This window comes from Canis lupus, chromosome 35 (assembly GCF_048164855.1).
Source record: "Canis lupus baileyi chromosome 35, mCanLup2.hap1, whole genome shotgun sequence".
In the NCBI taxonomy this organism is placed as follows: Eukaryota; Metazoa; Chordata; class Mammalia; order Carnivora; family Canidae; genus Canis; species Canis lupus.
The window spans coordinates 14,082,408-14,154,496 of NC_132872.1; the positions used below are offsets into that span (position 1 = coordinate 14,082,408).

Here is a 72,089-nt window from a genome sequence, read left to right on the forward strand (position 1 = left end):
TCCCCTTCCACTTCCCCTTGTTTGTTTCCCAGAGTTAGGAGTCTCTCATGTTCCATCTCCCTCTCTGATATTTCCCACGCATTTTCTCTCCCTTCCCCTTTATTCTCTTTCACTATTTTTTATATTCCCCCAAATGAATGAGACCGTATAATGTTTGTCTTTCTCCGATTGACTCACTTCACTCAGCATAATACCCGCCTTCCTTTTCAGGTCACTTTCATTCTTCTCTTCCTCATTTTTAAGTATTGTTCAGGAGTTTATGTAGGGAGGTTCCGTATTTATTGGTAATAAACTCTCAGTTTGTGTTTGTCTAGAGGAAAGGTCTTTAGTTTCTCATTTGTAAAGTATGTTTTTCTGAGTAATTGAATCTAAACAGTTATTTTGCTTCAGCAGTTCGAAGATATTCTATTTATTTTGGCCTTCATCATTGTTGTTAGGAATTCTGTCAGTACAGGTGTTATTCCCTGGTAAGTATACAGTAATCTGTCTTTTCTTCTTGATTGCCTTTAAGATCATTTCTTTGTCATCAGCGTTTTGTAGTTTCACTATTGTACATTTAAATATAAATTTCTTTTTATTACCTTGGTTTAGGATTGGCTGTGCATCCCAAATTTGAAGATTCTGGATTTCCATTAATTCAATATTGGAAAATTCTTAGTTATTATCTCTTTTGACACTAAGTTTCATTATTTGACTCTGTTCTCTTCTTCTGGAAATCTAATGAAATTTTCTTGATCTTCCATGACACAACATTTTTCATATTTTCTATATCTTTGTCTCTCTGTGGCGTATTTTCTGCAATTTTTTCCAGATTTCTCCAAGAGACTACAAAATTTTTCTTACTTGTTTCTAATCTATAGTTTGGTCTGTTCTTGGCATTTTTAACTTTTAACAACATTAAATTTGATTCTGCAGGTTCTATTCAGTTCTTTTAAATCTCTTTTTCTGTATGAATATAATTTTGTATTTTTATAAACATGTTAAAAATAATCATTCTATAAATATATATTCTATGAATCTATTTGAATGTTATAATACTTGCCTTGATATTCTTTTTGTTTTTGTAATTTTGGATTGTGTACTCATATATCACTAATCTATATCTGCGGTATCATGTGGAGTCTGAAATCTTGGGGAAAGAGTTTCTTTCAAAGAGGATTTTCTGTTCTTGGGAATGCTACTGAGATGGGGAAAGTGTATTTTAATTTCTGGGGTTAGAGTTTCTTAGATAACACAAGTAATATAAATCAACCCCCAAACCCATATGAGGGTAGTGTGGTAACACATTCATGGTGGAAACCTTTCCGTTGTTCTTATAAAAATAAGAGATAAGTGTATGAAAAGTAATGTACTCTTCTTTATTGTTAGATAATAACTTATTTAAACTTTATCCTGACTTTATTTTGGGGAAGGGAATCTCAGTTTCTACTTTCTGTTCTGCCTGGGTCCAATGTTCTTCTGTTCCCTAAATTGCTCTTAAAACCCTAGTGTCTATATTTCTACTACACTCTTTATAGTTTTTGGGTTAAATCAGTCTTTCCAGTACATGTTTGCTGCTTTCACTTTTGATTCCATAAGTTCTCTCTAATTACTCATGAGCCCAATTAAGCATTAACAATTTATCCACCCTTAAGCCCTAATTTTTGGTGTTTTGAATGGTAGGGTTTTTTTAGAGTACATAATTAACAATATTTCCAGAAATAGAAGTCCTAAACAGAACTAAAATCAGATTTTACATTAAATCTATTTTTTCAGCAATCAGTTGTTATGATGATATGTAAAAGTATAAAACACACTGACAATGATAAGTATATAGTCAGATTCAGACTACTCTAATGCTAATGCTGGTGTATAACTCATGTAATTCTATTGTAAAGATGAACAGATGAAAACATTAAAAATAAGTTTAGCTATGATATGATAATGGATACACAATATAAAAAGATGTAAATTGTGATGTCAAGAACATAAAATGAGAAGCAGTAAAGGGATAAAGTTTTATGTAAGTTAAGTTGCCACCAACTTAAAATAGACTGCTATAACTACAAGATATTTTGTATAAACCTCATGATAACCACCAAGGAAAAACCTCTAGCAGATTCACAAAACATGAAAAGAAAGTAACCAAAGCATATAAAGATAGAAAGTCATCAACTCACAAAACAATACTGCAAGAGACACAGAAAAGTACAAAGAATTTTAAAAAGAGGTAGAAAACAAAAGTACAGTACTCAATCCTGAGTTTTCAATACTTACTTTAAATGTAAATCGATTAAATTCTCCAATCTAAAAGCAGAGTAGCTGAATGGATTAAAACTGAGATTTGACTTTATGCTGCCTCTGAGACTCCCTTCAGCTTTCATGACACACAAAGGCTGAATGCGATGAATTGGAGGAAGATAATTCCACACAAATGGAAACCAGAGAAAAGTAGGGATAATTATGCTTGTATCAAACAAAATAGATTTTAAATCTATTAAACCCCATTAAGACCCTTTTTTTAAAAAAAGATTTTATTTATTTATTCATGAGACACACACACACAGAGAGAGAGAGAGAGAGAAAGAGAGAGAGAAGCAGGTTCTATGCAGGGAACCTGACGCGGGACTCCATCCTGGGTCTCCAGGATCACCTGAGCTGAAGGTGGCACTAAACCGCTGAGCCACCCAGGCTGCCCCTGTTAAGACCCTTAATAAGAGACAAAGAAGGTCCTTATATTATGATAAAGGGACTAGTTCTTCCAGAGGATATGGCAATTGTTTTTTTCTTTTTTAAAGGATCGCATGTATTTATTTGAGAGAGAGCACAAAAGAGAGAAAGCATAACAGAGAGAGCTCATACAAGATAGAGTGTGCAGGGGAGGGGCAAAGGAAGAGGGAGAAGCAGACTACTGCTAAGCAGGGAGCCAGTCATGGGGCTTGATCCCATGACCCTGAGATCATGACCTGAGCTGAGGGTAGATGCTTAAATGACTGAGCCACCCAGGGACCCCAAAGATATGCAATTGTAATTATGTTTTCAATATCAGAAAACCTTAATAAATGTATTAAGCCAATACCAACAGATCTGATATAGAGCAGTATAATCAATATAAGGACTTCAATATCTCACTTAGAAAATTAAAAGGGAGCATTGAACCTGAACTATATGGTAGACTAAATGGACCTTATAGACATATACAGAACATTTCATCCAGTAGAAGTAGAATACATATTCTTTCTGAGTGTAAACAGAGCATTGTCCAGGATGGATCACAAAGTCAAGGCAAAACCAAGTCTTATCAAATTTTAAAAGTTTGATTATAACAAATATTTTTTCCAAACACTGGTATGAAACTAGAAATTGATAACAAGAGGAAAATTGGAAAAATCACAAATACTCCAGAACCACTAATGGTTAAAAGAAGAAATAAAAAAAATATCTTGAAGTAAGTTAGAAAGGAAATACAATATACCAAAATTCATAAGGTGCAGCAAAATAAGTTCTAAGAGAGAAGAAAACAATCAACAACCAACATATTCACTGGTGAAAACCTATAAGCTTCCCCCCTAAGATCAGGAATAAGATAAGAATTCCAGCTTTTGCTGGAATTCTATCATACCAGAAGTTCTAGCCAGAGCAATTACACAAGGAAAAGAAATGAAGGCTATCCAATTTGCAGAGGAAGACCTTGAACTATCTGTTCATGTATGACATGATTTTACATATAGAAAATACTAAGCATACGAACCCCACAACCCCAATACAATTAGGGCTAATAAACAAACTCAGCAAAGTTCCAGGATACAAAATTAAAGTCAACAGGCAGCAATGTGTTGTATTCCTATACATTAGCAAAGAATAACCTGAAGAGGAAATTAAGAAAACTTCAATTTACACTAGCATTAAACAAAATAAGATACTGAATAGTAAATTTAAACAAGGAGTTGCAGGACTAATACACTAAAAACTGTAAAACATGACTAAAAGAAAATTAAAAAATTATAAATAAATGGAAAGATGTCCTATGTTCATGAATTAGAGACAATATTGATAAAGCAGCAACACTCCTCAAAAAGATCTATATATTCAATGCAATTACTATCAAAATCAGAAATGGATTTTTTGGCAGAAGTGGAAAATCATCTAATTCATATGGAATTTCAAGAGACCTCAAACAATATTGAAATATAGGTTTGGAGAACTGACATTCCCTAATTTAAAACTTCTACAAAACTGTAATAATTGAAACAGTTTGGTACTGACCAAAGCATAGACACGCAGACCAATGGAAAAGAATTTAGAGTCCACAAATAAAACGATACTTTTATGACTCATTATTTTTCAGCAAAAGGGCCAAGACCATTCAGTTGGGGTATGAAAAATCTCTCCAACAAGTGAACAAACTAGATTATCACTTACAAAAGAATGAGGTGGATCTTTATTTGACACCATATTAGAAAACTAACCTCAAGTAGGTCAAAGTCCAAATATGATTGCTAAAATGGTCAAACTTGGAAAAGACAAAGGTCTTCACTACTTTTAAATTTGGTAATCATTTTTAGGTATAGCATCAAGAGCACAAACTTCCAAAGAAAACATAGAGACATTAGAGTTCATCAATATTAACAACTTTTGTGTACAAAGTTTTGTGCATCAGAGTACACTATCAATAGTGAAAAACAGCCCATAGAATGTGAAAAAATTATTGCAAATGATCCATCTGATAAGATTCGAGTATCCAGAATATTTTTTAAAAAATTTCACTACTCAAAATCAAACAACCAAATTATAAAATGGATGGATGACTTGAATAGGCATTTTCACAAGTAAGATCAACACATAGCCAATAAACACATGATAGATGGTCAATATTATTAGTTATTAGGAAATTGCAATTTGAAACTATAATAAAATACCACTCTACACCACTAGGATAGCTAATAATAATGAAAATAACACGTGTAGGCTCTCATGTATTGCTAGTAGAAAGGTACAATTGTGTAGCCATGATGAGCAACAATTTGGGGACTGCAAAATAGGTTAAACATGGAATTACACAGTGTTCAGCAGTTCCACTTACAGCTACATAGCCAAGAGAATTGAAAACAGGTGTTCAAACAAAAACTTGTACCTAATGTTCATAGCAGCACTACTCACAATAGCCAAAGTAGGAACCAACCCAATGTTCATCATTTATTGGATGTACACACAAAGTGGTATATCTATACAATGAAATGTTATTGAGCCATTAAAAGAAAAGAAGTACTGATGCATGACACAACATGGATAGACCTTTAAAACACTATGGGAACATGAATGAAGCCAGATACAAAATGCTGCATATTAGGTTTTTATTTACCTGAAATACCCAGAATAACAAACCCTAGACAGGAAGCAGATTAGTGATTGCCAGTGGGTGTGGTGTGAGTACCTATGACGACAGAGTTTCTTCTTTGGATGATAAAAATCCTCTGGAACTTGGTAGTGGTGATGGTTTCTTTACATTGTGAATGTACTAAATGCTTCACTTTAAAATGGATAAAATAGTGAAAGTTAAATTATACATATTTGCCACAACAAAAAAGTGCACTTTAGTTACTTGTAACACCTGTGGGGAAATTCTTTAGGTAATCCTGCAAATGAGAGAATGACATCTTTTTTTAAACAAATTCACTTTTAAATTAAATTTTTTATTTTGAGATGAGTGCAGATTCACAAGTAGTTGATAAGAAACAATCTACAGATCTTATGTGCCTTTAATCAGTTTTATCCATTGGTAACATTTTGCAAAACATTAGTAAAATAACAACTAGGATATCGACATTGATCCAGATACAAAATAGCTCTCATGTCATCTTCAAATAGAAACAGTTTTCTTTTCTTCTTTCTCATCTGTGTTCCCTATATTTAGTTTTCTTACCTTATTGCGCTGGCGAGAACTTTCAACACTGTTGAATAAGAGTTGTGAGAGTAGGTATCCTTGCCTCACTTACTCTTTTAGGGGGAAAACATTCAGTCTTCCACAATTATTTATAATGTGAGCTGTAGGTTTTTATAGATGCTCTTTATCAAAATGGGGAAGTTTCTTTTATTGCTTTCTTTTGAGGTTTTTTTTTCACACTTTGTGTTATGCCAATAGGTATATTGAAGTCCTATCCCCAATGTAACTGTATTAGGAAGCAAGGCTTTCAGTGAGGTCATAAGAATGGGGCCCTAATGTAAGTGTTATTCTTTACTTTAAAAAAAAGATTTTATTTATTTATTTGAGAGAGACCATGAGTAGAGGGAAGGGAGAGACAGAGAGAGGGATTAGCAGACTCTCTGTGGGGAGCCTAATGCAGAGCTTGATTCCAGGACCCTGGGATCATGACCTAAACTTTTTTTTTTTTTTTTTTTTAAATATTTTTTTTTCAATTTTTATTTATTTATGATAGTCACAGAGAGAGAGAGAGAGAGGCAGAGACACAGGCCGAGGGAGAAGCAGGCTCCATGCACCGGGAGCCCGATGTGGGATTCGATCCCGAGTCTCCAGGATCGCGCCCTGGGCCAAAGGCAGGCGCCAAACCGCTGCGCCACCCAGGGATCCCAATTAAGGCAGATGCTTAACTACTTAAGCCACTCAGGTGCCCCTGTAACAGTTATTCTTAAAGGAAAAAGAAAGGACATAAGAGGTATCTCTCACTCAAGCACATACACAGAAGAAAGCCATCTGAAAACATGACAAGAAGGAAGATTTCTGTCAGCCAGGAAGAGAAGCCTCATCAGAACCCTGCTGGTACTTCGATCCTGGCCATCTATCCTCCAGAGCTCTGAGATAATAAATTCCTCTGATGTCACTAAGGTTATGATATTTTGCCTAGTAGCCCTATTGGACTAAAACAATTGGTTGTTGAATATTGTCAAGTGCTTTTCTGTGATTGATAAATGCATTTTAGTTGCCTGTACCATGGAAGAGAGAGAGAAAAAAACAACTTTAAGGAAACTTAAAGAGAACAGAATTCTCCTTTTTCCTCCCTCTTCTCATTCTCCTTCTCCTCCTTCTTTTTCTTCTTCTTCTACATTGCTTTTTTTTTGCTATGTTGCTACCAAAGTCATGCACCAACTCATTTAAGTTCTACTGCAAACCTTGAGAAAAGAATTCCGGGAGAATTCAAAATTTACGTATATTTTGATGGCTGTATTATAAACTGCATTTCTACCACTTAGAATTGTATGTTGAAGAATTTTTCAGAGTAATTTTTTGGCAATACTCACTAGTTATGAGAAAGAATTAAGTATATTTTTCCTTTAAGAAATAACTTTATCAGAAAACTTCAGAGCATAATAATGACTGTAAAAATAAATAATGCTCTAGAATGATAGAGAATGATGATGTCCAATATGTTAGTTGGCAGCCACAAGGGCTTTTGACCACTTGAATTGTGGCTGATCTCAGTTGAGATATAGGATGTGGCAAATTGTCTTGGGAGATGTTGAGAATATGAATAATTGGCTCTCTGTAATGGTAGGAATGAAAAAAGGCAGTATTAGTTTGGAAATGTATTAGTTTTCTAGGACTGTTGTAACAAAGTACCACAAACTAAGAGGTTGAAAAAACAGAAAATACTATGTCACAGTTCTAAAGGCTAGAAGTCCAAGATCATGGTGTCAGCAAGGTTGGTTCTTTCTGAGAGGTATTTGATACAATTTTTAAATGCTTTTTTTATTTGGTTTTGAGGCCTATGTTAGAGACCAGTCAGTTCCTCTTCTTGAACACTTGATTAAGTCCACGTCTCAACCACTTCTTTATTAGGGCTCCCGTTCTGGGACACCATGCACATGCCCTGATTGCCCCAGGACGACTGACAATTGATCCAACACCAGGCAACTAAGGACAGCCCTTATGCCCTAATCCCATGAAATTATTCAAATTAGCCAATGCATGGGAACCCAGGAAATCTAGTGAACTCTGCTCTATCTGCCAGATATAAACTTTTCCCCACAGTTCTCACTGTTACCCTGAGCCCAGTTTATCCCCTGTGCAGCCCTGTATGGCAGCCTTCTTTCATTTGGAATTTTCACACAGAGTCTGCCTTTTATCTATTCTGAATGTCTTTTGTTGTGTCCTGCCATCAAAAAAAAAAAAAATCTTTCAATCTTATAAAACATTTGGCATTGTGAGCAAGAAAGCATGGTCATGACTGCTTACTCTTGCATAGCTTCTTAGGGTTCTGCTTTTGGCTTCCTAGTTTATTCCAGATGACAGGAGAGGAGCTTGGGAATGAGCTATTGCCTGTTGGTAAGCATGAGCTTTAACCTTGCAGCTTGTTGCTGCATCTGCTAGTGGTTTCCATGTTTCTCCTTGCCCACATTTTCTTGGAGTTGAAAGGCTAAGAAAGAACAAACAACAGTCCTAAATGGTTAAACTCCACTGACTAGATACTAGCCCAAGTGGGAGTCACCTAGGAGAAATGGGAGCAATAGGCCATGTGAACCACACTTTCCAGGGTCCAGCCTTATGTTTTCAGTCTTCTGTAGACTACATATTGGTGTCCCTCTCATCCAAATTTATATATTGAAACTTATTTTTTCCTAAAGATGGCTTTTGGAGGTGTTGCCTTTGGGAACTGATTTGGTCATAAGGACAGAGCCATCATGAATGGGATGAATGCCCTTAGATAAGAAACCCCTAGGGAGCTAGCTCATCCCTTTGCCATGTGAGGACACAATGCAAAAATCAGCCTATGAACTAGAAAGTGGGTCCTCAGCAGGTACCAAATCTGCTAGTGCTTTGTTTTTGAACTTCTCAGCCTCCAGAACTATGAGAAATAAATTTCTGTTGTTTATAAGTCACTCAGTCTGTAGAGTTTGGTGATAGTAGCCTGAATAGTCTAAAATAGTAGATATAAACATTGTAACACAGCAAGTATTGAATCAAAATTAAATTTCAACAGATGAATGGATAAAGAATATTTGGTATATATATATATGTATATATATATACAATGGAATATTACTCAGCCATCAAAAAGAATGAAATCTTGCCATTTCATTGCAAATAATGATGTGGATGGAACTAGAGGATATTATGCTAAGCAAAATAAATCAGTTGGAGAAAGACAAATATCATATTATCTCACTCATATGTAGAATTTAAGAGACAAAACACACACACACACACAAAAGAGACAAAACACATAAGCATAGGGAAAGGAAGGAAAAATAAGACAAAAACAGAAAGGGAGACTTAACTATGGGAAACAAACTGAGGGTTGCTCAAGGGGAGGTGGATGGCAATTGGGGTAACTGACGAGTTAAGAAGGACACTTGATGTAATGAACACTAGGTGTTATATGCAACTGAAAATCACTAAATTCTACCTCCGAAATTAAGAATACATTATATGTTAGTTAAATTGAATTTTAATAAGAAAATGAAGATAAATTTAAAATATTAATATTGAATTAATAAATAATTAAATAAAATAGTTATATTAGAAATTAAATTTGATGAAATGAGACCCAGTGACCTTCACTTAGAATAGCTACTATGGCTCAATGTAAGTTAAAACAGGTCCCTGCATGATTGAAACACTCCATAAGACCTAATTAACAAATAGGTGATTATTCCCTCTTCTCCATTGAACAGATCAATTTTGTCTGTTCTTAAACCTGGAAAGACTGAATTGTGCTTCATGATAGATTATTGCCATCTTAATGCCATTATTGCATCCATTAAAGCCCACATGCCAATATCCAACATTATTAAGATTAGTAACATCATCTAATGTGTTTCATTCAATGCTAACTTCAACAGCCTCTCAATTTACCTTCTACTCCAAAGGGACACAATATACCTTTACTAGACTACCCATGGAGTACCTCAGTGGCTCTACCATCATACACAGGTTTTGCAAGCAGGAGTCTTAAGTGCATCCACCTTTCCCCATGAACACAAATAGGGTATTATATTAATAACATTCTTATCCAAGGAATTGTGTTTAACATAAATATTAAGAATATACAAATCTAACATCTTTAAATCCCTTTGGGATTTAGAGGCAACATATTCCACATTTACTAATTTTATTTAATCTCTCTGACACTGCTACCTACAAATGAACTCATGTTAAATGACAAGCAACCTCAACAAAAAGCTCTACAATCTATCCACTTAAAATCAATAGGATGTCCCACTCATGCTAACAGAGACTCATTCACTATATAGGCTTTAGCAACATCCTCTCATACCTCCTGGGATCTCTGGGCTATCTATAATGGCCAGAAATAGCCCATGAGTTTCTGATACAAAACCCTACCCTTCACTGTTTGCTAAATCCATAATCTTAGTATACTCTTTGTTCTCTGCTTAAAATGTACATCCCTACACGTGTCTAAGGGAAATCCTGGTAGAGGATACTACCATCTGTGCCATTCTAAAAATTAATGGATACTGTTACTCTCTGCAGGAGACAACTGCCTTACATAGGTCCACACCCAGCCCCCTGAGAAGAGGACCTCCTAATCCCTGAGCTTCAGTTTGTCACCACAACCTCCCACCGTGCATCTCTGACAATGATCACCACAACTTGCTCTTCCCCTTAGTTACAAATATTGTTAATCATTACATATTCCTTAATGAATATAGTTCATATCAATGTAACTGCTGGACTTGCCTTCTTGAACCAAGGAACACACCGAGATATTATTGTCATAAAAAATACAACTCATACTTGTAACATACTTTACAACTCAACCAGGGTATTGTTAGAGATCCTGAAAATTCCAGATACATGATCTAGGCTAATGCCATATAATGGCGAACTTGGCTATGTACTGACCTACAAGGACTCTACTTCTTTTCCTCTCATAATAAAATGATTTTTATGCTGTTTAGGGTGACGTATGTATTCGAATACCCCAAATGATGAAGCTCAAAGTTGATGTGAAGATCAGGGGGTCAATTTTAATATAGTTTTTAGCTATTACAAAATACTGACTTGACCCATATGTGAGGTCCTGACTAGAGGATGGTCAGTTTCTTTTCTTGAGACCTGATTATTTCCACATCCTACCTACTTTCCTTAGTTATTACAAAATACTGACTTGACCCATATGTGAGGTCCTGACTAGAGAATGGTTAGTTTCTTTTCTTGAGACCTGATTATTTTCACATCCCACCTACTTTTCTTATCTGGGCTTTCACACTCTTGGCCCCTGGGCCAAGTATTAGACAACAAAGAATAAACCCATAAATAATTATGCATGGGATTCTAGGAAATTATTCAAATTAGCCTGTCTGGGAGCCCTTCAAACCTAACTTCACCCGACTTGCCATACACACACTATATTCTATAGTTCCAGGTTGATGTTACCCTGTCCATTAGGACAAGACCTGTGTGATCCTATATGGGAGCCTCCTTTTATGGCACTATAAGTAACAAAGTTCTGCTTCTCATTTATTCAAATGTCTTGTGTTGTGTCCCACCATCAAAAGAAATTGAAATCCCCTAGATCATGAAGGAAGCATCTATTCCATGCTTCTCTTCTACCTTCTGGTGGTTTGCTGGAAATCTTTGGAGTTCACTGGGTTGCAGAGGGTCTGCCTTGATTTCTGCCTTCATTTTATATGGCATTCTCCCAGTGTGTGTATCTGTTTATGGTTTTCCTCTTTTTACAATGATACTAGCCATTGGACTGGATCCACCCTACCCCAGTGTGGCTGCATCGGAACTAATCCCATCTGCAATGACCCTGTTCCCAATAAGGTCACATTCTGAGGTAATGACGTTTACAATGTCAACATATGAATTTTGAGAGGACACAACTCAAATCATAATAGGAAGTATTTCTCAAAGCCACACATTATAGCTATCATGTGATCCATTGATTTTATTCCTTGGTATATATGTAAAAGAATAAATGCATAAATAGACCAAAAGATAAGTACAAAACAAAAATGATCATAGAAGATTTATTTGTGTTAACCTGAACTGAAAATCCATGTACACAGCAAAATGGTGAATAAATTATGGCATAGTCAGATTAGAAAACCACTATACCATGTTACAAAAACCAACTATGTGAACAATTTTATTTATATGGTGTTCAAAAATTGGCAAAGTGGTGATAGATATCAGAGTAGTGTTTCTGGAGAAGGGCTATTGACAAAGAAAATGAAGGAAACTTCTTGAATAGTAGAAATGGTCTACCTTCACTTTGGAGGAGATTATCTGAGTTCATACCTACATAAAAATTCATCAAGTTGTACACTAAAGATTTGTGTGTCTTACCATATGTAATTTATGTTTTCCAAAATGGTTTCTAAATAAATTGTTGTGTCATTTATTTTGTCGCTTCAGTCATGTGGGAGACCCAATGAATTGTAAGTATTGGCTTTTTTGCTTTATTACCCAAGAAAACCCAGTAACATTTCCTGTTCATGGCTAGTCAGTGGCTAACCACTTGAAATGCATACTCCGGGGAGGACTTCAACTTTGAGCGTACTGATCTCCATCAATATCATGGTATCTGGTAAGTCTGATGCAATGATATTTTTAGCAAAAAGTAAAGCTATATTTCAATAGTGACAAGGATACTCTTGAGTGACTCACAAAATGTTTTATAACTTGTTCTAGTAGCAGTGATACATTTGTATATTATCCAGCAAACCTTCACATTTACCTTATGTCAATGGCGGACTGACTACTCTGGCTGAATCCAGCGTGATGCTGGATCCATTCGGAGTGAAACTGAACTTGTGTGACTAGACAAAATGCAGTGTTTCCTCCAGTTTTTTGGTTTGTATATTTTTGTCTCCTTGAATTCTTATTTTTTGGACCTTATATTTATTGACATGTAGTTATTTTTTTCCTCTTTCGATATTTTTTAATATTTCTAGCACACAGGCTAAGAAGGAAACCATAAATTTCTATTTGGGATTTTAAATTTTTTAAATGGAGACAAAAAATGAATGGGTAAACTTTGTTTCAGAAAATGAGGATCAGAGAACTTAAGGATATATAAACAAAAAATAATTTCTCGAAGTCAATGATTTCATACTCACACCAGAATATTCTATATAAAGGGAATCTTATCCCAAAGCATGAACAGATGTAGAAATGAAGGCAGTGACTAAAATTAGAGCTGTCTCAGGACACCTGGGTGGCTCAGTGATTGAGCATCTCCCTTTGGCACAGAACATGATCCTGGAGTTTCAGGATCAAGTCCTACATCGGGCTCCCTGCAGGGAGGCTGCTTCTCCATCTGCCTGTGTCTCTGCCTCTCTCTGTGTCTCTCATGAGTAAATGAATAAAAATCTTTAAAAAATAAAAATAAAATTAAAGCAGCCTCAGGCAGGTGAAAACAAACTTGAATCCATTCTGTGTTTTCTTGTAATCATCCCAAAGAAGTTCCAAAACATTCTGAAAAACACTGGCTTCCACATTACCATAATATGTCTAGTTAAGGGAGAAGAGAACCAGTTCTTAGGAGAAAGAAAGATGGAATCTAGAGTGAGGAAAAAGTGAAAGAAATTGAGAGGGAGGGAAGAACATTTGGGAAGAACTCAAAAGACAGTGAGTAGCAGATTTCTAAGTCTTTTCAAAACCTGATAGCTCATTCTTTTTAGCTCTGAATAATATTCCATTGTCTAGATATACCTTGATTTAGGCAGTCTTTCACCTACTAAAGGGCATCTTGGTTGCCTCCAAGTGTTGGGAATTAAGAATAAAGTTGTTACAAACAGCTGAGTGCAGGTTTTGTGTTTTAAGACATAAGTTTTTAATCCGACTGGATAAGAAACAAGGAGTGCTATTGATGGATCATATTGTAAGAGCATTTTAATACCTTAAGAAATTGCCAACCTGTCCTCCAAATTTGCTATAGGATTTTACATTTCCACTGGCAATCTCTGAGTTCATTTTGCTTCACATTCTTGCCAACATTTGGTGTTATTATGGATCGCTAATAGATTTTGGCCATTCCTTGTATTATTGCTGCCACTCATTTCAAATGTATATAAATATAGTCTATCCAATTAAACATATATAAATATTTTTCTATATTGTCTATATTTTATATTTATGTTAAGTAATACATAAAACATATAAGTATATATCTAAAGAATACATGTTTTATTATTTTGAACAAACTGTTGTCAGATCAATTAAGAATAAGAAAAATAAAGGCTTTTATTTTTCCTTCACTTATTCATTCTTCAATACTTTCTTCCATTATGTAGATCTGAGTTCTTCCTTACATTATTTCCTTCTTCCTGAAGAACTCTTGACATTCCTTGCAAGGCAGGTCCACTGGAACCAACTGACCACAATTTTTGCTTGTTTGAGAAAGTCTTTTTTTTCTCCTTCACTTTTGAAGGGTAATTTTGTAGGACACAGAATTCTAGGTTGATGGGTTTGTTTCTCTTAACATTTAAAACATTTTACTCATTCTCTTTTTCTTGCCTGACTTCCTAAGAGAAGTTGGATATAATTCTCACCTTTGTTCCTCTATAATTTGTTTCTCTGGATTTTTTCAGAATTTTTCCTTTATCTTAGATTTTCTATTGCTTGAATATAATATGCCAGGCCTTGTTTTTTGTTTTGTTTTGGTTTATGTTTTTGGGTTTTTGTTGTTGTCATTTGGCATTTTGCCTGCTTGTATTCTATAAGCTTCCTAGAACTTTGATTTGATATCTGTTAGTAACTTGGAGAAATTCTCAATGCTTCAGGTATTTATTCTGTTCCTTTCTCTTTCTTCTCCTTCTGATTTTTCCATTACATGTATTTTACATGTTTTCATAGTTGTCCTATAGTCTTTGGATATCTGTTTTTTTTTTATTTTAAAGTGCTTGTTCTCTTTGCTTTTGAGTTTTGGAGGTTTCTATTGATATATTCTTTAGCTTAGGGATTCTTTCCTTAGCCATATCTCATCTATTAATAGCTTCATCAAAGACATTCCTCATTTCTGTTACAGTGTTTTTTATTTAATTTTATCAACTTTGCCTCATGTATTTTGAAGTTCTTATTAGGTATATGGACATATCTTGTTTTATTGTGTTTCACTTTATTACACTTTGCAGATATTGTGGTTTTTACAAATTGAAGGTTTGTGGCAACCTTCTATGGAGTAAGACCATCAGCACCATTTTTCCAATAGCATTTGCACACTTTATCTCTCTGTGTCTCATTTTTGGTAATTCTTGCAAATTTGAAACTTTTATTACTTTATATTTGTTGTGGTGATCTGTGGTCAGTGATCTTTGATGTGACTGTTGTAATTGTTTTGTGGTGTCACTAACTATGCCCATCGAAGATGGTGAACTCAAGTGACATGTATGTGTATGTGTTCTAGCTCTAGCACCTACTGGCTGTTCTTCCATGTCTCTCTCCCTGTCCTCAGGCCTCTTTCTTTCCTGAGACACAACAATATTGAAATTAGGCCAATTAGTAACTTTACGATGACCTCTAAAGGTTCATGTGAAGGGAGAAATACACATTTCTCACTTTAAATTAGAAGTGAGAAAGGATTAAGCTTACTAAGGAAGGCATGCTGAAAGCTGAGACAGATCAACAGCTAGTCCTCTTATGCCAAGCAGTAGCCAAGTTGTGAATGTGAAGGAAAAAGTCTAGAAGGAAAATAAAAGTGCTACTCTAATGAACACACTAATGATAAGAAAGTGAAACAGCCTTATTGCTAATATGACAAAAGTTTGAGTTATCTGGTTAGAATCTCAAACCAGCCACAACATTCCCTTAAACCAATGCCTAATCCAGAGCAAGGCCCTACTTTCTTCAAAATCTGTGGAGGAAAAGAGAGATGAAGAAACTGCAGAAGAAAAGTTGGAAGCTAGAAGAGGTTGATTCATGAAATTTAAGGAGAGAAGCCATATCCGAAACAGAAAAGTGCCAGGTGAAGCAGCAAGTGCTGATACAGAAGCTGTAGCAAGTTATCCAGAAATCCTAGCTCATTCATGATGGTGGCTAAAATAAACAATGATTTTTAATGGAGATGAAACCACCTTACATTGGAAGAAGATGTCATAAGGACTTTATGAAATTCTATTGCCTTTCTCCTGTCATATATATTTCTGTTATTCTCTATCATTTTTTAAGTTAGTAAGTAAGGAATCAATAAGCAAACTAAATTCTTTTGTGTGCTTCTAATCTGCACAGGTTTTTGTTTGGAGGTGGGTGGGGAGAGCATATATTTCTTCCTTTTTAAAATTCTGCTTTTATTTCTGTAGACATTCTCCACAGATTTTTATTTTATACCCTACATTCAATAACTCCAAACTCTGAAGTTCTGAATCTTATTCTTCTCTTGAGGAATAAGGGAGGGAAACCAATAAAAAGTGCATCATGTCATTTTGTGGTTGCATTTTCCCCCTGTGTTTTGTAATTTTGGAATATAAACTCATAATTATGTGGCTTTGAGTCTGAGAACTAACTGGTTTGAGCATAGAAACTTGGGGAAGGACCATCCTCTTCCATTATGGCAACTAACCAGAGTCTTTGCTCACTACTATGGACTGAATGCATCCTCAAAAATTCATATATTAAAATAATCTCCAAAGTGATGGTATTTGGAGATAGATGTAGAGGCTTTGGGAGGGAATTTTATCATTAGGGTGGAGATCTTGGGTTAGTACCCTTATAAGAAGAGACACAAGAGAGTTTGCTTTTTCTCTTTCTCTCTCCCTTTGGCCCTCCCTGCCAGAATACAGCAAGAAGGCAGCTGTCTAGAAGGCAGGAAGTGGGCTTTCACCGGACACCATATCTGCTTGTGCTTTGGTCTTAGACTTCCCAGACTGTACAACTGTGAGAAAAAAGATTGTTATCTAATCCACTGTATGGTATTTTTGTTGCAGCAGGCAAAGCTGACTAAGACACTCCCGTACACTTGATTTAGATAAGACAAACTATACCCTCTCTGACTGCCCTTTTATATCACCCCTAAGAACACTAAGGTTTATTTAGTTTTTGCTACAAATCCTTCAGGTCAGAGTCTCTTGACTGCCATTCTGTCCTTGCTAGTGTTTATGATTATCTACTTTGCCTGAGACTATTAAGTGCTGACACTTTGTGTTGGTACTGCAGAATCATATCATCCTCCCTGAAGCCAGCACCACCACACCACAGATGATGGGCACCTTCATAGATAGTGTGCATGGATAACAGAAGTCACTTTATTCTGCTGAACTGGGAGATGGCACACAACCCTGAACACTTCAGGGCACTTTCCTAGTATAAAAAATGGCAGATTTCAGAATTCTGTCTGGTTTTGTGGGTTTGAGAGAAACCCACAAAATGAGACAGAGAGAAGGCACACAATCCTAAGACTTCTGCCTCAAGAAGGAGCCAGGGAAATGGAGAAGGAATACATCTTTAGGAAACGTCTGAGAGACCTCCCAGAATCTCTAGCTGGGCTGACAGGTGAAGATCTTTTTCTGAAGAAGCCCGTCACTAAAGACTGGAGGAAGTGACAGCTTCCATAAATATGAAGACACTAACCATGGAAAGCTTCTAAAAAATCTAAAAATATGACACCACCAAAGAAACAAAATAAAGTTCCAGTGACTGATCCAAAAGAAATGGAGATCTGCATTCTGGAGAAAGAAATAAAAATAGTCTATGTAAGGAAGCTCAATGAATACAAGAGAACACAGACAATTGGACAAATCTGGAAAACAATACATGAACAAAAGGAAGTTTCAAGAAAGAGACAGAAATCATGAGAATCAAGCTCAAATCCTGAAGCTGAATAATGCAATGACTCCACTGAAAAATGCAATAGGAAGCTTTAGTGGCAGATTCATCAAGCAGAAGAAAGAATTATTAAACACAAAGGTATAATTTGAAATCATCCAGCCAGAGATATAAAGCAAACATACAAAAAGAATGAAAGCGATTAATGAAAGTCTATGGGTCTTATGAAACACCAACAAACAAAATAGTATCAGCATCATGGGAGTCCCAGATGGACAAAAGAGAAAGGAGCAGAAACCACATGTAATGTAATAATGAGAGACAACTTCCTAAAACTTTGGGGCAGTGGGTGAGGAATGAATGTCGAAATCCATGAAGCCCAAATAACCTGACTGACCATAAAGAAATATTCCCTGGCACATCTTGATAATCAAATGGAAAAGAGAGACTTTTGAAAGTAGCAGGGGAAAGGTGATTGGCCACATATAAAGGAACTCCATAAAACTAGCAGATTTCTCAGCAGAGACCTTGCTGACCAGGGGAGTGAGATGATATATTCAAAGTGTTGAAAATAAAAGCCTGCCATGGAGGAAATCTTTCCTTAGCAACCCAGAAATAAAACTGATCAAGACTTACCTAGAAAAAACAAAGCAGATGGCCTTTGTCAGTACTAGATGTGCTTGCAATTAATTCTAAAGGGTGCTCTTCAAATTTGATGACAGAATGGTAATCAAAGACATGAAGACATATGAAAAATAAAACATACTGGTAAAGGCAAATATAAAAGTAAATATATACAAGGTACAAGGTAAAACATCTTTCTGTAAAAACAGAAAGATGCTACTTAACTCTAAGAGTCCTGTGTTTGTGGTGTGTAAATCACTTTTGACTCTAGCACAAATGCTAAAAAGAAAAGTATGAGAAATAATTACAACTATGATAATTTTAGTGAATAAACAAATTAAAAATATGTGAATTGTGACTCAATAAAAGAAAAGGCGGAGAGAAATAAAAGCAGTGAGTGCTGTATGCAATGAAGTTAAGTTGTAATCAGCTTAAACCAACTATAAGGTGTTTCATATAAGTCTTGTGGTAACCACAAAGTAAAAGAAAATATCTGGTAGACACACTAATGATATAGTAAAAGGAATCAAAGCATACTACTACAAAAAAATCATCAAATCACAAAGGAACAATAGGCAGAGAGGTAGAAAGGAACAAAGGAACTTCAAAACAGTTAGAAAACAATGAACAAAATGAAAATAGCAGTACATCCCTCTCAGTCATCGTAATATAAATGGACTAAATTCTACATTAGATGGTAATGGGTAAGGCACCAAGATTGAACAATATGCTACATATTGGAGATTGACTATACCTTTACGGATACAACTAGGCTGAAAATGAAGGGATAGAAAGTGCCCCCCCCCCCATTGAGGAAGGTAATTTATGTTACTGAAATTATATTCATTTAAATGTTAGTCTTGCCTTAACAAATACCTTCACAAAAACATCTAGAATACTATTTAGCGGAATACCTAGGAACCATGTCCAAGCCAAGTTGACACATAAAATCAGCCATTACAGTACAAAATGGGGGAAAGAGAGGGATGAATTATCTCAGTCTGGTTCCAAATTTTCCTGAAGGTAATCTCATTTGTGCCGCTGAGTGAGGCCCACCACTGGATTTAACACTTTTAATCCTGTGGGTGATATCTGGAGAAAGCCCTGGACTCAGCCCAGATCAAGGGAGGTACCCATGAGGGGTCAGTCCACTGTGGCTTCAAAGGAGGTAGAAGCAGGGTTGCCTTTGACAGAATTGTTGTCATCGTAGAGTAAGGTGTCTCACAAATGAGAAATCATTGATTAATAGCTTATAGTGTAATTTTCAAATGTTAACATGGTTTTCCACTTGATGGAATAACTTCTAATTTCTGTTTTTCAAAGCAAAGCATTTTGTGGACTTTAGTTACAGTTAGAAGATTTTCTATAATTATGTCTGTAAGAGATGTGCATACATGGAGGCTTGTACTCCATTTAGGCACCTAAAACTGATATACTTTCCTCTGAATATTTTCTAGCTTCAACAAATACGTTACCTGTGGAAAGAAAGCAGAAAAGCATCACACCTCCTGTGGAAGGTAATATGCTTTTTAATTTTTTTCTAGAGGCTAGTACTAAAGGGAGGAAGTGTTCAACATCCTTAGAAACTAGTTGACAGTCTGGTCAGGGGGACAATTTTGAGCCCAGTAGAAGAGCATGGTGATCTGAACACAGCGGGGTGAGGGACCATGCATGACCCTGACCCTCCTCTCCTAAAGCAGTTCAATTCCCTGTGAAGATTATGGAGCTCTCTCTATCAGGCACTGTGCTAAGCTTCATGGGGAAGTCATAAACATGCTGCTCACCACCCTCTCTCTTTCTGGTTTCATCTTCAGCATCCATGCCAAAGAAAACCAAGAGAAAGTAGGGATAGGTATCCTTATATTAGAGAAAATAGACTTTAAGTCAAAAACTGTAACTAAAGGCAAAGAATGTTAGTATCTAATGGTAAAAGAGTCAATACATCAAGAGGATATAACAATTGTAAATATTTATGCATCCAACATCGGAGCACCTAAATGTATAGATCCGATATTACCAGAACTGAAGAAGAAGTAGACAATACAGCAGTTGTAGGGAACTGTAGTATCCCATATAAAAATGGAAAACTCTTTGCTACATAGAGTCAATAAGGTAACAGTAGGCTTGAACAACACTGTAGACCAAATGGCCTAATACACATGTACAGAACCTTCCTTCCAACAACAGCAGAACACATTGTTCTCAAGCACACACAGAATAAACCACAAGATAAATGATTATATCCTTCATTTTTCTAAAAATTTATTTATTTTACAGAGACAGACAGAGAGAGAGCAAGCAGGGGGAAAGGTAGAGGGAGATGTAAAGTGAGAGAATCTTCAGCAGACCCATACTGAGGGCACGGGTCCCGATGCAGGGCTTGATCTCAAAACCCTGAGGTCATAACTTGAGCTGAAACCACGAGTTGAACACTTAAGCAATTGAGCACCACCCAGGTGCCCCTAAATTATAATTTAAAAAAAAATGTTGTTTTCCAAAAATTAGTTCAATATAGAAGTTTACAGAACCTGAATTTGAAGTAGATTAGGATTGTTTTGAGTGTCAGAAACTGTATAGAATCCAAGGGAAGGATGCATGTTGGTCTCAGGAACCAAGGAGTTAGAGATGTGAGCCAGGTGAGGAGAATCATTCTATCTTTCTCTGCTTCTGCTACAATCTTCCCAAGATAGGTGTATTAGGGTTCCTTGGAGAAAAAAGAATGAGAGAGAGAGAGAGAGAGAGAGAGAAAGAGAGAATATAAGGAGGCAGGGAGATGGAGGAAAGAGGAGATAGGTGAGTGAGAGTGAGAGAGAAGGAGGAGGGAGAGGAACAGGGAGGCAGGTAGAGAGACTTAAAGGATTGGCTCACGTGATTGCAGAGGCTTGCTAAGTCCAGAATCTCTCGGGTGGGCCAGCAACTAGAGATCCAGGGAAGAGTAGCAGTTTGAGTCTGAAGGCTGTGTGCTATAGAACTCTTTCCTGGGAGGTCACTCTTTTCTCAGTCAAAGCCTCCAACTGGTTTGAAAGTGCTCCCCCTCCCCCATTGAGGAAAGTGATTTATGTTACTGAAATTATATTCATTTAAATGTTAGTCTTACCTTAACAAATACCTTCACAAAAACATCTAGAATACTATTTAGCGGAATACCTAGGAACCATGTCCAAGCCAAGTTGACACATAAAATCAGCCATTACAGTACAAAATGGGGGAAAGAGAGGGATGAATTATCTCAGTCTGGTTCCAAATTTTCCTGAAGGTAATCTCATTTGTGCCGCTGAGTGAGGCCCACCACTGGATTTAACACTTTTAATCCTGTGGGTGATATCTAGAGAAAGCCCTGGACTCAGCCCAGATCATGGGAGGTACCCATGAGGGGTCAGTCCACTGTGGCTTCAAAAGAGGTAGAAGCAGGGTTGCCTTTGACAGAATTGTTGTCATCGTAGAGTAAGGTGTCTTATAAATGAGAAATCATTGATTAATAGCTTATAGTGTAATTTTCAAATGTTAACATGGTTTTCCACTTGATGGAATAACTTCTAATTTCTGTTTTTCAAAGCAAAGCATTTTGTGGACTTTAGTTACAGTTAGAAGATTTTCTATAATTATGTCTGTAAGAGATGTGCATACATGGAGGCTTGTACTCCATTTAGGCACCTAAAACTGATATACTTTCCTCTGAATATTTTCTAGCTTCAACAAATATGTTACTTGTGGAAAGAAAGCAGAAAAGCATCACACCTCCTATGGAAGGTAATATGTCTTTAATTTTTTTTCTAGTGGTCAGTACTAAAGAGAAGGGTTGCTGAACATCCTTAGAAACATAGTTGACAGTCTGGTCAGGGGGCCAGCCTTCAGCTCAGTTGAAGATCATGGCGATCTGAAGGCTGCTGCATGAGGGACCTGAGTGACTCTGGCCCTTGTCTGTCAAAGCAGTTCAATTCCATGTGAAGATTATGGAGCTCTCTCTATCAGTCCCTGTGCTAGGCTTTAACGGGGAACACAGAGGATGAACAAAGATGAAGAAAGATGAACTACACCACCAGAGCACCCTAGGGGGCTCAGTTTTGTGGGTGAACCCAGATCTCATATAGAATAGAGGAGATAAGCCCTCCTACCAAGTGTGCCAGGAATATAGAGAGGGAGACTGAGGACCCAGGCCCTGAGAAGGCTTCACAGAGCATGCAGCATGTGATTTGCTCTTAAAGGAAGAGGGATGTGTTCACAGAGAGAGTGCTGTGTAGGCCACCCCAGACAGCAAGAAACATTGAGGGAAGACCTAGATAAGCAGCTGTACTTGGTGCTTTCTTTCTGAGGTGTGGGGCAACAGAGGGGTGATAGATTACAAAGGTGAGTCTATTTGAAAAGAGGGCTTTTAAAGCAAAATCAAACACATTTAAGTTTGTCCTCAGGCGGTGAGAGATCTCTGAAGGGTGTCCGAGTGGAGGGGATCACCCCTGTGTTACAGAATCACGTAGGTGGCTGCAAGATAGGCTATTAACTGAGAAGAGAGTTTTGAGACGGAGACAGATGTTAGAAGGCTTCTGGAGTAATGCAGGAGTGTGGTGATGGGGTCTTTTTTTTTTTTTTTTTTTTTTAAAGATTTTATTTATTTATTCATGACAGTCACAGAGAGAGAGAGAGAGAGAGGCAGAGACACAGGCAGAGGGAGAAGCAGGCTCCATGCACCGGGAGCCCGACGTGGGATTCGATCCCGGGTCCCCAGGATCGCGCCCCGGGCCAAAGGCAGGCGCCAAACCGCTGCGCCACCCAGGGATCCCGTGATGGGGTCTTAAACCAGGGTGTGGCAGTGAGAACAGAAAGGAAAAGGGATTTGTCTGTGTGCAGGAGGCTGGAGGAGACTGGAAGAGAGTCATAGACACAGGCTGCAGAAACACTGGGACATGCCTGCTGGTTCTGGAGCAAATATGAGAATCTACCTGCTACCCTTCTGTGAAGCCAGAGGTGAAATCACCATAGCTGATCACAGGAGTGTGTGGAGATTTATTGTTAGACAGGTGCCAACCCATTTAGTGTGGGGGAGTGACTGGCCATTGGTGAATTATCACAACAGAGATGAACAGAGGAGGGATGCCTGTTGGCTCAGCAGTTGAGAAACTGCCTTCAGCTCAGGGTGTGATCCCAGGGTCAAGTCCTGCACCGGGTTCCCCACAGGGAGCCTGCTTCTCCCTCTACCTGTGTCTCTGCCTCTCTCTGTGTGTCTCATGAATGGATGAATAAAATCTTTTTAAAAAGGCAGGTATGAAAAGAAAAAGAAGAGGATTAGGAAAGGATGGATAATAGCAATCCCCTAAGATGCTTCCTATCAGGTGAAGGGGCATCGTTGGAGGTCATAGAGTGGAGCAAAGTGAAGGAAGAGAGACTATCCATAGTCCTGGGGATCCTCACCATTGGACCTACTTCTCTGGAGACTGCACCCCTATTAAAATATGTATGTTTTTTTGATTAATTAGTAGTTTCCTTTAAAAGAATAGAGTCACACCTTGAGAATAAATGTCAGGAAAATTAAAGCCTTAGCCTGAAGGGCTGAAGGGCAAAGTCCCCAGAACACAAAAGAACCCTCTTAACACGCTGCTCATCAGCCTCTTCTCTCTCTGGTTTCATCTTCAGCATCCTGCCCTTGGGCACATATATGCTCCTCCACACTCAGCTCTACGCGTTCTCCAATCAGCTACATTCTTGCTTGCCTCTAAGCTTTGGCCAAGTCACAGGTTCTCTGTGAAAGGAGTGGCCACCTGCAGTGGTCAAAAGAGCATAGATTTAATTGCTCCTCAGATCTGCTTTTTTTTTTTTTCAGAAAAGTGAAATTTATTAGCATTGCGCTACAGGACATAAGAAATGTAAAGATTTGTCCTTCAAGATCCACTGACTTGAAACTGTAACATCCTGAGAGAGAATAAGTATTGTTAAAAGTCATTTTATTACAGCATAAAATCATACCAGTTAGGTTTTGTAAGATGCAGAATTCTATGCCTACACAGGAAGTGACAGATGATACTTTTGTGAAATTGGCAACAGTCTTCCCTGGAAGCCCTGGGAAATACAAGATGTTTTGCATGGTATTAGTCACAAAAGGCATTTGTAGACAGCCACAAAACAACTGTCCCCAACAAAGCACAAGAGGGTGGAGAACGGATGAGAAAGTAGGAAGACCACTGGTGAGATGGCACTGAAGGAAGGAAGGAAAGAAGGAGATCTGTTGAATTTACTGACTTAGTGATTCTCCAAATAAAAAATAGCTTAAGAAATGTCCATCTTGCTCAACCTGAATGTCATCTTATTTTTAATGAAAGTGTCACATGCTTTTTATATTTATGTTTCTATGAAGTGCCATCCTTAGGGGTAGGCTTTTCATTCTGATATTACAGATTTATTCTTTCTGATCAAGACTTGGGAGGAGAAAACCACATCACCAATTTTTCCACTTTCTACCCCAAGGAGGATGAGATAAATCTAATAATCTCTATGACCGAAAGATTTGATTTAGATGAATCTGTCCTTTAATTTATATTGTGTTTTCTTATTTGTGTTTCTCAAAGCTAAACTTCTGAATCAATTTTAAACTCTTAAAATATTTCTCACACGTATAAGAAATATAGTTTATCTAAGAACACTTGATATAGGAGAGAAATGGGTTCATCTTTGGATTAAGTTTAATGTGTTTAATGTGTTATGCATTTTGTGCATGTTTAATTTTTATGTAAGCCTAATTAATATTCTTGAAATAAGATCACCAGCAAAGTCATGTTGTAGTACACTTTATATGATTTGTTGTAGAGAGTGTAACACATGAAGTTGTTCACCACGCTTCTGTTTTCTCCTTCTCTTTGTGTGTGTGTCCAGCCAACACTTCTCTGTCTGTATTTGTGGATACAAGGGCTGTGCTCCATTGCCCTAATGCCACCTCGAATGTTCTGGTAGTAACATGGTCAGTAATCTTCAGAGACAACACTTCCTGCATCAGAGCCTACAGGACAGATAGCAACAAGACCAGGGAAAAAACTTGTACAGACGAGAGAATATCCTGGGACTCCAGACCTGATCAGAACTTTGCCCTTCGGATTAATCCCGTGGCCATCACTCATGAAGGATATTACAAGTGTGAAGTGGTCACACCTGATGGGAATTTCTGTCATGGGCATCACCTCCAAGTGTTAGGTAAGGAGCCTCGCGTACTGTGGTATGCCAGAGAACCAGATCTGAGACTGAACCAAAGGTCTCTCTCTAGTCCATATCGCATGTGTTGAGCCTGAAACATTTCCCCCTGCATCTCTGCAGTGCCCCCTAAGGTGACCCTGTCTCTAGGCGAGAATGGAACTACCGTGTGCTGGGCAGTTGCAGGGAAGCCAGCTGCACAGATCTCCTGGACCCCAATGGGAGATTGTCACACTGTGGAAGAACGACTGGGCAATGACACAGTGACCGTGCAGAGTACATGCCACTGGGAGGACCGCCAGGTGTCTGAGGTGTCCTGCTTTGTCTCCCATGTGACTGGCAACAAGAGTCTGTCCATAGAGTTGAATCAAGGTAATTACCTGTGTTTTTTTTTTTTTTTTTTTTTTTAAGGTAATGAACTTAATGCTTGGGAGGAGAAAACCACATCACCAATTTTTCCACTTTCTATTCCAAAAACAAAGCAAGGAACCTTTTGCTCCTAATTTGAAGATGTTATCTAAACTTAACTAGGTAATGCTTTACTATGTTAGGGAAATAATTCCTATTCCTGTAACAAAATGAAGGAGTAAATTTAACAACTTCTTAGTGGTACACTCTAAATATCTTTTATTCTAGAAGCCATAAAAATTTAACTTAGTATCTATTGACTTTTACTTTGAGATTAGTATTTGCATAAAGTAGCAATACTTTTATATACTTTAATAATACTGATTCAGTAGATAGACAGGAACGATATTATTCCTTTCCTGATTTTCATAGTTCTTAAATAGTCACCACTTTTATTACTAGCAGACAAGTTTTCCTTTCTTCTCTCTGTCATCTGAAACATATACATCAATTCATTTGCCAAATACTTGTCGAATGTATGTGTTTTTGATGCTGTTATGTAAAGATGAAAAGACAAGGTCCATGTCTTCATATCATTCCAAGAAGTATAACCCGATGGTTACGAGCAAAGCATTCGGCATAATATGGCTTCTTGTTTACCAGCTGTATGACTTGGGAGAGTATTTAATTTCTCTGTCTCATGGCCTTTTAAAAAATTGAGATATGGAACACCTGCGTGGCTCAGTGGTTAAGTGCCTGCGTTGGCCCGGGGTATACTCCTGGGGTCCTGGGATTGAGTCCCATATCAGGCTCCCTGCTTCTCCCTCTGCCTGTGTCTCTGCCTCTCTCTCTGTGTCTCTCATGAATAAATAAATAAGATCTTTTAAAAAATTGAGATATAATTGACATATAATAAATAATTTTGGGTATACATAATGATTTGATATTTATGTATGTGGCAAAATGATCACTACAATGGCTAGTCTCATGGTTTCTTCATTTGATAGAATGGATGACAGAACCATGTTATAGAGTTATTACGATATCTAAAAGGAATAATATATTTGAGGAGCCTAGTTGGCACAGTTGGTTAAGCATACCACTCTGGGTTTTGGCTCGTGATCTCATGGGTCATTAGATCGAGCCCGGGCTGGGTTCTACATTCAGAGAGTCTGCTTGAATTTATGTTTCCCTTTGTTCCTCCCCCCTGTTCTCTCTCTCTCAAATAAATAAATCAATCCTAAATAAAGAGTAATATATTTATTTTACATGGTGCCTATCACATAGGTGGTACTCAACAAATTTTAGCTACTGTATTTAACATGTGAACAGTATTAGCTTTTATATTCAATAAATGTTAGCTATTATGTGATTATATTAATACAGATTAGCTATTAGACTCATTCTTATGTTATTTAAAATAATCAGCCTATTAATTATTCCTTATAGCATCTCTCCTATTAAGTTTTTTGCAACATCTTTATTGAGATCTAATTTATGTAGCGTGCAATTCACGCATTTAAAGTGTATCATACAGGTCTTTGGCACATTCAGAGTTATGCAACCATCACCACAATCAATTTTAGAACATATACGTCACTCCAAAAAAAAAAAAAAAAAAAAACCCTCTATCCTTTAGCTATCACTTTCTAATTCCAAAAATCCTCCAGCTTTAGGTAACCACTAACCTACTTTCTGTATCTATAGGTTTTCCTATTTTGGACATTTCACATAAATGGAACCATATAATATGTGCCTTTTGTTACTGACTTCTTTTACTTGGGATAATGTTTTCAAGCATCACCCATGTTGTCCCATGTACTAATACATTCATTTCTATTCTTTATTTTCTATTACCAATCTCCTACCAGCTCTAGGTTAATATTTTATACTTCTTGCCTCTAGACATATGCATTTATCTGCAGTCCCACCTGACTTTGCTTTCCATAGATAAAACATTCAACCTGTACTCTATACTCATTTCTCCCTTCCCATGTCCTGAGAAGCTTTGCTTCAGTAGTTTTCTGTGCTCTCTTTTGTTCACTCTTTTTTGTTCCACAGATCCATTTCCTAAGGCTGATTATATGGGCATGACTCTTTTTCTCCCTGTTTTATTTTTTTTTCCTCCCATGTTTTATTTTTATTTTTTTACTTTAAAAAATATTTTATTTATTTATTCATGAGAGACACACAGAGAGAGGCAGAGACACAGACAGAGGGAGAGGCAGGCTCCTCGCAGGGAGCCCGAAGTAGGAGTCCATCCCGGGACTGGCATCACGCTCTGTGTCAAAGGCAGATGCTCAACCACTGAGCCACCCAGGCGTCCCTCCTCTCATGTTTTAATAGTTTCTGGGACTTCCACAAACTCTTGGCTCTTGCCTTTTATTCATATCCAAGATTTTTTACAAGAAGAATCTATGCTCATTGTCTCTTCTGTGTTACCTCACATCTACTCCTTAACTCCTTTGCATCTTTGTGCACAGGAAATATTCTAACAAAAAGCTAAAGATCTCTCAGATGCCAAACAAAATATAAATTTTTAATTCTTAGTTATTAATTAACTTCTTTGTGATATGTGATATGGTCTTTCCTCTCTTCTTACCTATTTTCCTCCCATAATCACTTGGTTCTCTACTTAACCTTCAGTCAGCTTCTTAGTCATCTTAGATTGTTTTTCATCTACTCATTCCATGAAGGAAGGCATTTCTCTGAGTTTGATCATTGACTCTATTGTCTTTTCACCTTTACTCCTATTCATTGAAGGACTTCATCCGTATATTTGGCTCCAACCACTGCCTAATTATTGACTCTCAAACCTATTTTTAGCTCATATTTCTCTCCTTGGCTATACCATGATCAAAACCAATTTCCAATTGAGTGACTTCATGTGGATACATCAAGGGCACCTCAACTTGCATATTCCTGAAAAGGAATTCCTCTTCTCTACTCCTTCATAAGCTCCATACTTATATTTTATCTTAATAAATGACTCAAGCCAGAAAATTAAAGATATCCTACAACGTTAAACTTTCTTATTTCCCATATTCAAAATCAGTCACTATGTTCTGTTGATTTTTGTCTTAAATTCTTTTCTTAAATCTAGACCTTTTCCTTTCCTTTGCTTTAGTTGAACACATGATCATCTCTCCCCAGAATTATTCCAATTTCCTTGTAACAGGTCTGGCACCTAGCTTACCTCACTCCAATTTATTGCCTACACTGTTGCCAGAGTGACTTTTCTAAAACGAGAAGAATATGCCCCTCTCCTCCTTAAATGCCCCCAGTGGTTTCTCTTGGTCTCTTAGAAATCTAAGCTCCTATGATATGTCATTCTCCATAGCCTCATGTCTTGCTAATCTTCAGCCTGGACTGTGGGCTTCTTTGGGCTCCTCAAAAGTGTTATCCTTTCTCATACTTCTGTACATGTAATTGCACATTATACATGCCATTTTCACCTCTCCACATGCACTTCTTTCCTCATACTCTGTTCTTTCATTCCATTTTCTCAATTCCTATTAAAGTTTTAAAAAAAGATTTATTTATTTAGTTGAGAGAGAGAGCAGAGTATGGAGGAAGGGGCAGAAGGAGAGAATCTCAGACCCACCTTGAGCATGGAGCCCCATATGGGGCTCAATTTCATGACCCAGAGTTCATGACCTAAGTTGAAATCAAGAGTCCAATGCTCAACCAACAAAACCACCCAGGTGCTCTTCCTCTGAAGTTTTGAGGCTTAGTTTGAAATGGTTTCTGGGATAATTTTCTTTTCCCATGAAATTTCCTACTCTGTGCTCATGTAATGCCTCACGCATATATCTGAGTACTTCATAGTCCTGTAATTGACTGTCCACTTCTCTGACTCCAGTACATGGTAAACTTCTTGAGAGTAAGAACCATATTCTTCATTTCTATATCCACAGTCTGGCACAGTGCCTAAAACATACAAATAGTTACAGAATTCAGATCATCATAGACTTCATCTACATCTGTACTCTGCTCTATCACATTTGATTTGTTAATGAATTCTTCAAATCTTTGCTCAAATTGTTTCTTTCCCTTGAAAACTTCTTCCTTCTCTTAACCTATTTAATACTGTTATTGGCAAGGTTCCATTCAAATTTCACTTCACTCTGACCTCCCAGTTGGAGTTGATTCAGTTTTCTTATTCTTTAGATGATTACATTCCATAATGCTCACTTAGTACTCTTTGCTCTCTTGTAAGTGATCTTTTCATTTGTATGGATCTGGCTTTTCCAATCAGACTGTGAGCCTTTTTGAGGTCTGAGACTATGTCTTCTTCCCTGATAGTGCATAGGAAGGAGATTGGCCTACTTCTAGTTTAGTATGTGAATAGGTTATTTAACAAGATGACATGACTTTTGGAGCAAAGACTCAGAATAGTACTTAAAGTTTACTTTTGGTTGCCATTTTCATAGCAGAAAAAAACTTCAGAATGATAGTTCAAATTAGTCTCATTTTATCTTTTCAACAATTCTTGGGGCCATTTTACAGATTAATAAATGAAAGTAAGAAAACATAAAATACCCTACTAAACCGATGACAACAACTCAGTGACAAAATTACTGTGTGGAAAATATCAGATAGTGCTCAAAATATTAATGATAATACCCTAAAAATCTTCCATTTACTTAGGAAGTCAGAAAACATATTTCCTTTTTTCTTATATAATTGGAAAGTATTAGCAATGTTTACTGTGTATTTATTCATTTAGAAAATATTGAAAATCTACCATGTATAAACACACAGCTCCTAAACTCTGTCATGAAAGAATATCTTAACATTTGAATTGTAGTTTAGAAGGTGTTTTGATTATGATAGTCTGTGAACTTTTAAGACTATTTTAAAAGTCTCTTTTAGACAATTGACCCTACTTTGTTCATCACAAGAATCCTTGAAATGGTCTTTACCTGTGCCTGTGTTGCCTGTATTTAAAGGTGCCATAACTCTGGAATTTCCAGCATCAGCCTTACTGGTCATTCTCTATGTGAAATTCTCTTTATTCTTGTTTATTATCCTGGTCATCGTGGGATTCACCTATTTCCAGAGAATAAATCATTGCAGGTAGGAAATAAAATCTAAAAAAATATAGACTCATTAGAAAGAAAACATCATTGTAAAGCTTTAAGTTTATAATATTCTGGGAAGAGCTGGATGCATTTTTTGGCACATCTTTTGTTCCCCTACCTCTTTCTTTGATGTATGAACTTTGTTAACACCTGGAGAGTCCAGGAAGTGATGCCTGCAGCATTGGGGCAAAAGTTCCTGTTTCATTACAGTGCTTTCCTGAAAGATAATCTGTCCTGGGCCATCCTTCGAGAATTCAGTGGGCGAAATGAAGTTCAACTGAAGCTTCTTAAATGTTTACTCCCTAGTTTCTATGCCTGTGAAGGATTATATTCATTGTGCTTAATTATATATTTTGTGTTTTTTCATAGAGCATGAAAACTGAAAAATCTGGAAGTCAATTTAGATTTGATGGAACACCATGAAAAAGCAGCTGGTTAAGATCAACCTTTGGGTTCAACATCTAACTCAACTGCTCCAATTCTATTTAGTACCTTTGTGTTTATGTGAATCAATGTGATAGTTGGCAAATCCTGTTTCAAACTCTTAGCATACGTATATTTATGCACATGCCAAAGCTTGCTGCCTGCCTTTGTAAATGTCTGGGATGACTCATCTACTTTCCTCTTTGTCTTACTGAATTCTTATTTGCAAACAGGAGATAGCCCTGCTTCTCAGCCTAAAGAGGAAGATGGTTCAGCAAATGGCAAATTACAAAGCTCCGCAGGTTTTCTACACCCCTTGAGTTCTTTGGAACCTCCCATCCTTTTCTTACTAGCAATTAGTCTGGTTGTCGTACTGCATGTTTGGCCCAATCATTGAATAAATGATGAGGAGTCATTTTCAATAGTACCTTTATTTTTGAAGAAATTATAAGTTAACCCCAAATAAGGACTCTTAGAGTTATGGGAGACAGTGCTGAATGTCACCTCATCTTTTAGAGCTCAGCCGTCTCAAGTAGTCCACACTGGAATGGATTAATGGTAAGATTTCTTGGTGAAACCCCAATATTTTCTAGGGCCACAGTAAACTGGAACCCTATCTTGATTGATTGATATGGTTACCCTATAGTAAAAAGTGTCCTTTTATTTAAAGGAAAAGTTTCTTGTATAAGTTGGCACGTGATTCAAGCTATTGTTTTTTTAGCAAGGCTCCAAGGGAGAAAATGAATGCATACTACTATCTGGAAGATAATATAGAAGTAGGATAGTCTAATTGTTAAAACAAACAACCTCCCAATCTCAGTGTATTCATAATCACAAAAATTTAATTCTTCCTCACTCCATATCCCAGGGAAGGATTTTGATCTAGAGCAGGGAACAGGAGTGGTTCTGCTGTAAGTGAGCACTTTATCCTATATCTCTGCCCTTCTCAGAGTATTCTCCTTTCAGCTGGTGAGTGTGAAAGAGAAAGGGAGAATGGGGGATTTTTATGTAGGAGGTTTTTATGAGCCAGGCCTGGAGTAGTAATAATATCTGCTCATGTTCTATTGGCTAGTATTTGTCACACAGCCACACTAAATTCTATGGAATTTGGAGAATGTAGTGTAACTGCCTCAGCAGAAATAGAGTCAGGGTTTGGGTACAGATAGCTAGTCCATGCCTACAGTAAAGGATAGGACAAATGCTAAGATTAATACTTAATTCATCAGTAACTCAACATGAACCAAGAAATAAACTAGTAAATAATTTCATATATAACTTATATTAGCTCTTTTTTCTTTTTTATTATAAATATTCCCTCATGTTTAAAACAGAGCATAGAATTGAAAAAATCTAGTACCATAGTTTTGTCACAGACTCAAAAACACTGTGGCACTGACTGCTAATTGCCTGATCCAATGCTCATCTTCCCTTTTCTTTGTGGTAGAAGATTATATTCGTGACTCCAGATCTTCCTCCTCCCTCTGTCCATGTAATTTGTCAGTGGTTTTTTTAGTTGAAAACATAAAGAAATTGCATGTTTCTCTAACTCATGTAATTTGCTTTAGCCAATCAAATGAGACAAAAGTGGCAGTGTACTAGTTTTGAGCTAACATCTCAAGAAGTCCTGTGTGTTTCTGTTAATCGTACGTGAGAACATGCCTGGGCTAGTCCACTGGGGGATGAGAAACATGTAGAGCAGAGCTGGGTCATCCTAGTCCCATTCTCCACCTTACTGTTGAGGCCAGCCTAGATAATCCAACAGTTAATCATCTCTTAGACAAGGGAGATGCTCAATCAAGGTCAAAAGAGCCGCCTACCTGACCCTCAGATGATCCCAGACATTTAAGCAATTGTTGCTATGGAGGTTTTGTGATTGTTACACAAAATTGTTGTGATGTTAGATCTTTGATGCATTGCTTAATAACATGACTCCAATTTTTTTTAGTATGGAGACACACTTAACTAAAAGACATTTCTGTTTCCCTTGTAACTGAGTGTGACTACCCATTACAATTTTTGCAAATAAGGTGTAAGCATATATCTTGTGTGATACCTTTTGGGATATCTCTTTGAAGAGAAAGGAGAAATCCTCTTTTACTTTTCTTTCTTGTCTCCTGGACTATAATGACTGGAAGTCCAGCAGCCAGCTTGGGCCATGGATGACATTGAGGATGGCAGCTATTCACTAAGATGGTGGAAAAGAAAGACAGAAGGATCTTGGGCCCTAATGACTATGGAGTTACCATACTAACTCTAAAATACCTACTTTAAAATTCTTTTGTGTGAGAGAAAATACGCTATTGTGTTCATGCCACTGTTATTCAGAGTTTTATTCCATACAATGTGAACTTAATCCTAGTTCATGAAAATGCCTACTTTGCCAGGTTCAAGATTTGCTGTCAGTCTTACAACATAGGTTATACTCTATTCATGTGCATTTTTCATGTCCTATTTTCATTCTTCCCATAGAGATTATGAAACACATGTAACTTCAGAAGATAATAACCATAGATATAAGAGCCATCTATGTTAGAACCAATTCCAGAAGAGCCAAAACTCCAGAAGAATTGCTGGTTATGTAAAACTGAAGGATGTTATAGACTTGTGATAGGAAAGGGCTTGGGAATTTGGAGATGTGCAAAGATTATCTAATAGACAATCCCACCACATGAGAAGACGTGTCTGTGTTACAGGGTTGGAAAGATAAGGATGTTGTTGTGGGCTGTTAGAGAGGATGTGATCAGGAGAAACAGAGGAATTGAAATCTATGAGGCTTTACTGAGTTAATCCTTTTTCTGCTATCATTGAAATGAAAGGACTCATTATTTCTGGAAGAAATTTACATTTGATTTCATGCTTCTTCACTGCCATGATTTTCTATGTGATGTCAAATTGGAAGAGTAAAAAGCTATAGCTACTGTCTCTCAACTTCTTACCCCTGAATAAAGAAAAAGAACCATTTCTTTCCTAAACACATATATGCATACATATATACACACACAACAAATTAATTATGGTCCTAAATTGAGGGAAATTGGGAGCAACCTTAGAAAAACACAATCGAGAGCCACTAGATGGTGCTTCAACTTAATTCTTTTAACATTTTGAAGCAAGCTAAAATTTAACCTTAAAACAGCAATCCTGCATTTTTTCTTTAATTTTTCCATAAAACTGTCTCTTCATTTAGGTTTCTTGGGTAACTTAGGGACAATTACAGAAGGAAGGAAATAATTGTTGAAATTAAAAAGAAATTTTTTTTTTAATTTCCAAACTTGAATTGTACTACTCTTGCCATTAATTTTAGTAGAAATATTTTGTTTATCAAACGAGATAAGGGTGGATATGAATAGTCTAGTTTCAGGGAAAGAGGAAATGTGAGAATCTCCTGGTGGTTAAACAAGATTAGTCCTCACTTATTTCTTAAGTGGAGTGCTGAGATCCTAGATCATTAAAGTGTTAACAGCAGCAAATGATTGGAGCTACAAATAAAATTAACTGGCCTTCTCTACTTCTTGGATTCATCCTTGTATCTCATCCCCCATGACTTTTAGAGGCCTACGTAGTATTCTAGAACTGGAAGGAAGCTACAGAAAATTAGGCCACCTTCCTCATTTTACAAAAGAGGAAACTAAGATACTTAGAATGAAGTGACTGTTGGGTATTACTAAGAAGCCAGCTGGAGTGTGGACCTGCCTTGCTTGCTTGCTGATAAAGAGCACTCACAAAGTGAACTTTATAGTTTGTTGTTTTGTTTGGAATAAGAGTTGGGGTTCAAGAGAGAATTTATGGGAATCTTCAAAAAGATGACAAAATGAAAAAGTGAAAGAGCACATGAAATATTCATGAGATTAATTACTATCTTCAAGGGACAATTGGATGTTATTATTAAAAATTGAGTGTCACCACATGTCAGGGATATCATATTTAAGCTTTTTTTAATGATTTATTTATTTATTTGAGGTGGAGAGAGAGAGGAAGAGAATCTCCAGCAGACTTTCTGCTGAGCTCAAGGCCTGACACAGGGCTCCATCTCATGACCCTGAGATCATGGCCTGACCCGAAGTCAAGAGTCAGACACTTAACCGATTGAGCAACCCAACAGCCCCCATATTTAAGCTTTGAGAATACAAGTACAATGGAGAAATTTAAAAAATTGCTTGTTTAAATCTTCAGTCCTTTCTATAATCAGGAAGCAGGACAAGAATCAGAAGAGGAAATTTTTTCTATTTAGGGAAATACACCCAGAGTTTAGAGAAGAAAGGTAAAGCTTAGGTCATAGAATGCATAAAGAACACCAAAATAAAGGGAACTCAAATGGTCTGCATAATTTTTTTTTAAAGTTTTGTTTTGAGGCTCCAGTGATGAGAATTTGGGAACCCTTGAGGAATCAGGTAAAAGAAGAGGTAGACTAGGCGTTAGCTTCAAAAAGAGAGTAGTTGATAGTAAATTCTCCATGATGGGGTAGCTAAAGAGTTCTCAAAATAAGGGTGCCTCTCTGTTAGCATTTAGTTAGAGTCTGTTATGTAAAACATCCTTCATGTGATTAATGGTGACTTAGAAATGAAGGAAGAGGGAACCCTATTCATATTCTGGGGAAAACAGTTGGCAGAAGGCAGAAGTTGGTAGCTCCTATGGTGTGAAACCAAGGGTGACCAAGAAATTGGTCTGATATTTAAAGTGTATACTAAGAGATAGTAAGAAGCCAGTAAGTAAAGGCAGATCATTAAAATCCAGTACTGATGCTGTAATGGAGGTATGTACACAATGCTAGACCAATCAAAGGAAGGAGTATTCAATTCTGGCTGAACATGTGGGTTGTAGGTCAAGAAAAGCATTGGATGTATTAGGAAGGTTTCAGCTGCAAGAAATAGAGAGTAGGGCTCTGAGTTAATCAATAAAAAACTTATTATCTTACATAAGAAGACTTCCAGAAGGGGTGCCTGGCTGCCTCGGTTGGTTAAATGTCTGCCTTCGGCTCAGGTCCTATTCTTGGGGTCTTGACATAGAGCCCCATGTCAGGCTCCCTGCTCAGTGGGAAGTCTGTTTCTCTCTCTCCCACTGCTAATGCTCTCTCTCTCACTCTCTCTTTCTCAAATAAATAAATAAAATCTCAAAAAGAGAGAGAGAAAAAAAGAAGAAGGCATCCAGAAGTAGAACCAATTTCAAGTCTGGTGGTTTCAATGGATCTATGAAATCTTGAAGGGCCTGGATTTTAACCTCCTCTCTACTCTGCCATTTTCAATGTTTTCTTCATCCTCAGGCTGGAAGTGAGAAGGTGGTGGTCACCCCAAGGCCATATGGCATGTCCAGAGGAAGAGGATTGACCCTCTCTTCCTCAAATCCCATCTTACTTGTGAGGACTAAGAGCTCCACATTCATTTCCTCTCTTGCCTGATTGTCCAATCAGGCCACAGGATAATTCTTTATCCAATCTCTGGCAACAACTGAGATTATCTTTATGTTGATTAGGGCTTCTGTTGAACTGTGCTAAAGTTAGCACCTTTTACCAGGCACATATCCTAGTGGGAATGAATAGAGACCTGAACAAAAACTGAGGCTTCAAAGAGGAAGCAGAATGGGAGAATGCCTGAGAAGCCTTAGTGAAGAAGATGGTAACTGTCAAGCTGAGTTCTAAAAGATGCACAGAGGGGCTCCAGGTGGGCAAGGACAGGGAAGAAAGGCATACTAGGGGAGAAGATAGCATGGGTAAAAGCAGGGGGCTGTGACAGGCTGGATCTCTTTCCAGGCTACGGGGAAACTGTCTGTATCATCTCCTACAGGTCCTGCATTTCAGGAAGTCATCTGGGGACACAAGAATGCTATTCTATTGAGAATGCCAGAGAGTTTTGCAGATCAAGCAGAACTCTCCTTGCAGATCTTGACGAATTTATAACATTTTCTGAACAGAATGTCCAAATCTTCTGACTGATTCACCCAACACTGATTTTAAGATCAAATAAGGAGCCAAGAACATTGGCTTTCTTATACCAAAGAAAGACGGGAGCTCAGCCTAGAGAGACAGTGGGTTGGTGGGATGATGTCACTCATCTCTGAAGGGCGGGGCTCAGTTTCTGAGCAGGGTAAAACTGGCAGATTTGAGACGCTTCTCCTTATTCTGGTTTCCTCCAATGTAATATGAAAATAATTCTTGCTCTTAACCCAGCTGAAGAGAGGATTTTGAGGATAATCTTTATAAATTTATAAATATCCTTGGGGAAAATGCTATAGAAACACCAAGCCTTGTTATTCATCCTTGCTTTCGAGTGTCTTTTATGCACACATAGGAAAGTAAAGAAAAATTTGACCATATGTTCTGCCCTAAAGCATCTCTTCTACCTAAAGCACCGAGATCCCACGCACAGACAACCACAGACATAGATTTCCATTTCCAGTTGTGGAGCTGGAGTCGATGTTCCCACACATTGAGGAGAGAGCTCTGTAGAGGTATGGCAATCACTGGAGAGGGAAGAAGTGACCATCTCTGTGCAGGTAGGGGGAGGCCATGTGACTAATCTAGGCAACTTGAAAATTTTACAAGAGGGAGAAAAAAAAACATACACAGGCTCAAAATCAGAAAAAAAAACCAATCTTAACAAGATACACTAAAACAAAAAGATTTGTGAAGTTCCACAAAATGCTAACACTTTTAGGAGAAATGAATCACTTTCCAAATTGCTGTCATGATTTGCCTGTTTTTTTTTTTTTTTTTTTTTTTCACGTATGATTTGCCTGTTATGAAGAATGTGCTCCTCCTGGGAAAATGAGGTTGCTTATGAGATTATTTACTCTTGAGCCTTAACATGATGAAAATGCTTGAGTACATCACATCTTGTTAGTTTCTCTTTTTATCCCATTACCTTTATGAAGCTCATTTTCTTTACAAAAAGAGAGAGCAGCAGATCTATTGAGCAGGGTGGTTTGTGCTAACATATGAGTTTTACTATGTTTCTGAAGGGCGTGTTGTCTACCGTGCAGCTTTCTGGGGTTCCACAGGGGCCTAAAACCTGGAGGGAAAGCAGTTCTCTTCCTTTGTGGGTACTGTGAAAAGAGGTTATGCTAGTGGAAAGATGATATTTTATATTGCTAGGAACCCTTGAAATGGACATAAGCACCTCTGTACACCTAGCTGTTGTTCTGTAGGAGATGATGCCAGGCCAGGTTATGTAATTTGTGTCTGACTACAAGAGTTTACAGTTTATTTACAATTTATACATTCCCAATTTAAGGCTTTTGGCCTGAGGACACCATCTATGACATAACACCTTTAAAACAACTACTCCCACAGATTTTCCTATAATCCATATAATGGAAAATCACAACACAACACCATTTACAAGACATTGAAAACCAAGGAGTGGCCCAAGATGTCTGCTCCAAGAAACTACAGTAAATGTCTTGGGACTAGAAAGAAAGATTAAACAGCCAGCATTCCAGCAAGAAGCATCTGTCTTTTGTCATTCTCCCCAAAGCAACATAAAATGTGCAGAGAAAGGCAGCCATTTCAGTGAGGGCAAAGGAGGTCGACCGTTTGTAACATTTTCCACCATTCCCTTGCAACTAAAACCCAAATCCCAACTGTCTATCAGAGAAGGGTGTTTGCTGATGCAGCCCAAGGAGGCCTAATCACTATCCATGGCAGCCCCTGTGTCCTGGAGGATGATTAAATGGCACAGCCTAGGGAGGAGCTGGATGTGAAAACTTATCTCAATGCCAAACTCATCTCGGGTATTTCAAATCTTTATTTTTTTTCTTTTTACTTTTTTTCAGATTTCTATCCAAAACATGCTTTCTTTGGCAGCCTCCCCAGAGGACTATGAAGTCATAGTGCATAAACTATCCAACTCCTACCTCTGCAGGATGGTAAAACAGACTCAAGACTTGCCAACTGCAGCTGTTTTCAGGCAAGGGCTCTCTCTGGCCAGCGGAAATCAGCAGACACACTGGCAGTGTGCACGCACCCACCAGAGGGCTGCAAAGCATCCATCTTCAGGCCGTTGTCAAGCTTGCAGACAAGGCCATCCATGGTCTCCCAGTCACTCCAAATCTTCACTTCTCACAGTCAATAATGTTCTTCTTTTCATTAATGACTACTTTTCAGGGAGACTATGAATTGTAGGATTTATCACTTATTTCTTATTTATGCACAGAAGAGTAAGATAGTGCCACTCTACTACTTTTTTCGATCTGGTCTTCCACTGACTTGACTGCTCTTATTCCTACCCTTACAGTCACTGTCCAGCTTTCCCAGAAATTTCTCCCCAGCCCTTCCTGGCTGCATTTTCTGCCTGGCTTGTGTTGTTTCTCCTGTGATGAAGACTTTTACCTATCCTTGCTTTTCAAAAGGCCGCGGTCTCTTCAATGCTACTGCATCTATGAAACTTTTCCATATACTTTGTTCTGAGCCAGACATTGCCCCACCATAGTACTTATTTTTTACAGTACTTTGTGGATTATTAAGACCCTTGGCTTTATAAATATTTGTGAACATGTGTCCCCAACACTGAATTGTGAGATCCATGAGGGCAGATGTCAAGTCTCAACTACTTTTATATTTTCCAGGGGCCCTAGCACATTGTTTTATTTGTAGAGAATACTTAATAAATGTATGCTGAATTTGAATTTAAAAGGTCAAAATAATAAAGACTGATGAAGGTATGATTATTAAGAGGATGAATAAAATGAGAGAAAATATTTACAACATATATAAGAAAAATGTTCTTAATTTAAGTGCATTAGCTCCAACAAATCAAAAGAGAAAGACAAAAAAAAAATCCCATAGAAATATGGGCAAAGGGTATTAATAGCTATTTTTATAAGATAGGAAATGTAAATGTCTAATAAACAAATGAAACCATATTCAATGTAAATAGTAAAGGGAAATGCCAATTACAAAAAAAGAAAAACAAAAAAAACCGAGATGCCATTTTTTGGATACATAAGATTGATAAAATCAGTAACTTTGGTAGTATTAACTAAGAGAGGTATGGGGAACAAACAGTTTTCGATGGGAGTAAAAATCAGTATAGCCATTTCAGAGAGCAGTTTGCAAGGATGACCCAATAATTCTGTTTTTCAGCATCTACTCAAAGTACTATTGTACGTGTGCACAAGGTAATAATACAGCATGGTTTTTAATGGGAAATAAATCTTGCTATCCTTCTGCAATGTCATGCTAGGCTGTGTAGGAGATATAAAGAATGAGATTGCCCCTGCAGAGGGGCCCTCTCTGACGGTCTGAAACACCACCTTTGTCTCTGACCCTTTATCCCACTTTTTTCTCCTTGGATCCATCTCTTCATGTTATATCACTTATGTACATGCATAGATGACTATTATCTTTCTTCTTCTCTAACATGTAAGCTGACAAGACTAGAGATTTAGTATATTTTTCCAGTGCTATATATGCAGCCCCTGGCACACAATAGGGACTCAATAAGTGGTTATTGAATAAATAATGTGGAGCTATATGTAGCAGCATGGAAATATCTTCAAGGCATACTGAACAAGAAGAAGAAGCAAGTTACAGCATAATACATCTAGGGTGATATAATTTATGTACAATAAATACAAAACCAATTTTTCTTTCAGTGTCATTCTAATAATCCCATACTTTCCTTATCCCTTTTTGTTTCAAGCTTGGCCATCTTAGGCTCATCACCTTAGCAAAAAGATACATTTGAGCAGTAGGTAGGAATGCTGCATATATGCTTCTTCCTAAGTCTAGTTTTCAACAGTGTAAATTCTCTTAGGGAAACAGAATTCTGAACCTTTCCCTCCACCCTCTCCAGAACCTAAACAACAGCAACAACCAACCTTGGGCTGAGTGGAGAAGAGAAAATGGGGTAAGTGATAAGAACATAGATTCCTTTGGGGATGAGCTCACCCAGGCAGAGCTCAGGAGGTGAAAGACAGAGGGAGTTTTGGCAGAAGAGAACTTGGATGGTATTGCAGAGATTATCTTGTTTTAACAGGCACTACCAGTAGGCTGATTGTTACTCTTCCAATCTTGATGTGGCAAGAGTAGGCTCCAGTTCTAAGGAGCCAGGCAGAGGGAAACAAGAGTTTTCTCCACAAATGTCTGTCTATGAGACAGAGGATTTAGAGGACAGATGCTTCCCTAATTGACACCAAATATACTTTATTTTTATTATACTTTATTTTAATTAGCCTTTTTATTTGAGCATAATTGACACAGAATATTACATTAGTTTCAGGTGTACAACATAGTGATTCAACAAGTGTAAACATTAAGCTATGCTCGCCACAAGAGTAGCTACCATCTGTCACCACACAACACCATTACAATATCACTGACTGTATTCCTTATGCTGTGCTTTTTATTTCTGTGACCTACTCATTCCAAACTGGAAGCCTATACTTCCCACCCTCCTCCATCCATTTTGCCCATGCCCCCCACCTCTCCTCTCTAGCAACCCCCAATTTGTTCTCTGTGTTTACAGGTCTGATTCTGCTTTTTGTTTATTATTATTATTTTCTAGATTTTACATAAGAATGAAATCATGTGGTATTTGTCTGAGTCTGACTTCTTTCACGTAGCATAATATTCTCTTGGTCCACTCATGTTGTCACAAATGGAATACTTATGTACTGTGAGTGGGAATGTAAATTGGTTAAGTCAACTGGAAAACAGTTTGGTGGTTCCTCAAAAAATTAAAGATAGGACTATCATATGATGTAATAATTCCACTACTGGGTATTTACCCAAATAAAAACACGAATTCAAAAGGATATATGCACCTCTATGTTTATATGTTTATTGCATTATTCACAATAGTCAAGATACAGAAGCAGTCCAAGAGTCCATTGATAGATGAATAGATAGGGAAGATGTGTTATTAATATATATTTATATTTATTTAAAAATATTTTATATATTTAATCATGAGAAACAAGAGAGAGAAGTAGAGACATAGGCAGAGAGAGAAGCAGGCTCCCATGGGGAGCCTGATGCAGGACTCAATCCCAGGACCCCAGAATCATACCCTAAGCCAAAAGCAGACACTCAACCGCTGAGCTACCCAGGCATCCCAATATATATTTATATTTATTATATAATATTTATATTATATATTCATATATTATGGAATACATATATACATATATAATGGAATATTACAAAATATAATGGAGTATTATGCAGCCATAGCAGAAGAGAGGAGGGAAGGGGCTGATGGACTAGTTTTTATGCTACCAGAATAAGTACTCTACATATTAATGATTTTCCTTGCAACTCAGAGTAGAGGCTGAGCGTTACACCTGTACTTACATAATTCAATACGTATGTAGAAAAAAATCTGGAAGTTTGCAAGCATGGACAGGAACTTGAGCTGTGGTTAGTTGTGAAGAGGAGTTTTAGCTTGGTCTGTAATGTTTGGATTTTGTACCAAGAATGTGTTCATGTAGTCAGTGTAATTAAAAATAAGAATTTCCAAAAGATAAAAAGACAACCCAATGTATTTTCTTGCCAAAAGGTGGGGCAAGAGTTATCAGATTTGCTAAGGCCATGTAGAGGGACTGAGTTTAGAGCTGCCAGGCTTCTAAGGGGAAACCCGATAAAGCTGGGTAGAGCTGGCTAGATTTGACTTCTAGGAAGCTGTGATTGTGCATTTTTACTGATTCTTCATGTAGGTAATTTCTCTGGCCTCCCTACAGATTTGTCTACTGGCCTAAAAATACCAGAATTTATGAGAATTTTTAACTGAAGAATTAATCAAAGGCTTATGAGGAGAAAGATGAAACATTAAATCTAAGTTCTGTCATGGATATGCCTTTTTAATTACTTGGGAAAACAATATAACAATCTGATATTTATGACTGTCTCATACTTTTATAGCTGGTTTTAATTATGATAAGTTGTGTATAACTTAAATTTCATTTAAGTTGCTTTAACTGGTATAGCTTTAAAATTAATTTTGTTCCTTGCTTTAACTGGTATAGCTTTAAAATTAATTTTGTTCTTCAATTTCTTGATGCCTTCTGTTCTTGAAGTTAATGAATGTTTTGAAATAATTTTTAGTAAGTTGATAAACATGTAATTACAAAAAAAAAAGAAATAGAAAAACTTTGAAAAGCATCTCATTTATAATTCATCAGTGTTTGAGGGTCCTAAACTCTGGTACACTGATGTCTACCTATAATTATTTATTTTAAAGATACTGTGTCTCCTTAACCTTTTTCTTTCCATATCATTATTCTTCCCGCCAGTTAAGTTATGCGTTGAAGACTGATTCAAGAAGCCAGAATGAAGTAATCCTCTCTCTCAGGCAGTTCCTATTGACACCTTTTGATGTATCTGATGCCCTTGTGATTTCCATTGGACCTCCCATGATGCATATGTGTACAGTAAATGATGATTTATGCACAAGAGAAATTTAGTAATACTGGCTAACTTTTAGAGTCTCTGTAGCTGGAAAACCGGTACAGGAAATGGGCAGGAACAAACCAGTCTAGTGAGGAGGAGCACTGCTATCATAACCGCTGCACCACAATGGATGCCATAGCTTACAATACCACCATTACTGTGAGCAAGTGTGTCTGAGAAATCATGCCTGGGGCATCTGTCCAACAACTGCCAGACAGACTGTTAAAGTAAGTGTTCTGCATTTTGCAGGTCTAGAGTGGAAGGAAATGCTCTACATCTCACCAAGACTCAGAAGGTGGAAAAATCACAAACACAAGAAGGGGGTTTAAAGCCTAGGAATTGCAAAACCTCATAAATGTTATAGGGATTAAAGTGGAGCCTTTTATCATTTCCTGACCTGGAAAGATTTACAAACACCAGATCTCTAAATATTGGGTATTAAATGCATAACTGAGTGTATTAGTTTTCTATTGCTACATAACAAATTATACCGAAAATTAGCAGTTTAAAACTAAAAGAAGCATTTATTATTTCACACAGTTTCTGTGGGCCAGGAATTCAGAGGCAACAGCTGGGCAGGTCCAGCTTGGGATCTATCATGAGGTTGCAATCAAAGTATCAGCTGGGACTGCAGGCTTCTGAAGATTTGACTGGGGCTGAGGGATTCTCTTTGAAGAGGGATTACCTACAGTTAACACCAACAGTTGCCAGGAGGCCTCTGTTTCTCCCCATATAAACTTCTCTACAAGATCTGAATGCTTTAATGATATAGAAGCTGTTTGTAAGCCAAGAAAGAGAAAAGCAGAAGCTGCAGTGTTTTCTAAGATATTTTTGCATAATATTCTACTGCTAATACAGGTTAGTCCTATTCAATATCTGAAAAAACTATATAGGGGCATGAACACCAGAAGGAGAGGCTCATTGGAGGCTGGACATCACACTAAACAAAATAGGAATTTGGGAATTATCTAGTTAATTTCATAATCAAAATGGAAAGTCAAACAGATTTGCTATCCATTTGACTCTGAGATATATAGACAGGAACTTGGAATGAGGTTATCATAATTATTTGACTTGAAGGCCAAAAACTTTCCTGAATCTATTAAAGTATGATGATTAAAAAAGTTAGCAATTAAAAGTGTCTCACAAGATAGATTTTTTTTTCAATTTAAGCCAGTTTGGAATCTCTTCATCAAAGATACCTCCTGTTACTCTTCCAAAACTGTCAGAAGAAAATAAGAAATTAGAAAATTAAGGGGATTTATTCCTCTTGTTGCATTGTTTGGCTGAAGTGCTACCTTACTGGAAAGTTCTTAAATTGTTTAAAATATTAGATTCTCTTCACCCAGAATGATGAGCAGTCATGCAGTGTCGGACATGAGTGGTAAAAGATAAAGACCATTATTTTCCATGCTAGGACACGTCTAAACCTTTTTCTTGTTTTAACTCTCACAAGCTTGACTTACTCTCTTCTTATCCCATTGCTCCCACAAGATCAGTTGAGAAATGGAGAAAATTTAACAAGTTTTTGGTCCTAAGTGAAATTATTTATATATATATGCCCCTTTGGGTTTAAATAATTATCAGTGCACTCAAGATAGAAAGAAAGAAAGAAAGAAAGAAAGAAAGAAAGAAAGAAAGAAAGAAAGAAAGAAAGAAAGAAAAGAAGGAAGGAAGGAAGGAAGGAAGGAAGGAAGAAAGGAAGGAAGGAAGGAAGGAACGAAAGAAGGAAGGAAGGAAGGAAGGAAGGAAGGAAGGAAGGAAGGAAGGAAGGAAGGAAAGGAAAACCTCCTGACAACCAGCTTCTCAAGGGTAAAGAGAATGGGTTACCATCCTCAGGAGGTGAGTGAATTTATAATCTAATCCTGGAAGGGCTGGGGAATTGACTGAGCTCAGGGGTATGTCAATCACTTTAGTACTGCAAATGGGCTAAAAACTGAAAGTGTCCCTCAGCAGGAAGAAGGACATAGTAGAAGGTCCTATGAAGTTTGATGGGGGGGTACAGAATACAGGAGACCCTCCCCCATCCCAATAAAAGAAGGGACATTTGATGGGCATCGATACCAGCCATGTGCTGGAGCCAGCTCTTACTAGCTTATGAGATTGAATACGAAATGTTCAGGAAATTTGGGAGCTGGTTGTTAAATTATTGGTGTCTTGAGGTAGGCTACAGTGGGAATATTTATGCCAGGCTGCAACTCAGGGCTCCCTCTTCACTCCCCTGCACCTTATGAAAGAACCAGATGTTATGGGCTGAATTATTTCTCCCCAAAATTCATATCATGAACACTTAATGCCTATTACCTCAGAACATGATTATATCAGGGATAGGGCCTTTAAAGAGGCAGTTAAGTTACAATGAGGCCATTATGGTGGGCTCTAATCCAATCTGAATGGTGTCTTTATAAGAAGAGGGAATTGGATACAGAGAGACACCATGAATGATGTATGTACAGAAGAATGACCATGTGAGGACACAGCGAGAAAATGGATATTTGCAAGTCAGAGAGAGAGGTCTCAGAAGTCAAACCTGCTGATCTTGATCTTGGACCTCCTGCTTCTAGAACTGAGCAAATAAATTTATGTTGTTTAAGCCACCCAGACTGTGGTATTTTTATTATGGCAGCCCTAGCAAACTAATGCACCAGTTTCCTGTGACCTGTAGGTGGTTTACAATGGAGACCCCCCTGCAAAAACGATACTATGATTTAGTTTACAACAGTAGGTGGTAGCAGTGATGATTTGAAAAAAAAAAAAAAAAAGCTGAGTTGCATCTGGAAATTAAGCTGGTGAGACAATGCTCACAGGACAGAGAGAATTGGTTCAGGGACATATTTAGGATCTAGAACCATGAATTTTTTTTTTTTTTTTAAGTAACGGTAACTTCAGATCAGTGTGGGATGGTCTACAGCCTAGAAGAAGAATTTAAGGTTTCATTAGGAATGGGAGACAGAAGCCAATACTTATTGGCACTTGCTTTAGGTGTTGTAAGCATTTCATCCATCTGCTCAGGAAGGCAGTGATTTATGGTTTTATCTATTTTACAGTCAAGAAAGTTGAGGCTCCAATTAGTAAGTGATGGAGAACCAAAGTTCTAACTCAGGGTTGTCCCACACCTTCCTCCAGAAAATTGTGTATTGGAATAGGAAGAAGTATAATGGTTTATGGACCAGAAATATCCAGAAAGAGCAGATGACATCTCCAAGTTAGTGAAGAAAGACGTGAAGTTTAAGGGGGGAGTATCTGAGCAGACCAAACCTTCCTCACCAAAAGGAGACAGGCTGACCTATGAATTGGGTTTTGTATCTAAGTTTCTGCTGTAATGCCAGGAAACTATGTGCATGAATAGGAGAACTTCGTTCTTTTAGGGGCCAGAGGAACATTTTTATAAGTTAGACCTGAGCCATCATACATAGTTGACAGATCTATAGCCCTTCCTGGAGGGCCCAAAGGTAACAGACAAGGATTCCTCTTTGTCTTGCAACTGACCTAATGGGGGAAAGTGCATCCATCTTCAACTTAACTTTATTCTGATTACCTTTTTTGAATGTCTAGTTCCTTAAACTTGTATTCTCTGTGCATGAGGAAGGACACCAAGATGGAGACTATTTGTTCTCCAAAAAGATCGTATGCTCCAGGAGGACAGAAGTTGGTCTTTGTCTTTGGTATGTCTCTTGACAACATGGCACACTGGGTGAACAAAAATTATTTTTCAATTTTCAATAAATGTGTTGAACAGACATCTAAAGACTCTGCTAAAAACAAAATTGGCTTCAGGTTCTGTAGTTCTACCTCTGTGGTCTCACTGCACAAACATATGTTTTAGATCTTACGCTATTCAAGACATGTGTTCTGACTTATTATTTATAACAAGATGAAATAGAAAATGCAACCAAGAGGCTTAAAGAATTTGCCTGAGGATTACAAATGGAGCACATACAGTCCGTAAGATGGAAATTTGGGGGCCCAAGAGTAAGCAGGAATTATTAATTCAAGCTATGTGGCTCATGACTGCAGTGGACTTTTCCCCTCCTCTTGTTTACACAACAGAGGATCTGAGACCTTTGGCTCAAACTTTGTTAAAACCTCGAACATTATATTTTTGTTTTGTTTTGTTTTCATTCTGGCTCAAAATCCAGAAGATATTGACACAAACGCAGCCTTCTTTGTTATTCCCTTCCGCCCAGCACTATTGAGGTAAAATTGACAAATAAAACTGGAACATACTTAGAGTGTACAATGTGATGATTTGATATATGTATTTATTATGAAAGGACTCCCAAGTTAATTAACACATATAGCACCTCACATATTATTATTTGTGTGTGTGAAAACATTAAGTTCTACTCTCTTAGCAAATTTCAATGATATGATACAATGTTATCAACTATAGTTACCATGTTATACATTGGATCCTCAGACCTTAATCATCTTAAAATTGAAATTTATATCCATTTATTACAGGTCTATATATCCTCCACCACCCAGCCTCTGGCAACCCACCCCCCCCCTTTTTTTTTTTTACTATTTCTATGAGTTCAATTTCTCCTCTTTCTTTCTTTTCCTTCTTTCTTTCTTTCTCTTTCTTTCTTTCTTTCTTTCTTTCTTTCTTTCTTCTTCTCTTTCTTTCTTTCTTTCTTTCTTTCTTTCTTTCTTTCTTTCCTCTTTCTTCCTTCCTCCCTCCCTCCCTCTCTCTCTTTCTTCTTCCTTCCTTCCTTTCTTTCTTTCTTTCTTTCTTTCTTTCTTTCTTTCTTTCTTTCTTTCTTTCTTTCTTTCTTTCTTTCTTTCTTTCTTTCTTTCTTTCTTTCTTTCTTTCTTTCTTTCTTTCTTTCTTTCTTTCTTCTTTCTTTCCTCCTCCCCCCGCCTTTCTAGATTCCACATATAAGTGATACCATGCAGCATTTATCTTACTCTATCTGGCTTATTTCATTTAGCAGACCCCCCCATCCAGTTTCATCCATGTTGTCACAAATGATAAGGATTTTTCTCTTTTTAAAAGATGTATTTATTTTAGAGAGAAAGAGAGAGAGTATGAGCAGAGGGAGGGGCAGAGGGAGACGGAGAGAATCTCAAGCAGAATCCCCGCTGAGTGCAGGATCTCAGCACCCTGAGATCATGATCTGAGCCAAAATGAAGAGCCAGCCCCTTAACCAACTGAGCCACCCAGGTGCCCCACGGATTGTTTTTAAAGGCTGAATCATACTCCATTACATGAATATACCAAATTTTCTTGATCCATTCATCCATTGATGGACTCTTAGGTCATTTCCGTACTTTGAATAATGATTAATGATTGTTTCCATAATTTGAGTCGTGAATAATGCTCTAATGAACATGGGAGTACATCTTAGAAATGATTTTGTTTCCTTTTTTAATGTCTAGAAGTAGAATCACTGGGTCATATGGTAGTTCTATTTTTAATTTCATGAGGAATCTCCATACTATTTTCCATTGTGACTACCAGTTTATATTCCCAATGACAGTGTACAAGGTTCCCTTTTCTCCACATCCTTGCCAGCATTGTTATCTATCTCTTGACTTTTTAATAATAACTCTCCTAACAGATGAGAGGTGATAGCTCACTGTTGTTTTGATTTGCATTTCCCTGATGATTTGTGATGTTGAGCACCTTTTCATGATTCTGTTGGCTGTTTGTATGTCTTCTTTGGAAAAGGGTCTATTCAGATCCTTTGCCTATTTTTAATTGGGTTATCTTTTTGCTTTTGCATTGTATGACTTATGAATTTTGGATATCAATCCCTTATTGGAATTGTGGTTTGCAATATTTTCTTCCATCTCAAAGGTTGTTTTTTTATTTTGTTTATGGTTTCCTTTGCTGAGCAGAAGCTTTTTAGCTTGATGTATTCCTATTTGTTTATTTTTGCTTTTGTTACTTTTGCTTTTGCTATCAAATCCAAAAAATCATTGCCAAGACCAATGTCAAGGAGTTTACCCTCTATGCTTTCTTCTAGAAGTCTCAAAGTTTCAGGTTTTATATTCATGTCTTTAAACCATTTTGAGTAGATTTTTCTGGACAGTGTAAAATTGAGGTCCAGTTTCATTCTTCTGCATGTCGCTGTCCAGTTTTCCCAATACCATTTACTGAAAAGACTATCCTTTCCCCTTTATATATTCTTGGCTCTTTGTCGTAAATTAATTGGACTTGAGTTTATTTCTGAGCTCTCTATTCTGTTTCATTGATTGATGTGTCTGTTTTTATGCAAATATACTGTTTCGATTGTTACAGCTTTGTAATATAGTTTGAAATAAAAAGTTGTGATGCATCCAGCTTTGTTCGTCTTTCTCAAGATTTCTTTAGCTATTCAGAGTATATTCTGGGTCCATATGAATTTTAGGATTTTTTTTGTGAAAAATACCATTGGAATTTTGATAGGGATTGCATTGGATCTGTAGATTGCTTTGGGTGGTGTGGACATTACAACAATATTAACTCCATGAGCATGGAATATTTTTCCATTTATTTGTATTCTTCTCAGTTTCTTTTATCAACATCTTATCAGTTTCAATGTATAAATCTTTTACCTTCTTGACATTATTTCAAAGTATTTTATTCTTTTGGATGTTACTGTAATTGGGATTGTTTTCTCAATTTCTCTTTCTGATAATTCATTGTTAGTGTATAGAAATGCAACTGATTTTTGCATATTGATTTTGTATACTGCAACATTACTGAATTCATTTATTCTGACTTTTTTTAGGTGGAATCTTTAGGGTTTTCTATATATAATACCATGTCATCTGAAAACAGACAATTTTACTTCTTCCTCTCTAATTTGGATGCCTTTTATTTTTATTTTTAATTTTATTTTTTGCACAGTTGCTCTGGCCAGAACTTCCAGTGCTATGTTGAATAAAAATGGCAAGAGTAAGCATCCCTGTCTTGTTCTTGATCTTAGAGGGAAAGCATTCAGCTTTTCACCATTAAGTGTGATGGCTATGGGCTTGTCATATATGACTTTTATTATGTTGAATTATGTTCCCTCTATACCTATTTCATTGAGAGTTTTTATTATGAAAAGGTGTCAAATTTTGTCAAATTCTTTTTCTGGGGACACGTGGGTGGCTCAGTGGTTGAGCGTCTGCCTTTGGCTTAGGTCGTGGTCCTGGGGTCCTAGGATCGAATCCCACATCAGACTCTCTGGGAGGAGCCTGCTTCTCCCTCTGCCTGTCTCTGCCTCTCTCTGTGTGTGTTTCATGATTAAATAAATAAAATCTTTTAAAAAATTACTTTTCTGTACCAATTGAGATGATCATGTAATTTTTATTTGTTAACATGGTATGTAACACTGATTGATTTGCAGATGTTGAACCATCCTTGCATCCCTGGAGGATACTTAGTTGGTCATGATGTATGATTTTTTAGATATATTGTTGAATTCTTGCTAATGTTTTGTTGAGAATTTTCACATCTATGTTTATTGGAGTTATTGGCTGTAATTTTCTTTTCTTGTAGTGTCTTTATCTGGCTTTGGTATCAGAATAATGCTGGCCTCATAAAATGAGTTTGAAAGTATTCTCTCTTCTTTAATTATTTGGAAAGTTTGGAGAAGGACTGGTATTAATTATTCTTTAAATGGTTAGTAGAATTCACCAGGGAAGCCATCTGGTCTTGGACTTTATTGCAAAAAAATTTTTAAAGATTTTATTTATTTATTTATTCATGAGAAACCCCCCCACAGAGAGAGAGAGAGAGAGAGAGAGAGAGGCAGAGGGAGAAGCAGGATCCACATGGGGAGACCGACATGGGACTCAGTTCCGGGTCTCCAGGATCATGCCCTGGGCTGAAGGTGGCACTAAACTGCTAGGACACCAGGGCTGCCCTATTGCAAAGTTTTTGATTACTGATTCAATATCTTTACTATTAATTAGTCTATTTAACTTATCTATTTGTTCATAATTTAGAATTGGTAGGTTGTATGTGTCCAGGATTTATCCATTTCTTGTAGGTTGTCCAATATGTTGGCATCAATTGTTTACTATAGTCTCTTGTGATCCTTTGTATTTCAGTGGTATCAATTGTAATGTCTCCTCTTTCATGTATACTTTTATTTTCTTGAGACTTCTCTCTTGTTTCTTGGTAAGTCTAGCTAAAGGTTTAATCTATTTTGATTATCGTTTCAAGAAAATAGCTCCTAGTTTCATTGTTCTTTTCTATTGTCTTCTTGGTCTCTATTTCATTAATTTATGCTCTGATCTTTGTAGCTTTTCATCCTTCTACTAACATTGAACTTCATTTGTTCTTCTTTTTCTAGTCTTTGATGTATAAAGTTCAGCTGTTTGAGATCTCTCTTTTTTCTTAATATAGGCATTTACCACTATAAACTTCCCTCTTACAACCACTTTTGCTGAATCTTATGTTTTGGTAATCTGTGTTTCAATTTTCATTTTTCTTAAGATTTTTTTAATTTTGATTTTATTTTTATCCATTGGTTATTCAGGGACATGTTTAGTTTTTACATACATGTGAATTTCCTAAGTTTTTTTTCTTTTAATTGATTTCCAGTTTCACATCACTGTAGTAAAAAGAAACACTTGATATGATTTCAATGGTCTTAAATTTATCAAGACTTGGTTTGTAGCTTAATATATAGAAAGAGTTTCATGTGGGCTTGAGAAGAATGTGTTCTGCCACTATTAGACGGTATAAATGCCTGTTAGGTTCATCCGATCTAATGTGTAGTTTAGGTCCAACTTTTCCTTGCTGATTTTTCTGTCTGGATAATCTATCCGATGTTGAAAGTGGGTTATTGAAGTCCCCTAGTATTATTGTATTGCTGTCTATTTAAGGGCAGTCTTAAATATCTGTTTTCCCAAGAGTAGTTACAAAAATTTTGAAGTTTGGGACATAGGTCAATCTTCTCTTGTCCTTTAAGCAAGCAAAAGTGCTATCAGGTAAAACCAGAGAGCTATTGAAATCTAGTGTTACTGTGTTTCTCAGCTAAGAACACTGAAAACCAAAGTGTGAAAGATCCTGATCAAGGGAAGAGCTTGAATCACCTTCTGTTCAAGAGGAGTCCTCATGAGAGTTATGACTGCTCATTCCAAATATGTTTGTCCACCTTTGCTTATAAATGCAACACTATTCATGAAGTACTTGAGACACTCGGTAGGTGGACAGTAGATAAACAATATATTGTTGTAAATGAGGATATTCTTATTCTCTTTTTTACATAGCCAATGTGAACATGTGCGACTGTTGAGCTTTAATTTTCATGTGCTCAGTTTCAACTTTAATAATTTTATTTCCCTTTATTTTGTGAGCTAAGAGAATGGAAACAAAATTAAAAGTCTGGCAGTCAATTCTCAATTTTTTTTCTCCTTCCAGGTGATTGGTAGGGCTAAAACACTAGAGTTTTCTTGTGAAATGCTACCATTTTACAAATCGCCATCGTTTAGTGGAAAGAATCCCAGTTGAGAGCCTATAGTCCTGTGCTCTAGTATCAGGTCATAGGTATTTAGCTTTCCCATGCCTTAGTTTGCTCATATGTAAAATGAGGAGTTTAAATAGATGATTCTACTTCCCCTCTAATATCTGGCACCTGGGTATAATTGCAGAACTTTAAAAGGAAAGGTAGGGCAGTCCCGGTGGCGCAGTGGTTTAGTGCCGCCTGCAGCCTGGGGTGTGATTCTGGAGACCCAGGATCGAGTCCCACATTGGGCTCCCTGCATGAAGCCTGCTTCTCTCTCTGCCTGTGTCTCTTCCTCTCTTTCGCTCTCTCTGAATAAATAAATAAATAAATCTTTAAAAAAAATTAAAGGAAAGGTATTAGACCCCAAAATCTGGGGTTTAGATCTGACTTTGTACATTTTGTGGTTTTATTTCCTCATCTCTAGGAGATAAAGAGTAATACCTATCAGTTGGTCACAGGTGTGATGCATGATTAGATATTACCTTGCGTAAGAAGTTTGTGAGTAAAAAGGTCTATGGAAGAGAAGCCCCTCCCCTAAGGGTTTGAACCATATTAAAAAGCTAGATGAAACAAATGTGCCATCTATGTAGGAAAATGCAAGAATAAAGTACAAAAAGAGCTTATGCATGCATTAGTAGTAGTTTAAGAGAAAGTGCAAACAACCCATACATTCATTAAAAATGCTCAATATTTTTATCACATGTCAGTGAAAGTATAGGGAAGTGGTTGCCATGAAACACTGCTGGTCAGAGTATAAACTTGCATAGACATCTTGAAAGATAAGTTGACAGTGTTATAATTTTAAATGTATATATCTTATGATCAGTAATTACTTTTTTATATTTACCACTTTACCAGAGAATTGGTCAATTAGTGCAGTGATACCCATAAGAGCAAAACATTTGAAATGATTCCCTTTCCCTAAGTCAATAGCTAAAATTTAAAACAAATGATAACACATTCATACGGTGGAGTACTATGTAACAGTTAAAAAAAATGAGGTGGATATCTGCATACTGACACGGGGCTATCTCTAATATACATTGTAGAGTAAAAAGCTAATTGTAGGACAGTTTGTATTATTTATGTACAAATACACACTAATGAAATGATGTGTTTCTATAAATATGTTACATACTAAAGAAAAGGCGAGAAAAGACTTTGAAAGGGATATACAGGGGCACTTGGGTGGCTTGGTCAGTTAAGTGTTCAACTCTTTTTTTTTTTTTTTTAAAGATTTTATTTATTTATTCATGAGATACAGAGGGAGAGGGAGAGACATAGGCAGAGGGAGAAGCAGGCTTCCCCCAAGGAGCCCGATGTGGGACCTGATCTCGCACCCTGGGATCATGTCCTGAGCTGAAGGCACATGCTCAACTGCTGAGCCACCCAGGCATCCCAAGTGTCTGACTCTTGATCTGAGCTCAGGTCTTGAGCTCAGGTCATGAGTGCAAGCCCTACATTGGGCTCCACAAGAGATATACAATGAGGGGCACCTGGATGGCTCAGTTGCTTAAGCAAGCAGCTCTTGATTTCAGCTCAGGTCATGATGAAGCCCTGCATCTGGCTTCACATCCAGTGTGGAGCCTGCTTAAGATTCTCTCTCTCTCTCTCTCTCTCTCTTTCTGCCTCTCCACCCCCCCCATGGTTTCTCGCTCTTAAAAATTTAATTAATTAAAAATAAAAGATACACAATGAGCTGATAGTAGTAGTCACCTTTGAGAAGGGAAGTGGTGATGAAAGGGACTTAAAATTTAAAGGGTTTGATTTTTTTTCAAGTAGGAATACATTCATGTATTATTTAGAAATTAAAGAGAGGGTTTTTTTCCCCCCACAATAAAGGAAGATAAATTAACTTAAGCATTTCCTATTCCACTAAGGTAAATCAAACTCAAGTTATTATTCTCTGGACAATGTTATTCAACTTCCATGCATATCCCATTTTCTAGCATTCCACCCAATTCACTGGGTCTGATACCTTTACGAACTCAGGCTTTCATTAGCCTTATCCTTTGCTTTATCCAACAATGCAGCCAACTGGCTATAAAATTTGACTGGTAGAGTGTTTAGACATGAATATTCAGACTCTTAATAAAGGTAATTCTGAGATTGAAATTATCATGGAAGTATTTCATTTTACTGAATTTGAGAGAATAAAGTCACAGAAAGTGGTGGCATATCTTCAGAGATGGATAATTATCTTAATCACTGCTGTTCCTGGTGTTCTGTTGTGCAGTTGCTATTTGCCTTTGCATACAAAGTGCTCCCTCAGAAAATACTGTTAAGTTCCAGAATTTAACTATAATTCTACCATTGGATTTTTTTTTTTTGAAGGCTAGTCATTCCCTTAGAAGTTAGTAATTTGAAAAAACACAAATACACACTTAACAATGGTTGTTACTTTTAGGAACAGAAGGGAAGGAAGAATCTGAAGATTAGGAACACAGAGAGACACATTTTGCTCTCTCAGTAAGCCTAGAAACTACAGAGAGGAGATATTATTATTAGTATACCTCATTTTGCACATTAAAAAAATAAGACTCGGGGGTGCCTGGGTAGCTCAGTCAGTTAAGCCTCTGACTTCTGATTTTGACTCAGGTCATGATTTTGGATTGTGAGATTGAGCCTTGCATTGGGCTCCACACTGGGCATGGAGCCTGCTTAAGATTCTCTCTCCTTCTCCTTCTGCTCTTCCCCACCCCCCAAAAAAAGGAAAAACGGGGAGATGTCCGGGTGGCTTAGTTGGTTAAGTACCTAACTCTTGGTTTCAGCATAGGTCATGATCTCAGGGTCATGAGAACAATCCCCACGTGGGGCTTCATGCTCAGTACAGAGTCTACTTGAGATTCTCTCTCACACACAGTCTGTCCCTCCCCCACACATATATGTGTGTGTGTGTCCTCTCTCTCTCTCAAATAAATAAATAAATCTTCATTTTTTAAAAAGATTTTTTATTTTATTTGAGCAATAGAGAGAGTGAGAGAGAGAGAGAGCATGAGCAGGGGGAAGGGTAGAGGGAGAAGCAGGAGACTGGATCTACTGGGGACTGGATCCCAGACCCAGGAATTATGACCTAAGCCAAAAGCAGATGCTTAACTGACTGAGCCACCCAGGTGCCCAATAAATAAATTAAAAAAAAAAAAAAGACTCAGAAAAGTTGAAAGTTGAGCAATTTGCCCAAAGCCACACAGCAAGTAGTAAGTACAGGTTTTTTTGACTCAAAGTTTAACATTTTTTTTCCACTTCTATCATCCCTACCTTCTTGAAACTAGGTTCTGAAATTTGAAGACACATACTCAAATTGAGCCACTGAGTCAACTAATATTTCACCTAACATTTGTTGGATGCTTGCTGTGGATCCATCTGTGTTCCAGATTCTTTCATAATAATCACGTAAATCTTACTAGAACTCTGTGAGATACATAGTATTATCTCTGCTTTACAAATCAGGAAATGGCAGCCTAGAAATTAAACAGTTCACTCATACCATATCACCAGGAAGTAGCAGAATAAAATTTCAAATGTGTAATTTCTGGCTTAAGCAAGTACTTTTCTCATTAGCATTAGAATTTTAGTTTTTGCAAGAAAGAGCTCTCAGCAGCAGACAGCATGAACCTTGAACAAGGTTTGCCCCTAAATAGACCCATGATTTTCAACCCAGCTAATTATCTTTGTTGTGGGACACTTGTCAAACAAATCAGTGTGGGTTAGAATGCTTTTATATATGGTTGGAAACCATCTGGTGATATTAGCAAAACAAGCTATTTCAAAATAATGTCATGTGTGAACCAACAAGAGATCCATTCTTCCACTTCTTCTCAAGGGGCCTCCCAGCCTCCTCTGGAGCAATGAGTGTTAGGGCTCCCCTTACACTGACACAGAGAAATTTGTTTTAATAATGTCTGAGTTCTCTGAGGTAATGGTCTTCTGATCTCAACTAGTGTTTTTAAGGAAGAAAGAAATGTGCTAAATAGAACATCTGCATTTTTTAAGTTCAGAAATACCTAGAAAATTGGCTATCGAAGCAACGAATTAGGATGCATGTTACCACAAGCCTCAGGAAAGTGATTTGAATGAAAATATTTACTTATATGGAGAATTTCAAAATGGCAGACATCTGCGATAAAATGAGAACAAGAGAGAGAATCAGAACAGATTTTCCTAGCTTGGTAATTTGTGTAAATCATGATGACATTATTTATGAGTGTTTATTGCACAATGGGCACTTTGCATGCGGTAACTAATTCCATTCTTATAAAAGCCCAATGAGGTAGTTTTTTAGTTCCATTTTACAGGTGAGAAAACTAAGGCCAGAAAGTGGCAAAAGCTGGAATTCAAACCCAAATCTAGCTCTGTTTTGAAAGTCAGTGTCCCTGCTACACCAACTCCGGGCAGAGGGCAAGAGCATGGAATCCATACTAAGTGAGTCTTTGGGTGTTGTTGAATAGACACCCAGATTATAAATTTGGGACAGCTTCACAATCTTCCAGAATGGGATCTTCCAAGTTGTCTTCATTGTTTCATCTGAAATGTAAGTTCTCAAGAGCTCAATCACAGCCATGATCAAAAGAAGGCAATATGTTCCAAAGGTAATGGGCAGGCCTTTGCTTTGCTCATTTGGTGGGCAAGGTTGGTCACTGAGGAGTCTTTAAAAAAGTATGAAATGTTTCAAAAAAACCCTAGAAGATGTAAGCAGTATAAGAGACACATCTCAGAGATCTCCGAGCTTACAAAATAAAACCTGACAAGCCCACATAAAGCCCTCTATGTACCTCACTCTGATTTCATTTCCTTCCCTCTCCTTCAGATATAACCACTGTTTTGAATTTAGTGCATGTCATTGTCATGAAATTCTCTATAGATTTACATGTTCGTATCCTTATAAAATATATTATTTAATTTTACATATTTTAAATTTTATGTAATGGACTTATTTATGTATCCTTGTGAAATTTCTGTTTTACTTCTCATTGTGTCCACAATATTCATCCATGTGAATGTGTTTAGCTCTAGCTTACCCATTTTCACTTATGAATAGTATTCCATCATATGAATATATCACAATTATTTAGACATTCTACAATTGGTATATTTCCCCACGTTTTGACTCTGACCAATAATGCTGCTAATTCTTCAATGTGTCTCATTATGTATATGTTAAGAGATCTTCTGGAGATAATCTTCAAAATGAAGTTGTTAGACAATAGGTTTCCACGGGATGAGCACTGGGTTATTTTGTATGTTGGCAAATTGAACACCAATAAAAAATAAATTTATTATTAAAAAAATAAATAAAAATAAAAGGCCTTCAAAAAAAATTTTAGTAAATACAACCAATTGTTCTAATTGGTTGTGCCAATTTATAAACCAGTAGTTTTGTTTTTCTAAATTATCTCCAATACTTGCAATTGTTTCTTTTTACATTCTGCTAATCTGAATGTTTAAAGAAGTATCTCAGGATTTTAAAATGCATGTATTTGATTATTAGTGAGGTTGAATGGCTTTTCATATGTTCAAAGGCCATTTGTTTCTCTGCTTGTTCATCTTTATGTCTATATTTCTATTGCATGACTTGTTTTTCCCTATTGATTTATAAGTCTTTTCTCTATATATAGATGTACCATTTTTTTTGGTCTATGTATACATTGCAGATAACTTCTGTGATTTATACTTGACCTTGGCATTGGTAATACCAAGCAGATGAAACCAATCACAATCTCACAATTTTTGTTGATACTATTTTTATTTTCCAAGAACTTTTAAATGAGTTCTCTATGAAGACTACTGTGATTTAAAAGCATCAATGTTGGAGATCCCTGGGTGGTGCAGCGGTTTGGCGCCTGCCTTTGGCCCAGGGCGCGATCCTGGAGACCCAGGATGGAATCCCACGTCGGGCTCCCGGTGCATGGAGCCTGCTTCTCTCCCTGCCTGTGTCTCTGCCTCTCTCTCTCTCTCTCTGTGACTATCATAAATAAATAAAAATTAAAAAGAAATAAAATAAAAGCATCAATGTCACTGGTACTTGTAGCAAAATTTTCTACAGAGACATTCCTTTTAGACACATTTGAACTTTCATGTAATTTTCCTTTAGGACAAAATAATCCTTATGTTATTAGTTCAGAAGTTTTTGCCTGTGAATAATTTTGCTCTAATTTTATGTGGCTGTTTTTTGTTTGTTTTTAATGCTTCAGAAGATGAGAAAAGAGTATTTCCTGCAAGGCAACTAATTTTAGTATCTTTTCTTCCCCCAGTGGAACCAGCTGAAAACTGGAAAAATACAGACTATGGTTGTGGAAAAGAGTTCCCTTCAAAGCAAAGATCACGATTACAGGTGTTCCTCTAATTTGGAATGTTCACAGATTGGTTCTTGGTTATCTAGTACCTCTACCTACTACTCCCATGTGAGTAATGTTTCCCTCATGTCAAGTTGGGAGGCAGTGTGTTTTAATGGTTAAGATTTAGAGAGAGGAAGGCTTGAATTGAGGTCAAAAATTTCATCAATTTCTTTTCTTTCTTTCTTTCTTTCTTTCTTTCTTTCTTTCTTTCTTTCTTTCTTTCTCTTTCTTTTTCTTTCTTTTCTTTCTTCTTTCTTCTTTCTTTCTTTCTTTCTTTTTTTTTTTACTTTATCACTTTCTAGATTGCTTTTGTCAGCAAATTATTTAAGATCTCTGAACCCCAGTTTCTGCGTCTCAAAGTGTGACAAATGCTACCTTTGTCCTGAGCCTTAGGAGATGAAATGAGATCATGTCAGTTTGGTACTTGTACGGACTAAACATTCAGTTAATGGTAGTCACTATTACATGGTCCTAAGAAACCCTCATTCAATTGAAAAAAAATGCTTTAAAAATGTTATAATTTGTCAGAGAAACATACTCCTTTCCCCTTCTTTAGAGGGTACTTTGAGGACTAAGACTTTCTGGAAAAGGGAACTGAACATTAGCTCCTCCTTTCTCAGCTCCCCAAATGGAACTGTTGGTCTTATTGAATGTCCCAAGAACAGTGTTTATTAGGCTGGGCCTTGAAGGTCAATGAACCTGAAAATATAACCTGTTCATTTTGAAATGATAGAGAGATAACCATGTTGCTCCTGACAGAACATTTTGTTTGGCGACAATGTTTTTCAAAGCTCCAGAACACTCTAGTTGTTTTGTTGTATACAATACGCTTATTCTTTGGCTTTTTCTAGCTCTATATTAAAGCTTCTTTGTCTACCCCACGGATACTTCTAACACATACACACACACAATATACACAGTAATGCTTAAATTGAGCTAAAGTTCATAAACAGAAAGCAATTTTTTGTAAAATAATCGACAGAATTGTTTAGACTTCCCTTGCCAACTGTGATCTATTGGTATCTGCCAGAGACAGACAATTTACTTAAAATTTCATAAATGTCTGGTTTTCCTAATAGGGATTCAGCCTCTCTTAATGTTAAGAAGTTTCAGGCTTCTTCAAGTATCTATCTAAAATAACAAATAAGCCTAAAAGCTTTTTGGTGAAATACTCATCCAAGAAGACCACAAATGGATAAAGACAACCAGAAATCTCAGCTTGCAGTCCCAGGCTCTATAGTTTACTAAACGTGGGACCTGGAATGAGTCATTTAATCCCTCTGAGCCTCAGTTTACCTGATCTATATAGTAAGGCTGGAAAAGAAATGAGAGACTGGAGAGTAAGGGCTTGGGCTGATGATTGCCTAAGCCAAGTGAAAGACAAAAGAATATCCTATAAAAATACAACCTGTGATTTTCTAGAATACCTCCCATAATTGGGATATGAACATTTATATCCTTTTAGACGTCTGAGTTTGCCATTCTCAGAAGACTAACAGAGGGTTTGGGTAGAACTGCTCTGAAGTCATATGTCAGGGTTTAACAATCTCCTGGGCACCAAGGCAGTGGATCAAGGTATCTGTTGCTGAAGATCACCTGCCAGGTCACCAGAGCCCAATGAAGAGGGAAATAGCAGCTGCTTGACCTCATTTTCCCTACTCTGTGCTGTCTGTAAACAAGTGGTGTGAGGGAAGTATGAGGTCTGCTCAGTGCCAGGGTCCTTTTGCTTCCTACTAGCACAGAAAGCTATTTTTAAAGGCAGTTGCCTTTAAAAGGTGGAGTCTGCCTTTTGGCTAACTAACCCAGAAGTATTGCTGATGGTCTTCTGAAAGATGAAGTCAGGAAAATGTCTTCCTACGGACTGTGTCCTTGTAAGCATGTCATGTCTCCCATGGGCCAACCCCAAGAATAACATCCCTGCTCTCAGGATTTTCTCAAATGCTTTGTGCTTTGAACTATAGTGGACTCCTCTGGAGGGGGACCACTGCCCCGCCCTGAGGAGTACTAGAGGAATCATTTAAAAAGTCTCCTTCTTAAAATAAATAAATAAATAAATAAATAAATAAATAAATAAATAGTCATCTTTGAGTAAAAATCTTACTTGCTTCTGCAGTGTTTTGTTGAAAATGTGTTGGAGTGTTTTATTGCAACATCAGTTAGTGTTTTCTGTTTGCAGACTGTTTTCCTCTTCATCTCCCAGGAAGTTGACTTTACCCACTAAACCCCTCCCTTGCCACTTGGGAGGTTTGTGTAATGGGTGCAGAAAGGAAAACAACGACTTATAGGTAGGGCAGTAGCAGAAAAAACCCCTGACTTTTATTTTCCAGGACCAATCCTTGAGAGGATTTTGCTAGGGGGATGGGAGAGAAGTGAGTTTCCTTTGGGAAAGGAGACCTTCTCAGACCAGAGGGAATGAAACTCTGCATGGAGAATCTTGCCCCATGAAAGAGACCCAGGCTGGAGGCAGGACTCCGGAAGTCCTGTGCTAGGGTCCCTACACAGGTTAGGAAACTACGGGGCCACCGGACAACAGAGAGAAACAGGTTAGAAGGGACTGTAGGCTCCTACTTTTTGCCTCTATTTTGAAGAACCACATGAAGCTCCTAGATTTTAAATGGAGCCTGAAACGGGAAAGACTTCTCCTCACCACTAATGATAATGACAGAAGTAGAATGTTTGTACAATTTCAAGGGGGAAGAGACTCAAACTTGGATTTAATTTGAAGAAAGTAAAGTAATGGTACCCTTCCTTATGCTCAAATTTGTGGGGTAAAGTTTATATAGCCTACAAATGCAAATGATCCAGGGAACTAAATTGCATAAAATATACCATTTATTACCAGTTATTAACATTCGGCGCAGATTTGCCTAATAGAATAGAACACATTAGAACGTGTTCTCAAAAAGTGGGATAGATAAGAGGAAAATTTTGAAAGGGTTGAAATTGATAGCAAGAAACAAAGCTCACTGCCAACAGTTGGTAAAAGCATTGGGCCATGTTTAGGTACTTTGGAAAATGACCCTTTGTGTTTATCCACAGCTCAAGTTTTCCCACAAGTTTCTTCTTCAAAACTAAACGACTGTTAGGATTGGGGAGGGAACAAAACAAAACAAACACTGATCAATGCTCAGGAATTTCTTTGTGTACCTGTCCTTTTTCTCAATCTTTAGGGAATGGCATTATGCATAAAACTGTTCTTCTAAAATGGACTTTCCAGGGCACCTGGGTAGCTCAGTAAGTTATCCACCTTTAGCTCAGGTCTTGATCCCAGGCTCCCTGCTTAGTGGGGTGTCTCCTCCCTCTACCCCTCCCCTTGCGTGTGCTTGCTGTTCTTTCATAAATAAATAAATAAATAAATAAATAAATAAATTCTTTAAAAAACAATCAACAAAATGGGCCTTCCATGATTGGATGATAAGTAGGGTAAATTATCCTTTGGCAGTTTTCTTTCCCTTTCAAAAAAGTCATTTTTCCTTGCTACATCCTTACCAATTTATGGGTACCATATAGCATATACCATATACCATACAGCTACCAGCTGGTGCTACACGGACTCTTTTTTCCATCCTCTTCCTAACCTGAACATTTCTTTATTTCTCTAAACCACTAGCAACAAGAGAATTATTGAACAATGTATTCACAAAAATTCTGGTAAGATTGAAAAGGGATAGAGTTTTCTTTGTACACTCAAAAGCAACCTCCTTTAACACATTGTTAAACATTTCTGTTCCCCAAAGTTCTCATTTTGGTTACTCGGCAAGCAGGATATTGTCCTTTTCATTTTCCCAAACACGGTCTAGTTTTTTTGCTGAGCAATTCAGTTCTTTTCCTAAACTTGGAATCTCTTCTCAGCTAGGTACTTAACAAAGCAAAAAGGTCTACAGTGAATAGGACTCCTCCTCCACAGAAGGAAGTTTAGCAACTACTTGAACATGAACTTAAATGTCTCTCTCTGCCCTACTCTCATCTCATTCCCACAATTCAGTGATAAAATTGTATTTTCCCATATATAGAAAGAGTAATCTCTCTTAGAAGAGTTGTGAAAAATAAGAGTTTTCTCTGCCTGATTACATATTATGACTGCTTGTCAGGGCCATTAGCTGCTAGATAATTCTAGAAACACCAGGGTGTTGAAAAGTTCAAGGTCAAAGTATCTCAGAAAGGATGATCCTTTCCTGAAGGTGGCCAGAAAGTTCAGATTTTCTTAGATTCTAAAGCAGTCTGAATATCAGGAAGTAAAAGTGATTCTGAAATGATTCTGTGACCTCATGGTGACCTCATGGTAGTTGGCCTTCTTACATGGCAGTTCCAGGCTCCAAGTATAAATACTCTAGTGAAGAAGACAAAGCTACATTGCCTTTTATGACTCATCTGGGAGCTAACACGGCATCACTTCTACCATTCTCTACTAGTAGAAGCAGCCACAGCCCTTCCCAGAGTCAGACCAAGAGGAATTAGACTCCCTTCTTGATGGGGGTTGGCAAGGTCATACACTAGAAGAACAAGAAGAATGGGGGATATTGTTGCAGCCATTTTGGAAAATGCAATCTCTCTGCTTACATGCAGGTCACAGTCAGAGATTGAACCATGCGGCAGACACAACATAGCCACTACGTGAGTCGACAAAAATGCAATGTGGGATTGGGTCACTGATGTCCTTTTAAAAGAGTCATTTCCACAACTGTCTTCCATTGCCACCATCTTGTACTAAATCACTCATCACTGTGCTGTCAGAAATGCATCTGACGAGATGTGGCTTGAGTTTCATCTGTCAGTAGGAAGGATAGTATAGACATCTGAGGATATACAATAGATTTCTTCCTTGTAAATTTAAGTTCATTATTTTATGAATACATGGGAATTCTTTTGTTTTAGTTAAAGTGATCGGATCTAGTCCTATATGGGCATGAACCTTATATTCCACTAGTTTGGCCTACCTAGGACCAAGGCAGTATTAGACCTTTAGTCTATGGAAATCTACACAATACAGCCACCTCACTCTATCTATAATATTTTTTCTCAAGCTACCCTATGACCAAGCCCACAAAATACCATATGCTCAGATTAGGCTAAACTAATTGTTTATCAGAAGAATGGTTTACACTTGATTTTACGAAACTTCCTACCCAGTCTGTCCCATGATACAAAGTAATATACCCTATCCTTACCAGTTTATCCATTGAAAAACTATTTAGGCACCATTAACTATCAGGTAAACTCCATGGTTAGCATACAGAAAATGGGAAAATTTTTATGTGTGTGTGTTTGTGTGTGTATGTGTGTGCTTTGAATTTGTAATGCCCTTTTTTTCCAGTGGAGAAATTTTAGAGTTTCTTCTTCTATCATATCCAGATTTCTGAGTTATGGAGGTCAACACCATTTAGTATTTGGACGTTATTTTTTTCCTAAATGAAAATACAACTCCAAATCACACTGAGCAGTCTGTTTATCTTTCTGCATAACCGAAGTTCAACTTTATTTAATGGATCTTTGAGCTCAGCATAGTGGGAAAAACAGAATACTGTCTCTGGCAAAGCTATGTGGCAGTTTTGCAAAATAAGCTCCCAATAAGGCTATAATCCCTTTGTTGGTTTAACCATGATTAGATTTGAGATTCTGGAAAAGTCCACAAAGGACTTTTTCATGTAACATGGGTAATAAATTTATTACTCACATATTCAGAGGGATATCAGAGGGAGAGAGAGATTTTCAGGACTTTGTTTGATACATGATTTCAGTAAATCTTTAAAGTAAAAAAGTACCTGTAATTCTGAGAAAGATGAAGACCTTGCCCTATTCTTAGTCCTCTGGGGGATAAACTGATGTAGTTGGCACAGCGATAAGGGAAGAGTTAGTATATCTTCCAGCCCAACCTGTCTTATGGGGCCAAGATGTACTGTCGTGATTTAGTTCTGAGTTTAAGTTCAGTTGGACTGAAAATCATATTCAGGAACCAAATAGCAGTTTAGAGGGATTCATTCTTGGCCCACTAATCCTACCTATTGGTGGTCGGTAGGAGATGGAGAGGCTTTGATCAGGCTTTGTAGTTTTGACTCAAATCTGTGAGATTTGTTGGAAAGTGCAGCATGTGGGTGTGCTAGGGTGAACTTCCACCCTCGAGCCATCGTTACCATTTAAGGAAGTGATTTGCAGAGCCTCTGACAGCTCTACAAAGCTAAGACCATACTCACTGGCACGCCATCGAATCCTGCCTCCTTGTCTCCTGGAATCCTCTGGTGTGCCGGGAGGGAGTCGGGACCTCAGATGTGGCATTCCACAGCAGTGGGTCTCAGTCCTGTTTACAATGAGAAAAACCTGGGGGGAGATTTAATGCCTAGGTTTACCGCACTTGATTAAATTAGAAATGCTGAGGGCCAGGGCCCAGGCATTAGTAGTTCTTAAAGCTGTCAAGGGGTTCCACTATGCAACTCAAGTTGAGAACACTATGCTCACATTCTACGTTTGATATTACTCCGGAGAGTAATTCTCCGATATCACACTCTCGATCTCTTAACCTGTGGTATGTGGACTTTGGTGGGGGGCCCCAGTATGGTCTGGGGCCATGTACTATAGATAGGAGTTTGGGAATTTAGGATAATATTGAGCCTCACTATAAATTCAATACAGCTGGAATCAGGTGAACTCACAAACTCCATCAACAGCTATCAGTTTACAGATATTAAAAAGTAACAACAAAACCCAGGCCCCATCGAGCTGAGTGTTGCTGCTCTTTCTCCTTCCTTTCCTTGGTGGTGTTCTGCATCCTTCCATTCAGCAGCCAGCCCCCAGATTGCTGTCTGACTCTGCTCTTATTTTTAACTAAGAAAAATAAATTTGTGGGCTGTGCTGACTATTCTTTGCCCTTCTGATAAGGCAGTCAGCAGCTGTGTTCACAAAGATGTGGAAGGTGGATCTGTTCCAATAATCAATCAAGGATAATCCTGCTTTGAACTGTAAAGAGGTCACTGAGGGAGGGTGATAAAGTCCATTTTATTTCTTTTTTGAAACTGGATGAAGGAAGGGCTGTGAGGAAAGAGAGCAAAAGATTCTGTAGGAAGTGATATACACGGTTTTGTTGCTACTTATCTTCTAAATCAAAGATAAAGAGCTTGGAAAGCAAGGGCCTTTAGAGTTGGAAGCCCTTTGGTGTCCTTTCAGCTCTCAGACTAGTTCCTTCAGGCTGGCCCCTGATAAATCTCTAACAGGCGGAACTCTGGTCTTTTAAGTGCCTTTGCAGTAGGTCCTGGAACACATCTGCTATCTTCCCATCTATTTCACCCAGGAAATCATCTTTCTCACTTACAGAGGGAGAAATAGTAAACAACTCAAGATCCCAAAAGTTTATATACCACACAGGCTGAAAATCCTATGTTAAGCAGGTGAGGCAGATGTTTTAAGTGGAAGTAATTGCTAAATTCTTGCCTCCCTCAGAAGCCTGGAGAAGGTATTCTCTGTTCTTAACCTGTCCCAGTGATAGTGCTAAAAGCATAAAACTGTGATCTTGTTCTTGGAAAAAGCACACACATAGCTGTTTTCATATATGGTTGAGCATATGTAGGGTGTGACATCTGTTTGGAGAAACAGCTTCTTGAGTTGCGCTTAGCTCTACATCTGTTTGCTCAAATTTTTTTTGCGTGTGTTTAGGAAAGCAGTTTCTTGTGCAAAACGATTTCAATCACTTGATGAAAGTGGATGGATGTGTATATCACAAATATGAATTTAAAAAAGAGGACAATATATGGACATTAAGAAAAAAGGCACAAAACGTTTTTGTTTGAAATTTCGTAGGGAAGATTATTAGAGCAACCAGCATTCAAGATTTTTCTGTCTTTTTTTTTTTTTTTTCCCTGTAACATCAGCTAGTCAATCTGATGCACTATAGGATAGTGAACTAAATAGCTACAAGATTTGAAAGGGCCAATCCTGGCTCTGTGACTTAACTAACCAGGTGACTTTGAGCAGGTTACTCAGCTTTTCCACATTCCAATCTCCACACTTGTAAGTAGGATTTAAAATAATGTTTACTTGATAGGGTGGATATAAAGATTAAACCAGATCATAATAGATAGTGCATTTGTAGATAGTGCATTTTTTTCTGAGAACATCAAGGGCAATTTTCATATAAATCCAGTACCATAGTGGTACTATGGCGTTGGCTTTGTCCTCTTTTGACCAAACACTATCTCGGTGTTTGTCCTCTTATCCAATTGGCTTTGTCCTTTTTTGACCAAATTGGCTTTGTCCTCTTTTGACCAAACACTATCTTTTTCTAAATACCCTCTCTCTTTTTAAAGATTTTACTTATTTATTCATGAGAGACAGAGAGAGAGAGAGACAGAGAGAGAGAGGCAAAGACATAGGCAGAGGGAGAAGCAGGCTCCTCACAGGAAGCCCGATGTGGGACTTGATCCTTGGACTCCAGGATCACACCTTGAGCTGAAGGTAGATGCTCAACCACTGAGCCACCCAGGTGTCCCACTCTCTCTCTTTTCTAGGACTTCTTATTAGGAATATTCTTTCTTCTATGACCCTAGTAGCAAGTTACGAAAACTTGTATATTTTGAAGTAACCTGGAATTTGTGTTTAGAGGTAAAAATCAAAGTAATTCAAATTCTGTTCTATTACTCTGGTGCTGGATAATTTTTTAAAAATTGGACTGCCCCCTGAGTTTTCAATCATCTATGTGCTGATGATAGAAAAAGCCTTTGCTATTTCAATAGGTCATAGAGAAGACAGTTAAGGAATTCATTGGCAAGCTTTGGGTGTTAACTTTTTACAGTATTAATTGTGAAATGTAGATGATTCATTGCCAGATTATTGCTACAAGACTGAAATAATCTCAAAGAATTTTTGTATAAGATTTCAAATGGGGTTGTAAAAAACAGATTTCTGAAGAGAAACACACACATAAATCAACAGTATTCATATGTGGTGCCATGCGGGGGAATCCTGGTATAGCATTAATCCCTCTTGGAATGTACTGAATTTATGGAATGTGGAACATTTTTGTTGGAGCCTGAGTATTCATCTTAATATGCCACCACCACTTGTCTGAGACTAGAGTTTGCTTCAATATTTACTATGAGACTATAATATGATCCATGCAGTGATCCCTCATATGGATTTTTAGCAAAGAAAACTATTAGCTAGGTGATGAAAAAGCTGACCACGTGAACAAAGGTTTATTGACAAAACTACTACATGTCAAATATTTTGCCAGATTCCAGGAATACAGACATGAATAAACACAGTCCCTGATTTGGGGGAGATTTGCAGTCCCAGCCAGGAATTACAAACATATGACATGTACTCCACTACTCCTTCATATAGCATCCAGGGCAGATATGACATTCTTTTTATTCCAAGCCTAGCTGCCCAGTGGACATACTCTTCCACACAGCCCTCCAAGAAGACACCATTAAACTATTGGTATTTGCATCTGAGATAATATTAATACTATCTCATTACTAATAAGAGCTAATAATGATGGGGACTGATTGCAGCCAGGGCACTATGCCAGTCCATGTATTACCTCATGTTATTTCCACAACAATTCCAATAGACAGCTATTATTATTATTATTATTATCATTATTATTATTATTATTCCCATTTTACAGATAAGAAAATTGAGTCTTAAAGAGATTAACCAGTTTGCCACATTGTAGCTGGTAAACATCAAAGTCCCCATCTGAATCTGGGTAGTTGGAATCAAATGTTCATACTATCCAATACAACCTATTATATTCCATCTCTAATCAAGCCCATCAACTGTTTAATATCAAATCCTCTTACATTTTTCTCTTCTTGAAACAGAAGCAAGTCTGTTATATTAGCTTTTTAGATTTCCTTTTACAAATCTGTAAGTCTGTTAGATATTCTTTTTCTTTAAAGATTTATTTATTTATTTGAGAGAGAGCATGAGTGGGACGGGCAGAGGGAGAGGGAGACAGAACCTCAAGCAGACTCTGCACTGAGTGTGGAGCATGACGTTGGGCTCATTCTCATGACCATGAAACCATGACCTGAGCTGAAACCAAGAGTTGGATGCTTGACTGACTGCACCACTCAGGTGGCCCTGTTAGATATCCTTTTTATCCATGCATGCAAGAATTACTGAACAGACACAAAGTTTTAAACCCTCGGCTAGACATTAAGAAGTAGCAGTGAATAGGTGAAGGAGTTTCCCACCATGCGGACCTGATAATCTGTACTTGTCTGAATGAGCATTCTGTTCTATAACTCTAGAACTTTGTCCTGGAAACTTTATTCTGTGAATTTCAGGAGCAGCTCTGTCCCAGGAACACTGCTTTTAGGGGACTTGCTGCAGCAGGGCTATGTGCCCACCACTGCTACTATCATTGTGCCAGGTGCCATGTCCCACAGCCTCAAAGAGAAGCTGGCTTTGGCTATCATGACTGTGGCTTCAGGCTAATGGGCTCAGGGAAGAATAGTGAATCAGGTTGTTCTTTCGGATGTCACAAAGACTGGGTATTGGAACTTCAAGACAAGACCAAGTCCTTAGAAGGATATATCAACAAGTCCTTGAGTCTGAAGAGAGGAGATTCAGGCCACAACTGGTTATCATAGACCCAAACTGATTCTAAGGTCAATGAAGTCACTGTGAACCTCAGTGAGACAGAAAGGAAGTTTCCTAGGCAGGTAGGCAGTTAGAGAATGAGGCATCAGATACAGCAACTCAACCATGTGACAAGGGGTTCTTAGGTAGGCAACTATTGCCTCTTAGAGAAGTAGTGATAGGTTTTTTTGTTTGTTTGTTTGTTTGTTTGTTGTTTTTTTTTACCCCTGGAGAACAAGGTAAAAATCTAGTTACCTTTTGTGGTTCAGCTCCCTGGGAGCATGTGTATTGTAAAATTTAAAAAGAAAGATCAATCAGAAACATTATGCACAATAAATATGTATGTAAGTTTATATATTCCTGGGTTCATATATGTGAAATAAGAGGTGTCTTATTCATATAAGTGAAATAAGAGGTGTCTTACTAAAGACAGCTGTCTCAGATGACTAAAAGTGACTAGCGGGCTTAAAAAACAATAAAGACAGGGTCTCCTGAGATGGGCTTAATAATTTCCTGCCATTCTAAATGAATGGCATAGAAGTAAGTAAAGTATACTTCTGATGCCTAAGAAATAAGAGTAGAATCAGATTAAAGGTCTCATGTAGGTGAAAAGCCAGCCCATATTCTGTGAAGATGGAGACAAGTCCTGGTAATGTAAAAGATTGGTATGTGTTCTTTGTGAGGAAGGTGTTTTGGCATCACTGGTGCTTCCTTTAGTGTGATGAATTTGGTTCCTGGGATAGGCAGGCCAGGGATGAAGCATTGGAGGGTATAGAATGCCTTTGGATGGATATAAGTGACTTGTTGGAACCATTCAAAGTTCACAAGCACATATCAGTTTAGTTCTCTTTTTATTAACTCTCCTTCAAAATCATCCCATCGAAAAGGTACTCATGGGAACCCCAAGGTGAGAACTGAACCATCAGAAAGACCAATCAGCTGTGTGGTTAGTGTTCATTATAAACCACACTCCTCACCACCACAGGACTTCCCGGGGACAACGTTGGCTCCAAAGAGTGAAGCAGCACCTTATGGACTGAGATTTCAAGGTTATCATGATGTAGGAGACAGGAAGTAAGGTCACTGTAACATGATTGATTTCTATCTTGAGGTATATCAAAGAGGCCAAGGTTCTATGGAGATGAAATTTCCCTGTAGCAGATATAGTACTTTCAAGTTAGCAATAAAGGCAGTAATAATCAACCATGGTGTGGCGGTGCTGGGGCAAAAACAATCTGAGGCAAAGGGAAGTAGGTCATGATTTTGGGCTCTTCACCTAGGGAGCTACATTAGCTGAGGGGACATGTAGAGTCCAGTGGCTCGGGGCAACGTGGCATGGGAGTGGTCAGAGGGCAAAATGAAAGCATCTGTGTCAATTAAATAGAATATCAGCCAATAGATGTGAGTAGAGTCAGGCTACTAGTAACATGCTTCTCATCTCTGTGTACCTGCCACTCCCTGGGAGCCAGGGTTCTAGGGCTCAGCTTTGGGCATGAGTCCTGCTATGTAATCAAGAAGAGGAGATACTTAATGTATCTAACACAGCCCCACCTAATGGAAGCATCCATATTGGTGCCCACAGGAAATATATAGATGAGGTTCCTACCTGCACCTGTGAGGAACAGGGTCGGAGTAAGCATAGTTCAGTCTAAAGAACATGAGTAATTGCTATTGTAGCTTTGTACCTAAAGATGCAGTTAATCTTTTAAGGCTCTTTCCTCTATAGTTCTTGTTTATGGCAGATGCTAAGTTCGGATTCTTTTAAAAAAATAAAAGTTATATTGAGCATCTACCACAAATCAGACACTGAGCTAGGTTCAATCACCTGTGTTCCATCATTTACTTCTATCAGCTCTAGGAAGCTGGTACTGTTTACTTTGCAAATGGGAGAATGGGTTTCACAGAAGTCAGGTAGCTCGTGTTCACAGAGCTAGTAAGTGAGCAGCCTAGATGAAAACTCCAACCATCTGATGCTAACTCAGGGCATATGTAGGTGCTGATAAAAAATGAAACATTGACTTGTTTTATTTGGAGGTATATGAC

The 72,089-nt window shown here is 37.5% G+C and overlaps 1 protein-coding gene across 2 annotated transcripts; it reads left to right on the forward strand.

The window, feature by feature from the left end:
• The first annotated feature begins 273 nt into the window (after window positions 1-273).
• On the forward strand, window positions 274-32,599 carry LOC140625217 (cell surface glycoprotein CD200 receptor 2-like). 2 transcript variants are annotated; one of them, XM_072812525.1, is made up of 8 exons: window positions 274-467; window positions 12,411-12,494; window positions 19,750-19,809; window positions 21,983-22,042; window positions 25,154-25,468; window positions 25,589-25,837; window positions 30,766-30,892; window positions 31,267-32,599. In XM_072812525.1, exons 2-8 carry the CDS (start codon window positions 12,431-12,433, stop codon window positions 31,271-31,273), a joined length of 882 nt encoding a protein of 293 aa, XP_072668626.1. In that variant the 5' UTR covers window positions 274-467; window positions 12,411-12,430; the 3' UTR covers window positions 31,274-32,599. The 2 variants fall into 2 exon arrangements, with proteins under 2 accessions (XP_072668626.1, XP_072668627.1); XM_072812526.1 differs by lacking the exon at window positions 21,983-22,042 and having other exon boundaries at window positions 277-467.
• Window positions 32,600-72,089: the final 39,490 nt, after the last annotated feature.

Excerpts from the sequence above, each read along its gene's own strand:
- LOC140625217 (XM_072812525.1), top strand. The coding sequence starts at position 12,431 with ATGCATACTCCGGGGAGGACTTCAACTTTGAGCGTACTGATCTCCATC. Across the intron at positions 22,043-25,153 it reads CATCACACCTCCTATGGAAG|CCAACACTTCTCTGTCTGTA; the intron begins GTAATATGTCTT and ends GTGTGTGTCCAG. Across the intron at positions 25,838-30,765 it reads GTCCATAGAGTTGAATCAAG|GTGCCATAACTCTGGAATTT; the intron begins GTAATTACCTGT and ends CTGTATTTAAAG.